Source organism: Marmota marmota, unplaced genomic scaffold (assembly GCF_001458135.2).
Source record: "Marmota marmota marmota unplaced genomic scaffold, marMar, whole genome shotgun sequence".
Lineage (NCBI taxonomy): Eukaryota > Metazoa > Chordata > Mammalia > Rodentia > Sciuridae > Marmota > Marmota marmota.
The window spans coordinates 11,500,993-11,573,081 of record NW_025999900.1 but is presented as its reverse complement, the minus strand read 5'-3'; the positions used below and the strand labels follow the sequence as shown (position 1 = coordinate 11,573,081).

Below are 72,089 nucleotides of genomic sequence, written 5' to 3'. Positions count from 1 at the left end.
CCTCTAATCCCAATAGTTTGAGGGGCTGAGGCAGGAGGATCGTGAGTTCAAAGCCAACCCAGCAAGGGTGAGATGCTAAGCAACTCAGTGAGACCCTGTCACTAAATAAAATACAAAATAGGTCTGGGGATGTGGTTCAGTGGTTGAGTGACTCTAAATTCAATCCCTGGTAAATAAACAAACATCCATTTGTTCAAGCCACTTATGAGCTGGGGTTTTCTTGCCTTCAACCAAACACATTTTCAACTGATATAATTTCTTTAGCCTCCTCTACGCTCCCAATTTCATAAACTTCCAAATCTTCAGTCAAAAAGGCAAGTTGTTTCCACTCAGCCTAAAATCAACACTGCAAAGAGCACATTTTTCAAAAGATGATGGTGCAGGCTCAACGATGCTTTTTAACGGCCTCTAACAAATTGGTGTTGCCTCCATTGGGGGGTTGGGAGGGAGAGAACAAGTACTATGCTGCCACAAGCATTCACCTTCCCCTCCAAACACCAGAGCTGGTGAATTATCAGCTAAGGAGACTGCCTTTTCCAAGTGTGCTCTTTCCCGTAGATTTCAAAGCCCAGAGGAGGTCCCTGGGACAAGGACAGCAAATGGGAGTGGTCCTAGTGGGCTCACCCCCCATTGCCTCCCACTCTCCAGGGCCTTTCTGGGCAGAGACTGGCCTGGCCTATTCACTAGTTTGTACTTCCAGAGAGTAGAGCCTCAGGGGAGTTTATAAGCAAAACTAACCAGCTCACAGGAGTACTAAACACACAACTAAACTCAGCTCAAAGCTGATAGCCCGGCTCCTGCTTTCTTCCCACACTCAGATAACTAATCATCTTTTCCACAGTTCTGGTTGTGTGCCCCAGGCGTATTCCTGGCTTCTCATCAAAAGGAGAGCACCAGTTCCTTTTTTGGGTATCTCTTCTAAAGACAGAATATATGCTCTGTCTGTGTCGGAGAAAGTTTTACTTGATCTGCGATATGAATGAGGTCTGAGCCAGTCTGCTCTGTGCTGAGAGAGAGAACAAGAAAGGAAAACAAGCAGAATTCCTAGGTGGAAACAGAAAAGGGAGGAAACACACATTATTTGTCAGATCTGATACTTTAAAGCACTTTAAGTGTTTTATTTCATTACAGCTTTACAATGTCCTGTGCTAAGGGGATGTTTATTATTAGTCCCATATCATAGGTGAAAGAATTAAGACTCAACGATGATACAGTTAAAAAAAAAGAAAAAGAAAAGCCAGGATGTGAATCCAGACCTGTTCTTCCTGAGGCCTTGCTCTTGTATAGAAGTATGATTTCTATTTCCTTTCCTCTGCCTCCACCCTCTGCTCCCCGACACACCTCACACACACAAACACACACACACAGCCCACATGCACACCATGTACATACACACCTAGTCCTTATTCTCTTTTTATACTCTCAACCTAAAAAAGAAAAAAAAAAAGCCAACTCTTCTCTATGTAAAAACCCATTCAAAACAAAATGGCCTGTAAAAAATGCCTATTTCTGACATTTCCCTGAAGACTCTTTAGGCCTTCAACAATCCCCTTTGAGACAGCCCCTGTGGAACTCTCTCAGAATAGGACATAAGCCTATTACATCCTATTACACGCATTTCTAATGTTCCCTTTGCCTCTTGAAATGACAGTGGTTGTGTCGTCTTTGTTCTTTTTCTACTCAGGTTTCTACAGTCACTGTTCCTTTCTTCTCTTTTGTGTCCTAGTTTTTCCTACCCACCTTTTCTTGATTTTCTTCTCTTTCTAATATATGAGTAGAAAATGGGAGTGGAAAAGAGTGGGTGGATGGGAGCAAGAGGGAAAGAGACTGACATGGAACATTAGAGAAGCAATAACATGATAATGTGATAACTGCCCGAGAAGAGTCTCTGGGGGTTTTAGGCACATGCAGATTATCTGTAAATTGAAAGCAAGCTCACATAAGGCCTTGTCAACTTTGCATTTTCACCTCGACAGCCTAAGCTGGCCACTAGTGTAAACCCTGTGGGAAATGACTGCTAAGTCACCTGGTTACTTTTAATTATCTTCTGATTGGGGTAACTAAACCTCTGAACAGACCTAAATGGGAACTTTTCTTAATTGTTAAAACAGAAAGGTTGAAAACACAATTCCTCTGATTCAGGGAAAGCCAGAGTGTAAAGAGAGACACCTTTTCTGCTCAATCCACTTCTGTGACAGTCACAGAAGGTGGCCAAGGAGATCTTGGGTAAAGTGGCCAGGTTCCCGACCCTCCTAACATAGACCTTCAAAAGGGCTTCAATTTAGGAGAACACAAAAACACCAAACACTTTCTCAAAAGTGAAACAGGGATTTAAAATGCTCTTTTAAAAAAGTTTCTTCATTGTATTTTGCTTTACTGATGTCCCCTGCCCCCAGAAAACACTCACCATCTTTTACCTAAATAAAGTCTTTATTCTAAAAGTGACTACAAATATGGACCTGCAGCTGAACTTCTCTGCCATCTCTCATTGTCCGTGCTACTGATCCTGCCATTAAGCGGGTGAGTGAAGTCCAGGCCGCCTGTAGAGGTGACCCCAACACTAACCCTCTCACAGCTTCTTGTTGTTTTAGGAACCTATAGGCTTTCATGAAAATGAATCCTGTTTAAGCAAAAAGCAAAACCCTTTCTCAAGGATAATTATTTTGTCCGACTCTCATTTTGCACAAGTCTTTCTTAGAATTGACATTTCTCTGAGAGTGGCAAAGTCTCAGCTCAATGTCAAGTGCAGTGAAGCCTTCTATTTTCCTTGAAGCAAAAAGGTTTCAAATATATTTTACCATCATGACAGCAGTGACAAATGGGACTTTAACTCAAATGGATTACAGATGGGCTTTCTGAACCACATAAAGCTCCATGCAAATAAGGAACGAACAACATTTTTTTTTTTTTGAAATGTCAGAAATACTCATAGGGTTGTTTTTTTTTGGCATTTGTTTAAAAAAAAAAAAAAAAAACTACAAGCCCCCTTTCTTTGTTGCCTTTTTCATTTATTATCAGAAGTAGGGAGGATGCAAGATGCTAGGAGGGTCAAGGGAGGAGCCAAAGTTACAGTTGCCATGTTTACAGAATATTCAGCAAGACATCTCCTCAATGTCAGTGTGGACAGTGGATTAACAGAGGTCAGTCAACTCTTCAGCAGAGGGCCAGATAATACATCTTTCAAGCCTTTGGAGCAACCAGGTCCCTGTTGCAAATACTCAGCTCCACCTTTCTTCATATGGACACAGCCATAACACCATGTCACACGGTGCGAGTGTGGCTAAGTTCAAATAAAACTTTTTTATAAAAATGGGAAAGGTGTCAGATGAGTCCCACAGTCCCCTGGGTTATGATATGGGTGGCTTTAAATAGAGCTTGGCAAAGAAAAGTAGGGTCACACACACTGCCCCCAGAAGCCTTCTACTGACCAAGGAACTAAAGCAAGTGGGGAGGCTTCCAGTGATGACTGTCTTTTTGAGTGCTAAATTATATTGTGGAGAGGTGGGGCCTTCAGAAAAGGTACTGGTGGTCAGCCAGGAGCTCCAAGACAGCAGCTAGCTCCAACCAGGATGAAGAGTTCATCAGTATTTTAACAACTGGAAAGCCAGGCTGGTGATTACCAGTTAGCAGCCTATCTACAACCTGAATTCCAGAATTAAGGCACCATCCCAAGGAAGAGAAATATTCAAGTCTTTCCTAGATATGAGGGGTTTTTTTCTGTCTTCTCCCCCAGGCCCAAAAAAAAAAAACGCCAAAAAAAAAAATAGCCGATTCATTTACAAGCAAGGGGAAAAAAGATTAAAAGCTATGAGAAGACAATATAATTAGTAACGTTAAAGGTCAGTTTAAAGTACAAAGAGTAGGCACAGTGAAATGCTTCCCATTGGACCTCTCTCTAATTACTTGCCCACTTGCCTACATTGCTCAATAATTGGATTGGCATTACCAGCAGAGAGAGAAAGATGGGAAGGGAGGAGGTCATTGAAACAGTGCTTTGAGGAAAACTGCAGCAAAGGAAGAAATTATTTTTGGAGCATCCCATTCACCAGCTCAGATGCCAGGATGCTCTTCATCTACCGCCATGCCCCCAACACACACATACACCTACAACCCCCTCACCCTGTTATCCCTCAGCTAGCTACATTAGGAAGTTATTAGCCAAACTATTTCAGACTAAAGTGTTAAGGAATACAATAGCTGTATGTCTTTTACCTCTTAGAGGTGTAAGAATTTTTTAAAAAGGGTCTCTGGGGTGAACCATCACTTTGCCCAAATAAAAGATCCTATATGGGGAGGAGGATAAACAGATGCTTTTAGTCAAGGAGCTCCCTTCTAAAAATAATGATGGCTGCCAGTGCTTTCCTTGAAAAGGTAGACCCTAGCTATAGCATGGGATGACAGAGATTTAATTTTTTTCTTTAATTGAAGTTCTGGTCCTGATATCTAGAACATCAGGAACTTTTGAACAAACTGAAGCCTGCACATACATCCCACCTTCACTTCTCTCGTTTGGAAGAGAACTATGTGGGCAACACAGGACAACGCTATGGAGAGATTTGCTACAGATTTTATACAGGTTAGGGAGAGATACAGAGGGTCAGTGAGAGATCTTTCCTCAGCAGCCTCTGGCCCAGCAGGGGAGCCTTCCCCAGGGAGCCCTGGCCCAGTAATCCAGTCTCTGGAGCAGGGAGAACGCATATGCAGAAGTTAAGCCGCCTTTGAGGAGTTCACTTGAGCCAATGAGCAGCCAGGGAGTTTCCTTGGCAACAATCCTGTACATGGCCTCAGATTTGTTTTAAAAAGCCAAAGTGCTTGACATCGAAGTCACTGAAGTAATATTGAGGTGGGAACCTATAACTTCCTGTTCCCTAGGCCCCCAGACCTTACCTCTATCCTGTTCAGCCCAACCTCACTCTTAAAGCACGCAAGCTGCATCTCTTGAAATTGTTTAGCCCTCAGCTAACTCCATTTAATCAGAAGAAAGAATTCTGGGCCCCTGGCTCCATGCATTTCAGCATCCACAATCTTAAGAGGTACCCACAGAGGATGTGCTCCTAAGGGCCCTATTTCCCAGTAAATGCAACCAAAGCCTCCAAATTTGTGCTAATAAAATCCTCACTAAAAACTCTCTCCCTGACCTGACCTGAAGCACTCTAGAGTAGTTTCAAAGCCCTGTGCAAAGCCTCCCTCAGAACCATTTAGTTTAGCTGAAGGGTTAGAGATGGAGAGAGAGGTGATTTTCCATTTCAAACTGCAGAGCAGCAGTAAGGAAGCTTTGCCAGCAATGGGGATTTGATGACTGGCTTCTCCGGCAAAGCACTAAAACTGGGGAGCAGTCTAAGGTGAAGACTGTGTCCCTTGATAAAGCATGATAATCGCCACCATAGGCAAGAGATCTTTTTCTAATCAAACTCTCCCTTACCTCCCAGGAGAAGTCTCCCCCAGCCAAGAACCCCAGGACCAAATCAGTCACAGAGCTTTGAGAGAGAATTGCAAAAGAAAAATAACCTCGAGAATGGGAGGTTATTCCTCCTTGGAAGATCACATGTGAAACGACTTCAGTTGGAAGGTCCGAGATGGAGACAGATACGTGCACCCAAAGGCATTTCTGGAGGATCCACGATGGCCAGGCTCAGCCAGGACATCCCTGCCTCAGTTTTGCCACAGTGTCTCAGTCATGAGATGATGTACACAAAAGTGTTGGGAAGTGCTGAGTTTTGTTTGATTTTTGTTTTCAGAACTGGGGATTGAACCCAGGATGCCTTACCACAGAGCTATATTCCAAGCCCTTTTTATTTTGTGACAGTGTCTCACCGAGTTGCTGAGGCTGGCCTCAAACTTGTGATCCTCCTGCCTCAGCCTCCCAAGTATCCTGGATTACAAGTGCACACCACCACACCCAGAGAAATAAGTATGAATTTTACAGGGCATGTGGACCTGGAAAGGAATCCAGAAGCCTGTGTTGTAGACAGACTAAGCACTTGCCCAGCCCTGGCCCAGAACTTAGGCATCCCTGGGACTGAGCCACAGCACCCTGTGGGGGAGATATGATTTGCCTTTGATCCCAGTCTATTCTCCCTGTCAGATTCTCTTGGCCTTCTCCATACCCCAGACCCTCAGTATCTTTATGTAGGTTCACTTCTGAGCCCATCTTCTTCTAAGACCCCAAGTCCAAAGATTTTCCTCTTTTCTGTTCAAATTTACACCTAGAGCAGTATTTCTCGCAGACAATGAACTTTTCTGATCAACTAACCTCTATTAACAGTGATATTGAGGGTACTGAAGATAATATACAAATCTCTGAATTGAGGAAGTTAACAGAGTCTTCCAGATTCAATGCCTCAATCAAAACCTGCGGCTCAAATGCTTGGCATTGCAATTACCTACTAGGACTAAGCAGTGAGAAAACTGGCACCAGTGCCCTCAGTAGCCAGAATCGTAGATTCAATGTAAACCTGGATCACAGTTCTTTCTGTCCCCTGAACATCACCGAGTCCCATTTCCTTGTGGCAGCTAAATAATATCAAAACCTTGTGGAATGTAAAAATGAAAGATTCATGAGTTCAACCTAGGTAGAAACAGTTCAGAAGCCATGACCAGCAAAGTGGTAAAGCTACCTGGTCACTCCAATCCAAGTCCTGTCTTCCAAGTGGCGTGTCTATTTGGGAAGCACGGGAACTCCCCCACAGACTCAAATCTAGCTCAGAAGTGGGGAGAAGGCAAACACAGCAAGGTCCACATGGCCACTTCAATCGTCCCAAGCTAAAAAAGAGCAGGAATTTGGCCAGTGGGTTTCAAAGCTAATATTCCACATTCTAAAATTATTCTTTTTGTTTCTTTTAATTTTTGTATGGGGATTGAACCCAGGGGCACTTTACCACTGACCTTTATCCCCAGCCCTTTTCATTTTTTGAGACAGGGTCTCACTAAGTTGCTTAGGGCCTAACTCGATTGCTGCAGCTGGCCTCAATTGTGATCCTCCTGCCTCAGCCTCCCAAGTCACCCAGATTACCAGGTGCACCACCATGCCCAGGCTGAAATTATTTTTTTTAATTTTTTTTTTAGTTGTAGATGGACACAATACATTTTGTTTTTCTTTTTATGTGGTGCCAGGGATCAAACCCAGTGCCTCACACATGCTAGGGAAGCACTGCACCACTGAACCACCACAACCCCAGCCCTGAAATTATTCTTTATAAAACATACACATCTATATTTTTTATTTTTTTTTTTCTTTTGATTCTGGAAAGATGCGTATCCTGTCTCTTAGTATCTAACTTGGTGAGGAAGGGACACATTCTTCTTGTACTCAGGCAGAAACTAGAGTACAAAGTTAAAAAGAATCAGAGGACAGCTTATTGATTCAATAAACTGTCACTGAAACAGCGGGGCATAAGGTATGCTGAGGCATGTCTATCCATTGAAATAAAGCAGCTGGAATGAGGGAGATGGTTGGATGAATGGATAGATGATAAATAGCAATGAAAGTAAAAACAGATCTAGCATCCTCAGCAGACTACATAAGATGTGAAGAAAGGGTGAGGAGAGAAAAAAGAATATGTCCCCCTACCATCAAGAGAAATTCTTTTTGAATATCAAATTTACCTATCAGAAATGACTCCCCAAAGAATCTCTCATACTAAATTAAATCCTAAGAACAACATTGTTAAAGAAACTTGAGAATTAGTTTAATTACTGTAGGATGAGTTCCCTCTTCTCTTTTCACATCGTTAGAATATTTGACAATTTTTCCATGACCATTAACAAAAATCAAAGTCAAATCCCTTTAACTATAGAAGACAGCTCCTAAGGCACATGTGAGAGGTAGCAGAGAATGAGAGAGACGAATAGCCATGACCAGTGGGAAGGAGAAGGGAAGGAGAAATGAATACCTCCTTCATCTGCCCTGAGATAACCCACAACTCAAAGGACACCTGGGCAAGGATCCAGATCCCCTGAATCTATGCAGCACTCTGCAACATACAGCACTAAACTTTTGCAAAAACAGGGATTGTGGGGCTGGGGTAGTGTCTCAGAGCTAGAACACTAGCCTAGCATGAGTGAGGCACTGGGTTCGATCTTCAGCACCACATAAAATAAAGGTATTGTGTCCACCTACAACTAAAAAAATAAATAAATCTTTAAAAAAAAGTGGGGGGCTGGGGTTGTAGCTCAGCGGTAGAGCATTCACCTAGCATGTGGGAGGCCCTGGGTTCAATCCTCAATACCACATAAAAATAAACAAAATAAAGGTATTGTGTCTAACCAAAAAATAAATATAAAAAAAAAAACAGGGATTGCGGCATGCATTGTGTGTAGGTGAAAATGAAGCTTCTCAGACTGTACTGCTAAATGTTCCCTCTCCCACTGCTTCTTGCACCCTTTATTTGCTCCAAATAGCATCAGTAGAATATTCTGGAAACAAGAAAATATTATTTTAAAGATATAGATATATGCACTGAGCTTAAAATGTTCAAAATAGGATTGAATACTATCCACTTCCAAAGCACTTGATGATTTCGTGTGTTCTGGGCCCACTCTACATAATATGGTGCCCCATTAAGTCCTACATTCCTAAGGGTCTCAAGATTGCTCCTTGTAATGTTTCTTTTAGAGTATCTGAATAAATCATTTCTTCTCTATTTCTCAAGCCTAGCAGGTTGAACATCTCACTACTAAATGAGAGAGAGAATCAACTTAGTGCCTACACTTTACCAGCAAAACCCAAAATTTATTTTTAGTAGGAAAGCCCAAGTTTGCCTTACAAGAGCATCGCCTAGTGTCTATTTGTGGAACTGCATATAATTTTTCTTCCATGAAAATAAGGACACATTGAGGCACAGAAGAGCCTTATTCTATGAAAGGTTATTGTACGTATGTGGATATGTTTTTTCAAGTAAAATCATATTCCCATTGATTTACAATAGTATTTTAAACTTATTTTTATACTGAAATGTTCTGAGAAATAAAACTCTCACTTTAAAAGTCAGCAATCCTACACAGCACAGTGGCACACACCTGTGATCCCAGCCACTTAGGTAGGAGGATCACTACCAAAGAGGGTAGTGCAGTGGTAGAGCACTTGCCTGTGTGAGGCCGTGGGGTTCAATCCCCCCGTTCCCACCCCACCAAAAAAAAATCAGCAAATTGCATATTAAATAGGAAAATGATTTCTAACAAAATACTGACAGAATTTTTTAACTGTTACTTAATCACACTATGCTTTAACTGTCCAAAACAGTAGTAATTGCTAAAGAACAATTTTAGTTCCCCAGAGAAATATTTGTGAATTCCTCTCCCCGCCCAAAGAAAAGTATTTCATATAGAATTCATGTGAATAATAATAAAATCAGAACTCTAGTTCATTTACTGATTTGCCAAGTAACTTTGGTCAAATGACAGTCTCTGAGCCCTAGTTTTCTTACTAATATATAAAATCAGCAAATGCGAAACAGAGCTTACAGAATATGGGGGAGGTCTCAATGATGGAATGAGTAAATGATAGTTAGCCCACTATCTGATATATGATAGGAACTCAATAAAGGTTGCATAGTGTTGATCTAATTATTATTAACTTTATGTTCTAAGTGTTAAGATACAGTGCCTAACATCCTGAAACTTATAGTTTACGAGGCATTATATATATATATATATATTTTTAAAAGGGGTCAACCACATTGTAGTAATTGTTTATGGTGTTACTCAACTACCTGGGAGGGATACCAAACCTGACTCCAACAAGCTACTTTCCCATGTAGTGGACTTTAGGTTGATTTGCAATTTACTCCCCCAACCTCCAGCCTGCACAAACTTGAGATGTGGTTTGCAGCTTCACTGGTACTCAGCAGGTGGTTAGAAAACAATGAAAGCCAAGAGGTGTGAATAATTAGACCCCAAGGAAAAACAAATGCTCCTGTTAAAATTGCCTTCCTGAGACCCAATGCTTTCAGTTCCCAGATAGGTGTGTGCCCAAGAACCACAAAGCCAGTGTTTAAACAATTTTTTTCTTAAATAGTATTAGTCATTCAGATTTCACTTCTTAACAATGAAAATGTTCTAGTGATCCTTGGTGGGGCCAGGAGTTAGGAAGGAAAGGAAGATACATGTGGTTAATGGGCACAGGTTCAGCATCTTGACCACAGTAGTTGACACACTAATGTACATATTTGCTAAAATTTCATAGAACTGGAGTGGAATGGTTGCAAAATATTGTAAATATGTGAAAATCACTAAATTGTAAGCTTTAAAATGGTGAAAGTTGTGGGGGGAAAAAAATGCTTAGTTCTAGACATACACATAGACACAAATTAGTACAGCAAAAGCAGAGCTGGAGAAATCAGAATAAGACCAGGTAGATTGAAGCAGTGTCAATAACTGGATTGTGATAGCATGCCATTGTTTTGCAAAATGTTACCTTTGATAGAAGCTAGACAAACTGCACTCTAGGTGTGTGTATGCTCTTTCTCTTTATTATTTCCCGAATGAATTCAATTATTTCAGTACACAGTTCAATTTTTTTTAAACAGCTGTAGATTTTCAAGAAGACTGGGTTTTTGTACAATTTTCTAATAGTGTCTGAAGACAGTGGGGAAAAGAAATGCTTTTAATTAGTCAGAAATAGTTCCTAAATGTGAAGTTTTTCCTCAGGTTCAGATACGTCATGTTATCCCAGGAGGTCAGCATTCTTTATGATCTATGTAACTAGAAGTTTCTGAGAAGCGACCTATCCTGAGAAGGTTGAACTACATTTCTTTTTTCAATTCAGATTTTATGCCTGAGATTCACTTCTTTTGGAGCTCTAGAAATAAAAACAAAGGCTTTATAAAAGTAATTCTATCAATTTTGCTGTGAAGCAGGGTTTTAGTCAGCTTTTTCACTGCTGTGCCCGATAGACCTGACAAGAACAATTACAGGAGGAAAAGTTTGGTGGCTCACAGTTTCAGAAGTCTTAGTCCACAGATGGCCAACTTCATTCTTTGGAGCCCATGGTGAGGCAGAATGTCATGGCAGAAGAGTGTGGCTGAGGAGAGCAGCTGAGAACGTGACATCCAGGAAGCAGAAAGAGAACTTCCTCTTCCCCACAGACAAAATATATACCCCAAAGACACCCCCCCCCAAGGACCCACCTCCTCCAGCCACACCCTATCTACTTACAGTTACCACTCAGGTAATCCCAATCAGTGGGTTAATGCACTGATTAGGTTAAAGCTTTCATAACCTAATCATTTCACCTCTCAATTTTCTTGTATTGTCTCACACATGAGCTTTTGGGAAACACCTAATATCTAAACTGTAACAGGCAGAATAGCCCCTTTCATTCTTAACTGCAAATAGAGGCACTGCATATATGCACAAATTTGCAGATACAGTGTTGAACCATGATAGTTAGGCCCAGATGGTCTTAATCCTAAGAGGTGATTGTGCTTCTTCGTCCCATTTTCTCTATGACCCCTCTCCACTATGTCTCCTCTCCTAAAGCAAGAGTTTTACTATAACCAGACAGTAATTCCACCCATTGTACTTTCTTCCTGGACTTAAGATTCTGTTCTATGACCCAACCGCTCTGATTAGCAGAGTTATGCATTTTTTTTAAATATTTATTTTTTAGTTTTAGGTGGACACAATATCTTTATTTTATTTGTATGTGGTGCTGAGACTCGAACCCAGTGCCTCACACATGCTAGGCGAGCGCGCTACCACTTGAGCCACATCCCCAGCCCCAGTTACGCATTTTTAACAAACACATGACCTTCCAAGTAGCCTCCTTATGTGTCCATCTGCTTATTGAAACAATAGTACATGCTGATGCACAAAACGTATGGGAAATTCTTTTTTACAATTACCTTCAACGTTTGTAGCATGTCCTTTTGTCTATCCTAAGTAGTGGAATCTTTTTTTTTTCCTTTAAAGTAAGAATTCTATAACAGAGAACAGCTAAGTAGGATTCACAGTTAAAGTAGGTAAATAATGTGAACAATAGCACTTATTAAAACCACTTTTTCATACAAAATGACCATAAAGCAATGAGACTGAATTTTTAAATATGTGTAGCCCATAATACTAGTTCTGAAAAGAATTCCCATTATGCCTTAGGCAACAATAGCAGTAGAATAAATGTGCACTATCTCTCCCATGGGGCTCTCTTTAGAAGACAACAATCACTTTGATAGATAGATAATTTCCAGAAAATGCATAACATCAGGAGTATAGGTTATAAAAAGAGGGAATCAGGGCCCCAAATTTATATCCCCAGACCACCAACAAATAGTGTCCTGCCAAACACAGAAGAGAAATATAACTTTTAAAACCATAAGACATACAATAGAATTGTCAAAAATACATTTAAATAAGTCTATAAATTGTGAAATAATTTATAGAGTAATAGAAATTATTGTACAATACAGAAAATTTAAACAAGGGTCATGAGAACCATGAGCGCCATCTTGAGGCAAAACTACCATTTACAATCACTCAAAACAATCTGTTCCATTTACACCTGAGTAGACTATTTGCCTAAAATTTTTAAAATCAGGCTTTTCACTTTGTAGATGTAAGTCATCTTTAAGACATATGTAAAGTACCAGGAATAAAAAGGTGTTCAATAAATATTGTTAAAGTTCTTATCACTCACACTTGACTCTTCTTAAGATTAGTCTTTCTCTGTAAGAAAGCCTGAGTAGTCGGCCTGGCACGGTGGTGCACACTTGAAATTCCAGCAATTCAGGAGGCCGAGGCAGAAGGATCACAAGTTCACAGCCAGCCTAGACAACATGACAAGATCTCCATCTCAAAATGGTTTGGGGCAGAGCTTAGTGATAGAGCATCCCTGTGTTCAATCCCCAGTACTACAAGAAGACTGGGTATGTCTAAAATTATGAAATTATTGGGCTAGGGATAAAGTTCAATGATAGAGCTCTATGCATAGCATATGTGAGGCTCTCAGTTCTGCAAAACAAAAACCAGTGATTAAATCCTAACAGTTGGATCTAACAAGTTTCTTTATAGCTTTCTACAAACGGATTCACGTGAAGCCAATCATGCATCCTCCTTATTCTCAAAAACACTAAAGTGGCAGGGTGCTGGAAGCTTCCATGCCCTTCAAAGACCACGAAGGGAAGGGACCAAGGCAAACCAATGCCAAATACAGTATGGGGTCCTCCACCTTGGCTCTCTTTTCTCCTTTCCAACTACCTCTTTCACCCCCCATGAACTTCAACTAGCCAATAAACTATAAGCTCACCCAAAAGGGGCCTCAGAGAATACTTAAATACTATTGAAATAGTTATGTGCTGAAACAAGGGACATGAAAATAAGAATGGCCCCTAACTGTAAGTTTCTGTTAAAACCACTGCCAGACAACCTGCAGTTTTAACAACTCTATTTTTCTGATAAACTTTCCCCTACCCAGTCAGAATTCTGACTCTGCTCCAACTAGGGCCGGATTGGGAGGTGGGGTGGGGTGGTCACCTGTTCCTTAAGTGCTCCCTGATGCACATCAGCTGAGTAAAGTCTTTCATTACTATCTCTCTTCCAGTCACTCAAATCCTTTTGACACCATGATGTATTTACTCCATCATATCAACAGGGGGAAAAAAAAGATCACCTGAAATACCAGGTGTTTGTGATCCAGCAACATTACTTCTGTTGAGTTACCGTGGTCCACAGGAAAATCAACTCTCAACCTCAAGTCAGATCAGCAGGGTCAGAGTTTCCCACCAACATTCACCTGCTCCTTGGTCTGTCATTTGCTGTGTACTAGAGTTTTCTTGTAATAATAGGTGCCAATGATTTAAAAGCTATTGGGTGAGAACTTTAAACAGAGATAAAACACAGATAGCTCTATTTGTTCAGTTATTTATTGTGCTCATTGCCTTTTGTCAGAGGTAAAGTGCCAGGGTCTCACAGGGTCACAGCCTGAGAGTAGCTGATATTATATACCATCCCCAGTGTCATTTGTTACATTTCCCATGTAGGGACCATGTCCAGAATGCAGTAAGACGATGACCCACCATAATTAACCTAAATGGGATATACCTAAGGAGATGAAGATGCTAGCTAGCTACATCTGTTCTCTCCATAGTGAATCAAGGGGTATTAGCTACACCCTAAGCATAGACTAGGAATAGCCTCCTGGGATAGAGGAGAGACAGAAAAACCAGTTGGGACAGAAGAATATATGTGGAGATTAAGAACTAGCACAAGAGGCTGGGGTAGAGCGCTCACCTAGCATGCATTAGGCACTGGGTTCCATCATCAGCACCACATAAAAATAAAATAAAGGTATTGTGTCCACCTACAACTAAAAATAAATATTTTTTTAAAAAAACTAACACAAGACAAGAAGGAGGATACATTTTACTACCTATGTTTGTTCCTATATAGATAACTCTCAGTGCCACTGTGGTTACTGATTGGAAACAGTAAAATGAAGGGAAAGTTCTGCATACCAAGAGCCAAATTGATTAATTCAAATTTAAATGCTAATTGGATACAGTAAAGTTACCTCCTAGGTCCTTAGCGACTTGAAGTTTGGATCTAACTACAGCTTTAACCCTTGTTCTCAATGTCAAAACTCTGCCTTGCTAGGTGTCAGCAGCCTAATTAAAGAAGCACCAGGGGAGTAAAACCAATAACCTTTATTAAAATATACCATTCTCCCAAAACCTTATCAATAGCAAACAGCATTGCCAAATCCCAGGGATAAAGATGGGGGAAACCATGTTCACTGGGGCTTTCTACAAGACATCACAGGCCTGAAGGAAAACTTCAGAGCCAAGCCACACCTCCCTCAAAGCCCTACACAGAATAGCACTGAAATAATGGTCCCTCACTGAGAAGAGCAAGAACCTTGAGCCCTGTCTGTGGCTCCAGTCTCCTTTTGGTGGCTTCCAAGCAGTGGGTTCCCAAGGATAACCAGAAACTTAAGAAAAGGATGCTTCCCTCCATTGTTGAGAAGAAGGACTTCACAGTCAGGATGAGGTTTCTATATGCACCCCTGCAAACAGTCAGTACTCTACTGTTCCTGAGTCCAGAGCAACAGCCAAGAGTGCAGAATACAGTATGTTGCTCTTTAACAGAGGCACAGTGACACCCATGTCACACACACACACACACACACACACACACACACACACACCTCTGTGCACCTCTGTGGCCAAAACAATTAACTAAGATCTTCTGGTCCTCCATTTATTGTTAACTGTGGTTCTCTTAAAGATCAGAGGCTTCTGGCAGCATGAAGTTCAGTCTCCATAGTCTGCTGACTCACCCATGGCCAAGGAGAGTGCTAGGGTCCTTGGTAACAAGGAGAGGATTCACCCACTGGGACAAAGTCCTATCCAAGACCTGCAGCCAAGTGTAGAGAGGATCCCTGATGTCTGAAGGAGCTTCATAGCTGTCACATGTACTACTATGATGGGCTGAAGGATGATGCTCAAAGATATAAGGCCAGAATCCCTGAAATCTATAATCTTACATGACAAAGACTCGGCTGGTGTGATTAAGAATCCTGAGATGGGAAAATTATCCTCAATTATGGGTGGACTTAAATACAATCATAAGTACCATTGTAAAGAGGCAAAGGGAGATTTGAGGAATAGCTCAGCAATAAATTGCTTGTCTAGCATGCATGAGGCCCTGGGTTCAATTTTCAGCAACCCACAAAGAAGGAGAGGCAGATAGAAGGTTTGATGCTTAGAGGAGAATGTAATATGACCAAAGAAACAGGCTGAAGCAATAAGGCCACAAGCCAGGGAATGCCAGAAGCTGGGAGAAAGAGCTTCCAAAGGGAATACAGCCCTGCTAACACCTTGACTTGGGCCCCCAAATTTTGGACACTAATTTTGGACTTCTGACCTCTGGAACTGAAAGAGAATAAACTGATATTGTTTTAAGCCACCAAGTTTGTAATAGTTCATTACAGTAACTGTATGTAAAAAAAGACCCAAATAAAAAGAGTTGTTGCCTTAAGAGAAAAAACCAGAAGTTGCAGATGGCGGTTTGAGGTAACTCTCCATTGATGTCAAGACCCTGTATGAGAATGGACGATGGTGACTGGAAGGGTCTTTAGTCCCTTGGAACTCCAACCCAAGGGGAGAGAGGTGGAGCCTTTTTATATCTAGCACTCTTGGTGGGAAGGAGGGAGTCAGAGAGGCTAAGAACACAGAGGCATCAATAGACACAGAAGCCTGAATGGAACTTAACTGGGACCAGACAATGGTCCTAATGGAACATGACAGCAAGGAAAGGAATCCTAAAAGACGCTCAAAGAGTCTTAACCACTCTCAAAACAAACTCTTACACACCATTTTGCCCCTCTACTCCAAAATTCTAGTAAGGGAATATACGTAAGAGGAACTCTTTCCTGATTATTTATGTTATATTTGGAAAATCTGTGTATTAATCAGAGTTATCCAGAAAAACAGAACCAATAGAATATAGACATGTAGAAACAGATTTATTATAAGGTACTGATTCATGCAATTGTGGAAGCTGAGGAGTCCTACAACCTAGTGTCTGCAAGCAGGCCCAGGAAAGCTGGTGTTGTAGCTCCAGTTTAAACCCAAAGGCCTGAGAACCTGGGGCATCAACATCCAAGGCAGGAGCCGATAGAGGTCCCTGCACAAAGAGAATGAATTCACCCTTTCTCCACCTTCTTCTTCTGTATGGCACTCAATCAATTGTGTGATGCCATGCACATCAGTGAGGGTGTCTTCTTTACCCAGTCTGACTATTCAAATGCTATCTCTTCCAGAAATACCCTCACAGACACACCCAGAAATATTGTTTTACCAACTATTGATGCATCCATAACACGGTCGAGTTAACCCATAAAATTAACTAACACATTTGTGTTATGAGTTTAATTGTGCCTCCACCCCAAAAAAGATACACGGCAACCCTAATTGTCCAGTACATTGTGACCCATTTTGGAAATAGGGTCTTTGTAGAAGTAAAAAAGGAGAAATCTGAAAACATAAAGAGATATACACAGAGAGAGGATGACGTGCAGACAGGGAGAATGCTGTGTGAAGACTGAGCACTGCAGTGATACATCTGTAAGCCAGGAATGCCCAAGATTAACCGTCAACCACCACCAGCTAGAAAGAGGCAACGGAAGATTCTCCCCTGCAGGTTTCAGTGGGAACAGGGACATCTTTACACCCTGATTTTGGACTTCTTGCTTCCAAATCTAAAAGACAACAATTGTCTGTTGTTACAGCAGCCCTAGGAACTCAATCACCCTGTTTTCCAAATGTATGATAATGCCAGACTTTTCCAGACATACTCATTTTAGCTCCCACGGCATCGTCCAGCAATGCCTACCCAACCAGACACACTCTCGCCCCTCTCTCCATGACTTGGAATGAAATGGCTCCTGTGGATTCATTCTTTCGAAGTATAGCATCAATAACTTTCAAACTTGGGGCTGGGGTTGTGGCTCAGCCATAGAGCACTCACCTAGCACATGTGAGACCCTGGGTTCGATCCTCAGAACCACATATAAATAAATAAAATAAACATATTGTGTCCAACTACAACTAAAAAATAAGTACTTAAACAAAATAAATTCAAACTTAAAAAAAAAGTAAACTTGACTCATCAACAAAATGAAAGACGTTTTTCCCATAAGCTTTTACTTTGACAAAATATTTACACAATTACATTATTGCTGTTTGACAGCCCCCTTTCAAACCTGGCACCAAGAGGAAAGAATCAACTCTATATTCTCTAAAGACAATAAACTGACAACAAATCTTGATTTGACACAGTCTTCCTCCTGGGCTCCTCATAAAAAGATGTCCCACATGTTAGAAGTTTTATATGCAGCTTCTCATAAGTCAGAAGACCAATGTCAAAGACAAAGAAAGGCAAAAAAAAAAAATTTAAACAAGCACAAATTCTTGTTTCAATCCTTGGGATATTTTTATTTTTGTATAATGATTCAAAAACTAATTACATCAAAGACTAATAAATAGGGCTGGGTTTGTAGCTCAGTGGTAGAGCACTCAGCTCACTTATGAGGCACTGGGTTCAAATTCTCAGCACCACACAAAAATAAATAAATAAAGTTCCATTGGCAACTGAAAAATTGTTTCAAAAAACACTAGTAAAAAAATGACAAATAAGGGGCCAGGGTTGTGGCTCAGTGGTAGAGTGCTTGCCTAGCATGTGTGAGGCACTGGGTTCAATCCCCGGCATCACATAAAAATAAACAATAAGATAAAGGTATTTAAAAAAAGACAAATAAAATGAGCAATAAGAGTACTTTATCAGGAAAAAAATGTTAGTCTTCGACATAGGACATACTATTTTGAAAGTTGGGAATAAGAAGTTGTCAGATGTGCAACAGATTGAAATTAAGCCCCTATCTCTCACCATGCACAAAACTCAACTCAAGGTGGATCAAGGACCTAGGAATTAAACCAGAGACCCTGCTCCTAACAGAAGAAAAAGTAGGCCCAAATCTCCATCATGTTGGATTAGGCCCCAACTTTCTTAATAAAACTCCTATAGCACAAGAAGTAAAATCAATAATCAATAAATGGTATGGATTCAAACTAAAAAGCTTTTTCTCAGCAAAAGAAACAATCAGTGAGGTGGACAGAGAGCCTACAGAATGGGAGCAAATTTTTACCACACGCACATCAGATAAGCACTAATCTCCAGGATATAAAAAGAACTCAAAAATCTTAACAGCAAAAAACCCCCCCCAAAAAAAAACAATCAATAAATGGGCCAAGGAACTGAACAGACACTTTGAAGAAGAGGACATACAATCAATCAACAAATATATGAAAAATGTTCAATATCTTTAGCAATTAAAGAAATGCAAATCAAACTACTCTATGATTTCATCTCACTCTAGTTAGAATGTCAAGTATCAAGAATACAAACAACAATAAGTGTCGGTGAGGACGTGGGGAAAAAGGCACATTCATACATTGCTGGTGGAACTACAAATTGGTGCAGCCAATATGGAAAGCAGTATGGAGATTCCCTGGAAAGTTTGGAATGGAACCACCATTTGACCCAGCTATCCCACTCCTTGGTTCATACCCAAAGGACTTAAAAACATCATACTACAGCGACACAGCCATATCAGTGTTTATAGCAGCATAAGTCACAATAGCTAAATTGTGAAATCAACCCTCCAGTAGATGAATGGATAAAGAAACTGTGGTATGTATACACAATGGAATATTACTCAGTACTAAAAGAGAATAAAATCATGGCATTTGCAGGTAAATGGATGAAGTTGGAGAATATTATGCCAATCCCAAAAAAACCAAATACCAAATTTTTTCTCTGATATGAGGATGCCGATCCATAAAGGGGATGGGAGGAGAGCATGGGAGGAATGAAGGAAATTTGGATCAGGAAAAGGGGAGGGAGAGGAAAGTAGGGGACATGGGGGTAGGAAAGATAATGGAATGAGATGGACATCATTACCCTAAGTACATGTATGAAGACACAAATGGTGTGACTATACTTTGTATACAACCAGAGATATGAAAAAAAATGTTTCTATATGTGTACTATGAATTGATATGCATTCTGCTGTCATATATAACAAATTAGAATTAAAACAAAAAAAAGTTGTAAGAGTAATTTGAGTTGGGTTGTTTTGTTTGTGGTGCTGGTGATTGAACCCAGGTCTCATGTGTGCTAAGCATGCACTCTACCACTTAGTTACATCCCCAGAGTTATGTCCATTCAGGAACTAAGATAGGACTCTGTTAAGACCATTTGGCTGCATAAGAACCAAAAACCAAAAATCCAGAAGCAGAAAGACTGTGGCCCAAGCAGCTTTTTCAAGGAAATCTCCAAGGATCCAGGCTTCCTCTCTCTAACTTCCTGCTCCTCCATCCTTAACTTGTGGCTTTTGTCCTCACAGTCACAAGACAGCTGTTTATTCTGAAATCATTGAGTCTTTCTACCAAGAAGGAGGAAAGGCAAAAAGCTAGCAGAAAGAGATGTGTGCTACTGAATCTGCCCCTTATGTCAGGGAAGAAATAGCTTTCCTGGACTTAAGTCATACCGGCTATACATAGGAAACTGGGAGATCCAGTTTTACCCTGTTCTATACTTGTCCTGGCAAGTTCTGGGTTGTTATTAAGAAATATGGAAAAGGGTAATACCAGGCTGCCAGGGAGGAGGTTCTTAGTAATATCTGCCAAAAGGGATAAAATAGGAAAACCAGAAATATTCTTTCTTGCTGGGCACCATAGAACACACCTGTAATCCCAGTGGCACAGGAGGCTAAGGTAAGAGGATTGTGAGTTCAAAGCCAGCCTCAGTGACATAGCAAGACACTGTCTCAAAATGAAAAGTAAAGATAAAAATGATGGCAGAGGGCCTGGGGTATGGCTCAGTGGTTAAGGGCACCTGGGTTCATTCCCTGGTACAAAAAAAAAAAAAAAGAATACAACAACAAAAAAAAATCTTTCTTTCTTAAATTATGAAAACTCTCCTAGTCTTAGGACATAACTGAAGTTGTACATACCATCACTTAATCTTATGATGGGAGGTAAAACCACCCAACCTGCAGGGAAAAAAAAAATGTGTTTAAGTTATTAAAAGAGTTCTAGACTGGAAATAAGAACTTCTTTGTGTGTGTGTGTGTGTGTTTTCTTCTTGTTGTTTTTTTAATTTATTTATTTATTTTTTATTCTAATTTGTTATATATGACAGCAGAATGCATTTCAATTCATATTACACATATAGAATACAATTTTTCATATCTCTGGTTGTGCACAAAGTATAGTCACACCATTTGTGTCTTTATACATGTACTTAAGGTAATGATGTCCATCTCATTCCACTGTCTTTTCTACCCCCATACCCTTTCCTTCCCCTCCCACCCTTTGCTCTATCTAGAGTTCATCTAATCCTCCCATGCTTCCCCCCTAACCCCATTATGAATCAGCATCCTTATATCAGAGAAAACATTTGGCATTTGGTTTTTTGGGATTGGCTAGTTTCACTTAGCATTATATTCTCTAACTCCATCCATTTTCCTGCAAATGCCATGATTTTATTCTCTTTTAATGCTGAATAATATTCCATTATGTATATATACTGCATTTTCTTTATCCATTCATCTACTGAAGGGCATCTCATTTGTTTCCACAGTTTAGCTATTGTGAATTGTGCTGCTATAAACATTCATGTGGTTATGTCCTGTAGTATGCTGTTTTTAAGTCCTTTGGGTATAGACTGAGGATAGCGGGTCAAATGATTCTTCCATTCCCAGTTTTCCAAGGAATCTCCATACTGCTTAGACTGGAAATAAGAACTTCTTAACAAAGAACATTAACAAACTTGATCAGCAATAAATATTCCTTAGATAAGAATCCCATCCTACAGAAAGAAACATTTAGAATTGTACATGAGAATATATATACAAGGATCTTCAATGCGGCACTGTTTGGGAAAGTTAAAAGTTGAAAATAACCATATTTATTTATTTGTGTATCAGACACACACACATATATAGACACACCCATAAGCTGGAAAGTCTAAGCAAGTGTTTAAGAATAAGGTGGGTTTGAATGTCTGACATGAAAAATGTTTCAAAATTTCTTCAGTAGGGGCTGGGATTGTGGCTTAGTAGCAGAGCGCTTGCCTTGCACCTGTGAGGCACTAGGTTCGATCCTCAGCACCACATAAAAATAAATAAACAAAATAAAGATATTGTGTCCATGTATAACTAAGAAAATTTTTTTTAAAAAATTCTTCAGTAATAAACAGAGAATAAAAAAGTAGGCAGGGCTGGAGGTTGGAGATGTTGATCAGAAGGTACAATCTTTTTATTTTTTTCATGTCATTAGTTTATTTACAAACATATCCAGTTTTGCTATGAGTCCAAGAGTTTGATGCAATTTTCAAAGAGATTGTACCTGTTAAAACAGTCTTCATATCTGTTAAATGGAGCAAGTAAAACATAGTTATTTCTTAAGCAGTTGGTATCTGACTATAAAGATAGGTACAGCAAATCCTGATCCAATGTGTAAGGTTATCACAAACAGTAAGCACCATTTGTTTTACACTGAAAATGGCAATTCTTCCTGAGGCCCTCCTAATAGTGACTCTGAAGGAATACAGAGGTCTTGAACCCCCAGATGCTCAGCCCCAACAGAAGGTACAGTCTTGTAGTTACTCAATGAATAAGCTCTGGAGACCTAATGTACAGCATGGTAATTACAGTTAATAATCATGTCTTGAATAAAGCTGAAAAATAAAATTAAAATACTTGTTCACTCCTCAGTCCAAAAAAAAAAAAAAACAGCTTTGTGTTGGTTTATTAACTCTGTCCCAAGTGTCATTCATTATTTTTGATCCACCATCAATTTCAAGCTCACTGAGCAGGTAGTAGTAAATTAAACATCATCATTTTCTTAAAATCACTTTTAATTATTGATATGCTGAAAAAGCAAGGCATGATACAAGACAAACTATGGAGAGGCAATTGAGGAGGGGGAATCTTAATTGTTAATACATGTACTTATTAAAAAAATATTTTATTTTTTAGTTACAGATGGGCTCAATAACCTCTATTTTATTTATTTTTATGTGGTGCTGAAGATCGAAACTGGTAGCTCATAAGTGTGAGGCAAGTGCTCTACCTCTGAGCTACAATCCCAGCCCCCTAGACATACTTTTGTATATAATATAATTTTTGTGAACATTTAATTAAATAAGACAACAACAAAGGAAAACATGAGCTAAAATCAAGAGGATATATCCAATTAGGTGACTTTTCCTAACTAAGCTAAATCCCCAAACCTCAACCCAGACTAGAAATATCTCTCTGGGCACACAGTTAACAACCCCCTTATAGCTAAGAAAAACAAATGACTAAGGCACGATTTGGCAAAAGTTCCCTCTTAGGAAAGCCAGTCAATCAGCCTTCTGAACTTGACCTTCTCAATCCCAGAAAGAGAAGTGGGGGTCAAGCCAAGTCATGCATCCCAGCAAGGTGAGCTTGACCTCTGTTGCCAGCCACCTTAACAGGATGCAGGGACAGGCAAGAGCAGAGAGGAGCAGAGGGCCCAGGTCCTTGAGTCTACAGCAATCATGAACATGGATAGGAACAAATAAAAGCCTGGCCAAAGAAAGGCAAAGAATAGCAGCTCCTGGCTTCCATTCACACAGGACACTCCTGCCACCTCCACGATCACCAACGAATGTGGGGACATTTGATGACTTCTTTTTCCTTACAGTAGAGGAGAAGCAATATGAGCAGTTTAAAGCCAAATTGAAGGAGAAGGGAAACATTGGATAGAATCTATACTTCTCTTCCTACTTTCCTAAAATGTGGCCCTGTTAGGATGGTGAGTGAGTGCTGGGAGTAAGAGACAGCCCCACCCAGGTCCACGCTCACCGGTCTACCCCTATTGCATTCCTGCCTGGGGATAATTCACGTCGTCTAATTTACTTCTCCCCCGTCATTAACTATTCCACATTCTTTTTTCTTTTTTCATTTATTGTTCTTGCACTGGGAGAAGTATTAAGACAAGAAAGAGGGCCTTGAGGAAGGATGCTGGAGAGAATTAAGAGTTGAGAAATTTATTTATTTTTATGTGGTGTTGAGGATTGAACCCAGGGCCTTGCACATGCTAGGCGAGCGCTCTACCACTGAGACACAACCCCAGCCCTGTTTTCTGATTTATTTTCTCATTGCAACAGACCTCACCTTGGGGTAACTTTCCCCTTACCTCAAGAATTTTCATCCCCTCCAATGGAGTGGGGAGGAGAGGATGGCTAGTTAGGTTATCTAGTCAGGCTTCCCAACCGCCTTGCGAGCAGGTATGTACACATTTTGCCCCCAGACGACTCACTCTCAGCCTTCCCAATGTGTTTATGACTTTAACAGTAGAAACCAAGTCAGGGCACTGTCAAGGCTGACACTGACTGGATGCATGTGCTCAGGGAGAAAGGACACAGGGGGTAATCCTGGAAAACTGGGGCCCACACCTGTTCAAAAATCATAAAACAGTGCTCATTGGGACAAGTCACTGGCACACTCAAAAGAGAAGGAGCACAGAAGTCTCTCTCAGCATTAGGACTCAACCATTCAAATCACTGAATCATAGACAGCCAAAGGGATCCTAGAGATCAACATCCAGAGGACCACCGCTCAGGTCTCACTCTTCCCTGGAACCCATCCCACAGATGAGAACATCGAGGCTCCTCACCTTGGCCTTCAGATTTCTGAACTGCTTGACTTCCTCTGAGCAAGTCCACAGTTATATCCATTAATTAGGGGTCAATGATCCCTTACACACCTCAGTAAAGTTTCCAAATCTGGTTCCTTGGAAACATCAGTACAGTGAATAAAACTGCGAGGCACTACATCACTTTGTTTATTGCTTTTTTCACAGCTCATACTGGCATCTGTTCAGCCCAGGGTTATTTAAGACCTAATGTTCATCGCCCTGGAGTGTACAGCAAAATAAATGGGGTCTCAGCTAATTAAATGCTGGCGCAAAGCTGAGGTATCTGAAAAAATCTCAAAATCCATCCACTGGCCTGTCCTAGAGCCAAGAGCTGCTGCTGTTATATGACACAATAAAAGAGATGCTATGTAAATTTTAAATATTTTATTGAACATAAATAATTAGAATATCCAGCCATTTTCTAAGGCAGAAATATCTAACAGCTAGCGTGCAGAAAGCATTGCAGATGTTCACAAACTACAGAAGTGTCAATTTGCTTTTAAGTTCCTTTTAAGCAATTTTTTACTCTAAAGAAGTGAACATTTATAACTGTGAATAAATCGTTTGTGGTTTGGGCAAATGTTTAGGAATATTCAATAAAGCATTCATATAAATATTCAGTTATGGAGATAATTTGATTTAAATAGATGGTACATTCAATAAATAAACATTGTTCAACATGAATAAACATTTTAAACAACCAGCAAGCATCAAAACCCAGCTGATGTTTCATGCAAATCTTTGGAAAACATTTTATTTAGCAGTTCTTATGTACACTACACATTGTTGATGATTCTTTCATGCTCCTTATTATAAGCAGAATTTGCATGAAAACAGCACCTTTTCTTAAGAGAATTCATCTTTATACAGCACCACCGTTTTATTACAATTTTTCCTTTTTTACAGCCTTTTACGGTGCAACATTGTGGTGCCCAAGGATCTAGAACTTCCAGGGCTCAGACACTCCACCATTTACAACCTGTTCCCAGGGCCAGTATAATCTTCTTTAGCCTCAACATCATCATCTGTGAAATGGCAACCATAATACTCTCCCGACAAGAATGAGGGTTAAATAAGATGACATGAATAAAGTTCTCAGAAAACTTTCTACAAACATATCTGTTGTTATCACTTTATATGATTTCGAATAAAATGAACATGCCACCTGAATCATTTAAATTAGACTTGGGCATCCATTGTTTTAGCCTGTAACTACTTTCACACCCTGTCATGGGGATTTATATTGGATTCCTATTCTTGAGAATAATTTGGCTACAGCTATTGAAATTGGAAATACACATTTCCTTTGATCCAGCAACTGTGCTCCTGGGGATTTACCTATCACTAGCTAGTTGACAAGCACGTTCCTAGATCAGTGTCCCAGGATGTTCACTCCTGCATTTTTGTAATAGAAAATAAAAGGACAAGCCAGGCACAGTGGCATATGCCTATAATCCCAGCGGCTTCAGAGGCTGAGACAGAAGAATTATGAGTTCAAAGCCAGCCTCAGCAACTGTGAGGCACTAAGCAACTCAGTGAGACCCTGTCTCTAAATAAAATACAAAATAGGGCTGGGGATGTGGCTCAGTGGTCAAGTGTCCCTGAGTTCAACCCCCAGTACCCCCCAAAAAAAAAAAGAAAAAGAAAGAAAGAAAGAAAGAAGAAGAAAAGGACAACTTAAATGTTCAATAAACGCTTAAGTAAATTACCATACACTTCTATTTATGGAACTTGTCACAATAGGAATTTTACCCTTATTTGTTTGGTTATTGGATTATTATTATAGTTTTTCTTTGTGAGGAAAGAATACTTGTCCCCTTCCTAAAAATGCCCTTGTGGATGGAGGGAGCCTGGATAGTGACACACCACAGGCCCCTCTCAGCCCCTTATGCATACAAGCCAAGGAAGGTATAGGACTTACGTGATCTGTAAATTGAAGAAGAATAACTGACTATACTCAGCTCAGCGAGCTCTTTTTACCTCTTGGGAGAAAGCAGCCCACGGGGTTCAGGAGCTCTTTCCTCCTTGCAATATCTTCACTAGGTTGTTCCCCATCTTCACAGTGGGGAAGTCCACTATGATCAACCTTGCCTGTGGCTGAGTGGGTACAGCTGCCCAGCTCTGGACATGGGCATTAAGTCCATCTGGTTTGAACATGGCTGTGTGTTTGAACATAGCCTTTAGCAACGATAAAGGTAATAATGGTCTCCATCTGCCTATCATTCCTTTTATATTTCAATTTGATCAGAACTTGGACAAGGAAAGGGATGCTTTTGAGGGGCCTCATGAAGGCGACCATATGCCCCACAAACATAAATTCCTTGAAGATAAGAATTATGTCTGTCTTGCTCACCAGTGTATCCCCAGAATGGACCCTAAGCTCCCAAATTGAATAAATGAATCATGCAAATAGTGTCATATAAATCATACATAATGTGTCTGTGTGTGGTGACATAAATGTGATTTCCTTTAGAGAAAGAGAGTAGAACAGAAGGTGGCCTTTTCAATGTGAACCTACAAGAACAGTTTGGATTTCTAACCATATTAATAGTGTTAGTTATTCAATAGTTAGAGACTAGCTATATAAAGTTACCTACCAGGAAGCATAAACAGTTTTGTGTTTTCCTTTATACTTTCTGTATAAACATTTTAAGAGAAATCCTCATTAGAAAGAAAAGGTAGGAAAAAAAAAAAAAAAGAAAGAAAGAAAAGGTAGGCAGGAAGACCTATGGCAAGTCCTTTAAGTCCTTTTGTAGAATGAGTAATCACTCATAAGTCAGGGTTCTTGGTCAAAAGAAAAAAAAATTCTAGCTTCTTTGAACAGAAGAGGAATTCATCTGAAGGCATCAAACAGCTCACAAAGTAGATGGGGAGGCTGGGAGCCATCAAAAACTGGGCAGGGTGCAAGGCAGCCCTGAACACTAGCAGCATGGTGCCCCAGGAAATTAGCATGGTGACCACACCACCCAGACATTGCCATAGACATTGCTACTTAGTCACATAGCCTTAACTCTCTGACACATCTCATAACCTCAAGGTTCAAAGTTCAGGACAGGGGACTGGGGCTGTAGCTCAGCAGTGAGTGTTTGCCTCACAAGTGAGGTGCTGGATTTGGTCCTCGGTGACACATAAAAATAAAGATATTGTGTCCTTCTATAACTGAAAAAAAATATTTAAAAAAAAAAGTTCAGGACAGGAGCAGTCAGTCAACCCAGATGAGGACACCTGCCCAAGCAGAGGTTTTGGCCTTGGGTAGGATAATGGACACCTCACTCTTTACTCCCTGCAACAGAAGGGTAGATAGTTTGGGTACAGTTGATGGCAGGGATGTGGGTTTGGATGGTGGGGTGGTAAAGGAATCTCTGATCACTTGCTTCTCTTTTCTCAATGGATTATGACAAAGAATTATCAGCTGAGGGACAAGTAAGAAACAATATTAGAGATTTGAGAAAAGACAAAGTATGAAATAGTACTTCTGAAGGGTAGTATTTCCATTATCTACTGCTATATAATAAATCACCCCAAAATAGTAATTTGGAAAAGTAACAATAACTTCTTTTGCCCATGAATCTGGGGGTCAAGTGTGCCCCAGCTAGGTAGCTTTCACTCAGGGTCCCTCATAAGACTGCACTCGGATGGTAGATGGGGCTGGGGTCATCCTGCAAGGTTATTCACACACAAGTCTGGTTCCTGGGATGAGAAGATAATCCTTAGAGATATCTTGATTTCTGTTTATTTTTATTTATTTAAATTTGTGTGTGTGGGCTGGGGACGTGGCTCAAGCAGTAGCGCCCTCGCCTAGCATGCGTGCGGCCCGGGTTCGATCCTTAGCACCACATACAAACAAAGATGTTGTGTCCGCCGAAAACTGAAAAATAAATATTAAAATTAAATTTGTATAAGCTATATATATATAATATATATATATATGTAGTCACATAGCCTTAACTCTCTGACACACCTCATAACCTCAAGGTCCATATTTATACAAATATGCATGCATGTGTGTATGTGTGTATACATGCATACAGATAAATAACTTTTGTTTGTATAGCAATGTGTGTGTGTGTGTGTAATCACATAGCAGCTGAAGGTTCCCAGCATACCAAGAGAAACCAGTAGAATCTTCATGGCCTTTTCTAAACTGGCCTCAGAATTCATGTGGTGTCCATTCTATTTGTGTTCTACCCATAGAAGACTAGAAGGTCCCATCCAGATTCAAGGGAAGGGAATGTAGACCCTATCACTTAACTGAGAAATGTTAGAGAATTTACAGAGAGATTGATAAATAAATAAAGCATAAGGCTCCATTGGGGGTTCACTGGAGATAAATGGTCATGCATTAGAGAGACCAGTTGGCAGAGTTCTGTTTTTGTCCATTGATTTGGGGCTGCCTGAGTCCACATCCAGGAGGGATGACAGCCAATTTACCATGGATTCATCCCTTCCTCTGGCCTCTATGAGGAGGTAAGCACTAAGAGGGCAGGACCCTTGTCAGTCTGATTGGTGGCTAAATCTTGGAGATTAGAGCTGGGTCCCCTATAAAGCTGACACTGGACTCAGTGTCAGCTTTTTCACCGTCCACATCTGAGTGCTCCTGTCATCCTCCATGAACAGATAGGTCCAAAACATCAGCCAAAATACTACTTGCTTCCATCCTCTCAGCTGATTAAACAAGATCTCTAGGAATTCTTCTCCAGAAAACACATTCCATAATTCCCCTGCTATAAAACTCTGCCTCTGCAGGGTCAGACAGATACATCTGTGTTGTGGTTGAACCTGGCTCTTTTCCACAGCTTTGGTTCTAGCTGTTCTTTCTGATCAGGATGCCTTCCTGCCTCCCTGTCACCAACTTCTGTGTAAGACTTTGCACAGATCACTTTATTACTTAGAGCTTTAGTTTTCACACCTATAAAATGAAGCTTTTTATGATTTTTTTATATTTATTTTTTAGGTGTAGATGGACACAACACAATGCCTTTATTTTTTTATGTGGTGCTGAGGATCGAACCCGGGTCCCGCCCGTGCTAGGCGAGCACGCTACCGCTGAGCCACAATCCCAGCCCCTTTTTATGATCTTTAAGTTCTCTTTAGGGCATAAAAATCATACCCTGCTATCTTATCCCACTCATTTGATGACTTTCAACAAGGATGCCAAAATGTGTCAGCTCAGATGAAGACACTAGCAACAGTGCCCCCAGGTTTTTACCTCTCGATTGATCCACTTAAGACGCAGCCTCTGGAAACACATTGAATCTAAAAGCAAAGTCCCCTACACCCTATAAATCTTTGTTGGATTTGAGCATGAGACCACAGAAAGAGAAGTATTGATGGTGGAGCTGTAAAGTACCTAAACAAAGACAGATTCAGCCCATTCTTTGCCCTCTCGGGTGTTCACATCCTTTCTTAGCCATCACCCAGCCCAGTCAGATGAAAATATCTCTTTTTATCTTTCCACATACATCAACCCCTTTCTTTCCTGAATCATTTTTGTTGTTTTTCTCTGAACCTTCCCCACTTTGTCTCTGCCTTACCAATGCTTAATGTCAGGGCCATCCACAGGGTAAGAGGTGGGGGGCCGAGGACTGCAGCAATGGAGGAGTCAGGGCAATAGAAATAAATAACATTTAGTAAGGCAGCAACATTCACTGTGTCCCATAGGCTGCGGCACACCCTGGAGTCAGATGCGCAGAGGTGGAAACTGCCTGTGAGTTGAATTGGGGGCCTGAAGTAAGGTCACCTGCTCAAAATGGCTAGCTGGGGTTCAAAGGCCAGCTCCATCACTAACTAAATATGTGTGTGAGACCTTGAGTATGTTATTCCCTAATCATTTCATTCCTCAGTCTCTTCCTCTAAAAAGTAAGAATGAAGCCAGGTGTGGTGGATAATACCCGTAATCCTATCAATTTGGGAGACTGAGGCAGGAGGATTGCAGGTTCAGGGCCAGCCTCGGCAACTTAGCAAGACCTTCAGCAATTTAGTGAGACCCTGTCTCAAAATAAAAGAGTTAAGAAAACTTGTGCTGTAAATGGATAATAATGAGTGTAATACATTCCACTATTGTCATGTATGTAGGTAAATAAACAAATAAATAAAGGACTGGGACTATAATACACAATAAAAACAAAATGTGAAAGAAAAAACATCTTTTTTAAAAAAAATTTAAAGGATGATAGTACATAGGGTCATTGTGAGGATTAAAGGAAATAAAACATATGAAGTGCTTTGAATAATACTTAGCACTCAATAAATAGAATGTATTATCCATCTTCCATGATGCCTGAAATTCTAGCACTATTCCTTGGGATTAAGATGGGAGAGCTGGCCTTGCATATTCCAAGTCCAATTGTACTCCTGCCTTATTCTGCATAAATGAGATTCCTAGCTGGACTCTGGTAACTAACTCTACCTTAATAATCCACCCATTGTCCAATTATTCTACTACCAACTCCATCCCTTTGGTCTCCTTCTTGTGACTAAAGTCCAGCTCCTAAAATGAATGGAGTTCTGCCAGGTCTGAAGTAGCTACTCAAAAATACTTTTTGATTGTCTGACCAGTTGCCTTCTACTAGTCTTCTTGATGCTGCCCTGGAATGGTGCTCCCTGTGCATTCTCATCGGAGCTCTCTCCACCTGGACTCAGTGTCAGCTTTTTCACCGTCCACATCTGAGTGCTCCTGTCATCCTCCATGAACAGATAGGTCCAAAACATCAGCCAAAATACTACTTGCTTCCATCCTCTCAGCTGATTAAACAAGATCTCTAGGAATTCTTCTCCAGAAAACACATTCCATAATTCCCCTGCTATAAAACTCTGCCTCTGCAGGGTCAGACAAGGATCCTGGGTTGGGTACACTTCTTAACATGTACCTAGCTTCCTCCACTTTCTGCCCAGCCCTCTATAGCTCTCTATCAGTGTTCAAAATAGAATTCTCTCACCCTGCCCTAGTACCCAGAGTGCTGGCTGAGTGCAAAACAGTTGGGATTATGACAGAAGGGATCAGGGCTTCCTAGACCAAAGATTTCAGAACTAGAGGGGAGTATAACATAAGGCTGGAAAATTAGGATGGGACCTGATAAAGGAGGGTTGAAGGAGACAGGCGCGTCTGGACTAGAGACTGGCATGATAAAGGCAGTGTCCTTCAGGAGGGGACCCCAGCCCAGGTACACTCGTTTGGGGATGAGAAGAATTCAGAGGTGATAAGACCAATGAAGGGCAGCCCAGACCCCTCTGAAAGTCAACAGAGATCATAATTTCTTCCTGTTTTCAACACAACAGTTTTGTGATGATGATGTCTACCAGTCTTTCTGATTTTCCTCCAAGATTTGTATGTCCAAGCCATTCAGTTGCATTTTTAGTAGAAGACGGCTGAGCTGGCAAAATGATCTGTCCTGAAGGTGACCTGGTTGTTGGTGATCAAGTTACTTTTGTGGAATCTGAATGGAGACCTTTCAGTAATGATAAAGCAACAAAAGATCCATCTCAAGTTGGAGATCCTCAGAATCCTCTTTTGAGTGATAGATTTGTCTACCGTGATTGGCAAAGGTACAAGATGGTCTGGATGAGTTTGGCAATTTTAAGTACCAGAATCCAGGTAAAATGAGTAGTTCTGAGAAAGCAGCAATGAATTCATTCAAGGAAATCACTACTATAGCAGAAACAATCAACCTCCTTTAAAATACATTTGATCAAACAAATTATTTATTCAAGCAAGTTATGAACAAAAGAGCTCCTGAAGAATTAATAACGCCATAGCTTCTGCTTGCCTTTATACTGCAGAAGACAAAAAGGGTTCCTAGAACTTTCAAAGCAAGTACAGATGGCAGCTATAATAAGGCTGTGGAATTTGGTCTTGGTTCTTGGAGGAACCTGACCTCTGCAGCTGCAACAGCTATTTACATGACCTCACAGGTGTCGGCCAAGAAGAGGACCCAAAATGAAATTGGAGATGTTGCTGGTGTTGCTGATGTTACAATCAGACCATCTTACAGCTATCCTCAAACCCCAGACTTCAATTAGACAGCCCAGTGGATTAACTACCACGGCTATAAATTTAGGCAGCTAATGTCAAACCCATGTACATGGAACTTTGCCTATTGACATAGCTTATACAAAATGCTGGGCTGTCTATACTGAGGAAAAAAGACATGGTACCCATTCCAAAGCTAAATATTATTGCTTGGCATTCTATGTGCATATACTAGTGAAACATATATAATGATTTAAATGTCTTACTGATTTGCTTTCTTTTGAAGTGATCTAGAAAACTATTTTGGAAGGTATTTGAAATGATGTGATTCTTTTTTTCTTAATGTTTTGTTTTAGTTGTAATTTTTATGTGGTGCTGGGGATTGAACCCAGCACCCCGCACGTGCTAGGTGAGCGCTCTACCTCTGATATACAATCCCAGCCCCTGATGTGATTCTTGAATAAAACATTTTTCCAAATCAAAGTTTTTGTTATAATTTCATGTTATATCTAATTTATAATACACAATTATAACATACATCATTACAAATAATACACCTGATAGAGGTCCTTTATTTCCATTATTTTCATATATATATTAATATATGTTATATATATATACTTTTTAAAAATTTTTTAATAAAGTCATTGAAATAGCAAAAAAAAGCAAAAGAAAAGGTAGACCTTTTGTCCAGAAAAAAATATTAAGTAATTTGCATAATATTTCAGGACTTTAAACCATCCATAAGACTCTCTGAGCATCCCTGAACTCCAGGTTAAAAATTCCTGGAGTAGAATTTTAAAACCAATCAGCACGTGGTATAAAATGGTCACTAAAATAGTTGTTAGGAACTGAATGTATGTGTCCCCCCAAAATTCATATGCTGAAGTTCTAATGGCCTGAGGACTAGTACATCCCCTAATAGGATGGTATTAAGAAGGAGGGACTTGGGGAGGTGATCCAAGAATGATCTTAGACTTCCCAGACTCTAGCTCTGTGAGAATAAATGTCTATTATTTAAGCCATCCAATCTGTGGCAACCTGAATTGATTAAGACAGGAGGGCATAACCAATAATTAATTCATTCATTCATTCCTGGAAAGAGAAAACAGGAACCTGGACAAATGTGGTAGTGTTGTAATAGACAATAGGGAGTAGATCTCAGGCTATTTAAGAAAGAGGTGGGGGAAATAAAGACTTTTGAGTTTTCGGTCTTGGGAAATGAAGAAAAAGAAAGTTTGAACATTTCTAATCAGGTGATGAGGCAGACGTTGATACATCCAAATGAGAAAACCAGTTTTGGGGTTGGATTATTCTTTGCATTGCAAATGGATAGGGATGTGAAGTTTGACTCGTTCATTTGACAACTAACAAAGTGCCTAGGATATGCCTGACCCTGAGAACATAGAGACAAACAGACATACCCCCGCCCTCACAGAGCTTACACTGCCTTGAGGAAACACAGTCAATGAAGAAAAAGAATTCAGTGATTGCTGGAGGGCAGAGAAGGCTTGTACAACGTCTGGGGACACTGGAGGGCACACCTACCTGGGGGTCACAGAAGAGACACATGAGCCAAAACCTGAAGCTTAGAGCTTTGCCTAATGGCACGAGGATGGGTAAGACAGAGCCCTCAAGTCTGAACAGGAGAAACTACACATAACACTTTGCCTGGATCCAGGGCCCACACCTCCTCTTTATGTTCTTGGCCAAGTGCTGCCTATGGGAGTTGAGAGGGAAAGAATCCAATTAAATATAGGAATGATCTCACTGACAGCTGAAAGAGGGTGGGAAACAGGAAAATATTTAACACACCTTCGGGGGCGGGGGAAAAAACAGTAAAGAAGTTATGTTCATGAGCTGTTTCCCCCTCTAAAAGGAAAATAGTGAAATGTAAAAGTCTGAACTATCAGAAAGACTCTAGTCGGATCTACCTCTGGGGAAATTCTAATATCACCCTGCAGGGAGCTTAAGGAGACTAAGCCTTTGAATGGATTTTAATAGCAATGGAGCCAGGTTTTTTTCTCCAGTCTGTGGTTGTATTGGCCTCTTTGATATCTGAATAAGTCAAGGAAGGGATTTTTTTTTTTTCTTGAAAGCTTTCCATGGCTGGTTTCTTGGGAGCCTTGAACACTGTGCTTTGGCGGGTGTGTCCGCCCAGCAGGGAATCCTGAAGCTTTGAGCAGGCCTGGCAGTCCCAGGGAGGCAAGTCACACAGCTTTAGAAATCTTCTAATGGAAAAAGCAGGAGGATCTCAATTCAGAGAGAAGAAGCAATAGTTGTGGAGAGGAGGTGATCAGTACCAGAGATATTTTTTTAAAAATAGAATAGAAAAGACTAATTGGAAGAGTCTCAGAAAAGTTAAAGGAGGAATTTAGAATGATGCCCAGATTTTTTACCCACAGAACTTGGGCTTTGACAATGCACTTCACTGAAATAAGGAGTGGTAGAAATTCCAGGGAGACAGGTGAGGAGGAGACTGGAGAGGTAGCACTTCAGCTCAAGGATGAGCTGTGCCTCGAGACTCACCATCAAAGCATAAGGATGGAATGGCAGCCTAGTGCCAACGCAGGCTGATGTGTATATGGAACAATGGCTGTCTGTCTCTTCCCTGGAAAGATTGCCTGTAGACAGTGAGGTGGCTGGAATGCAGATGGGAACCTGGGAAAAACAGGAGAGGACTGAAGAAAATATGCACTCCATTAACCTACATCTACACAGTACCCCCAATTGTGACTACCTCCAGCACCTCTCAAAATCTCAGATTTTGGAGATGGAGTACCTTAGATGTAAAGAAGATATGAACTATGCCAGGCACGGTGGCACATGCCTGTAATCCCAGTGGCGCAGGAGGCTGAGGCAGGAGGATCTCAAGTTCAAAGCCAGCCTCAGCAACTTAGTGACGTCCTAAAGCAACTCAGTGAGACCCTGTCTCTAGATAAAATATTAAAAAGGGCTGGGGATGTGGCTCACTGGTTAAGCACCACTGGGTTCAATCCCTGGTACAAATATATAAATAAATAAATAAAGAAGAAGAAGATATGAAATTAAGGTTGTAGGGCAGGTGTTACTACAAGATGAGGAGACAGAGGAAGTAAGGATGTTAGCAAGAGACTTAAGGATGAATACACAGTGACATTTCATCTGGAATGATAAAGAAAAATACCAGGAACAGGCTGATGGATGGTAGAAGAATAAGGGATGAGATAGTGGAGATGACCACAAAGAGAGAAAGCAGACAGGAATTAAGAGGCAGATCTTATGCTTCATAATAGCATAATCAAAATGTTGTGATTGTGATTATCCTGCCTTGGGAAAATGAAGGAATAGGGGGAAAGACCAAGTGTGTTTATGAAATGCAGACACTACTTTAAAGACGTAAAAGTAAACTTCTACTCACCTAGAACTTCTAACTGCAAAAAATATGCCAGTTTTTACCATTGTTACATTTTTAAAAAGCTAGAGGAAGTGAAGACAATGAGACATAAGGTCCTTTCTTCTGATGTGACAATCCTAGGCAAGAGAGATCAATGAAAAGAAAAAAATTGTATTTTTGACAATAATTGCAACCAGAAGACTCTATACCAAGATTGGTTGAGAATGTAATGTCAGATTCATGGGACCCCAATAGACCTTCAGGAGCTGAATCCGATGCAAGCACACAAGAGTCTTTATTGCAAGCTCGAGCCTGGACTCACAACCGTTCCCAACGCAGCGGTCCCAGGGAGTGAGCCCCAGTCCTTTGTCCAGTGAGATTTTACAGGTTTGGGGGGATACTCTATGTGTCACAACATCACACAGCAAATCATTTGATACCGCGAGAAAATCAAACAACAACTCTTAACATTGATTAGCACATTCACTGGCAGGAAAAAGTTGGGTAGGGGTGATTGGTTAGTACAACAGGGGGATTCCTTTGAACTGATTGGTTTAGGCCACGAGGGGTGTACATGCTAAACTACATGGTTTCCCAACATGTTATCAACCACCATAAACTACTGGGGGGTCATCTAGCATCCCAGGTATTTTCCCTGTCTCATGCTGATTGGTAGTTGCTAGGGGGTTGCTATGGGTCCTCACCTAGCCTAACTGAGTCAGGGACACCTGGCACTGCAGATCTCTCCTGTTATTTGCAGACAAATCTGCCACGTGACCAGCGGGAGCTTCATGAAAGAAGGTTTGGTTCATAAGAAATTGCTAGTGAGTTTTAAATTAAAGAATTACCTTTCACACCAGCTCCAAGAAGGCTTCTCCTAGCTCCCGCCTCCAGCCACCTAATGCGGTAGTGAGGTTTACAGGAGAGACTAGTGAGAGAAGGAGAGCATGCGAGGGAGTGAGTTTTATTGGGAACAAAAAATCCAGGGAAAATCCCATCCAATGAAGGTTAAGGGGGGCAGCATCCCAAGGTCAAGGACAACGATTGGGTTTTCAGGTCAGTGGCCAGGCCCCCTCTGCATGGACAAGCCCTCAGACCTGGGAAAGGGTGGGGAATGGCTCTGACACAACTGTGTTTGAGCGCCTCTCACCCAGGCAGGCAGGTAACTCAAATCAAGTGTGAGGATGGCCTCCCACAGACAAACAACTCAGCAAGGTGGGTATGTGCTTAGGAGTGCTCTGTGGGTTTTTCCAAGGACAAGGGTCAAGCCGCCTTCTTTGGACAGGCTTTGCTCTGAGGTAGAGGCTGGTTTCTCAAAAACGGAGTCACATCAGTTTCTCACTACCAGGTATACTAGTGCACACAAATAATCCCAGAGACTGGGAAGGCTGAGGCAGAAGTATTGCAAGCTCAAGACAAGCCTCATCAACTTAGCAAGACTCTGTCTCAAAATGAAAAATAAAAAGGGCTGGGTAAAAGTGCCCCTAAGTTCAATCCCCAGTACCAAAGGGCGGGGGGGAAGTGGCTGAAGAAATGTAGATTTATGGGCTGGGGATGTGGCTCAAGCGGTAGCACGCTCGCCTGGCATGCGTGCGGCCCAGGTTCGATCCTCAGCACCACATACAAACAAAGATGTTGTGTCCTCCGAAAACTAAAAAATAAATATTAAAATTCTCTCTCTCTCTCTCTCGTTATAAAAAAAAAAAAGAAATGTAGATTTAGCTTCTTTTGGAAGGCAGGTTGAAACAGGAGTGTGTAATTTTGTCCATCTGTAATTTTGTCAGTGACAGCCACAGCCCTGGTCCAAGAGCAATGATCTTCACCGTTCAGCCATGAGAACAGAGGACTTCAAGATGTCGCTCTCCCCTTGTGTCCTACCTGTGCCTCTGGCTGACTGAACCCTATATGAAGCCAGATAGAAAGGCTATTGGTGCAGTGAATCTGGATCAGACTCCCAGGACAGAGATTAGGAGGAAGGCTGAAGAGTGGATGTGGCAGAAGAAACAACAAATATCCTACAGAGTTAAGGAGGATTAAGGGAAATCCCTGGCAGTGTCTTGGTGCATTTGGACTTCTGTAACAAAATGCCTTAGACTGTGTAGCTTATAAACAACAGAAATGTATTTCCTACTGGAGACTGGGAAGTCCAAGATCATGGCATCAGAGATTTGATATCAGATGAGAAACTTCTTCCTGGTTTATGGATGGCTTCTCACTGTGTCCTAATGTGGTGAGAGAAAAGGTGATGGGGAGATCTCCTTCACCACTCACTGGAACCTGCTAGCTTGGCCACATGGTTGCAGCAAGGTGATCTCTGGGACCTCTTTTAAAAGGGCACTGATGGCTTTCAAGAGGGTGAAGCCCTTATAACCTAATCATGTCCCAACAATCCTACTTTGTAAGGCTATCTCATTGGCGATTAGGTTTAAACCTATGAATTTCAAGGGTGACACACTTAGACCATAGCAAGTAATACCCCAGCAAGCCTTCAGCTCAGAGGTGCTGATTCAAAGAAACAGAATTGAGGCTTACCACGCAGGCTAGAACAAGAACAGAAGTCACAAAACAAATTGTAAGCCCACAAGACAAATTCAACAGGTAGACATGTTTTGTTTGGCCCATACAACACAGGTGTAAATATATGTTTTCATATCAGATATTGGAATATTCCCAAATATTTTCAAATCAGAAAACACCACATAAAATATGTGTTTCTGGCTTCTTTTAAAACCTGAAAAATGTAGCAACACCAGATCCATTTCCATAGGACAACACTCATCTGGAGCTGAGAACCTGCACCCCTTTGAACAGGGCTCACCCCCTCCAGGCCCTTCCACCTCCCACACATGTCTAACACTGAGGTGAAGGGCATGTTTTCACTTTTGAATTGTCCATCACCATTAGGTTTGCAGGAGTGGTTTCTCATAAGAGAAATGTATTTGTCTATATTTATGACTTTACTAAGTGGGAAAACAAAAAGTGGTCAAAGTGGTAGAACTTTTCCTGAAAAAAAATGAAAGAGAGCATTTTTTCCCTCACGAAAAAAGAAAAAAAAATCCTGTGTTTTTATAGTCACACAAAGCATTTCTATGTCAAAAGAACATAAATTAAGAGACCATTTTTCTTTTACCCAGCTCACTTCACTCAATTATGTTACCTGCCTGGATGTCTATAGCATTTCAGCTTGAGATTCTGGACCACACAGGTGGAAAGCAGAAAAATCGTCTAAATTTTCTGTGACTTACCCGCAGTATTTATTATACTTACTGCTGTTGCCTGCCACTGATTTAAATCTTCATATTTCTCTGAGCAAAAGAGATCCCCACTATCTGCTTTGTCCTCTCAGTTCTCTAAATAATTTAGGGCATCAAAATCTCAAAAGTTTTGCAACATTGCAGGTGGGAGCATCCATTAGAACAGCAGAAAAATGGTACTAAACACAAGGATATGTGAGGCAAAGATGAAGGCTAAAGAAATGGGAGTAGATTAATTCATCTAATTAAAAGAGTGTGGGGGAAAAAAACAGGGTGAGAACAGAGCTGTAATAATAATCAGAACAAATAATTAAAATTGAGGGGAGGCAATTTAAGCAGGAGGAATTTAATACAGGGAAATGGTTAGCCATGCAATGGAAGAACTAAAAAACCAAATGAACAATGATTTGAGATTAGCAATACCAGAGGTTCTGCCTCTGCTAGGAATAATGAGACACAAAAAGGTGAGGCAATGCCAAAGCCATACCAAGACTACCAGTGGGTACTTGGACAAGTGCAGAGTCTAGGACCCCAAAGGCAGAGGTGGGGACCTTCAGGAAGAGAGCATAGTCTATAGGACCTAGGATTATAGATGGAGCCACCACGAAAAACCACCTGGCATTTCCACCCACTCTTCCCATGGGCTAAGCCTACTCAAAAATCCTGGTTTGAGGGCTTGGGTTTGGCTCCATGGTAGAGCAGTTGCCTTGTGTACACGGGGCCTGGTTCCATCCTTTGCACTGCAAAAGGAAAACAAAAACAAAACAGAAATCCAGGTTCGATACAGACAGAGCATGGGAAGAATAGAGAATGAATCTGAAAGCAACCAGCAAATGACTAGGTGGAGATGAGGGTTTAGGAGGATTTAGTAGAAATTGGGGAATAAGAAACAAAAGTATCAAATGTAGACCACATGTTTTAGTAGTCTGAGCTATTTTTTTGTTTGTGTTCATAGTATATTCCCAAAGTTTTCAAGAAACTAATTCCAAAAAGCCCACTCTGAAAAAATAAATAAATATAACCCCATTTCAAGTTATTTTCCCCAAAAAAAACAATAACTTTTCCCACATTTCTCCTTCTTTTCCTGCTGAAGTTTATAACCTCTTCATTAACTTGTAATTCCTTTTCTTCCAGAACCTTTTCTTTTTAATGGATCTAAAAATTAAACCCATTGCCTCACACATGTTAGGCAAGTGTCCTACCATCAAACTATACCCCCAGCTATTTCATTTTTTTTTTTTTTTTGAGACAGGATCTTCCTAAACTGTCCTACCTGTCCTCAAACTTGTGATCCTCCTGCCTCAGCCTCCTACATAGCTTCTTCCAGAATGTTAATAAAGGTAATAAATAATTGCCTGATTTTTCATAATAACAACCTGAATTCTTTCCATGTATAAGCTCTCCCTATAGAATTCTTAACTGTTCTGTAAGTAGGAATTCAGTGGCAGGATGTTGTTATCACAACTTTGCAATTAAAAAAAAAAAAAACAGTAAATCTATTCACTTGAGAGAAATGCAGCCAGTAACTTAAAGTATATCTAAGTAAAAGCTAGGACCACTCCCCTATTAACAAGATAAGTTTTCCCATTTTGACATATGATATTTTTTTAAGAATTCAGATAAGTGAGACTAGTATTACCCTGACACCAAAACCAGACAAAGAGTCCTCAAATAAAGAAAACTTCAGACCAATATCCCTGATGAAAATTGACACAAAAATCCTCAATAAAATACTGGCAAATCACATACAAAAATATATTAAAAAGACAGAGCACCATGATCAAGTGGGGTTCAACCCAGGAATGCAAGGTTGGTTCAACATACAGAAATTAATAATCATAATTCACCACATCAATAGGTTTAAAGACAATAATCATATGATTATCTCAATAGACACAGAAAAAGCATTTGAAAAAATTCAGCATTCAAGCGGGGAATGGTATAATGGTATAATCACAGCAGCCCAGGAAGCTGAGGCAGGAGGATCATGAGTTCAAAGCCAGCCTCAACAATTTAGCAAGGCCCTAAGCAACTCAGCAAGTCCATGTCTCTAAATAAATATTAAAAAGGCTGGGGATGTGGCTCAGTGGCTAAGTGTCTTTGGGTTCAATTCTCAGTTAAAAAAAAAAATCAGCATCCATTCATGCTCAAAACATCAAAACACTAAAAAAAACTAGGGATAGTAGGAATATACCTCAACATTTTAAAAGCTATGTATGCTAAGGCCCACATCATTCCAAATGGAGAAAAACTGAAAGCATTCCCTCTAAAAATGGAACAAGACAAGGAGGCCCTCTTTCACCACTCCTATTCAACACAGTCCTTGCAACCCTAGCCAAAACAATCAGACAAAATAAAGAAATTAAAGGGATATGAATAGGAAAAGAAGAGCTCAAACTATCCCTACTTGCTGATGACCTGGTTCTATATTTACAAGACCCAAAAAAAAAGTCTACTAGAAAGCTTCTAGAACTCATAAACAAATTCAGCAAAGTAGGAGGGTTTAAGATCAATATCAACAAATCAATTGCATTTCTATACACCAAGGATACATCAGCTGAAAAAGAAATCAGGGAAACTATCTCCTTTAAAATAGCTTAAAAAAATAAAATATTTGAAAATCAACCTAAAAAAAAGAGGTTAAAGTCCTCTATAATGAAAACTACAGAACACTAAGGAAATAAATTGAAGAAGACCTCAGCAAATGAAAAGCTCTCCCATGTTCCTGGATAGGCAGAATCAATATTATCAAAATGGCCATACTACCAAAAGTGCTATACATATTTAATGCAATTTCTATAAAAATCTCAATGACATTCTTCACAGAAATAGAAAAAAAACTATCATGAAATTCTTGTGGAAAAATAAGAGTCCAAGAATAGCCAAAGCAATTTTTAGCATGAAAAGTGATGCAGGAGGCATCATAATACCAGACTTTAAATTATACTACAGATTTACAGTAACAAAAACAGCATGATATTGGCACCAAAACAGTCCTGAAGACCAATGGAACAGAATATAAGACACTTCAAGACTCACCCACGTAACTACAGTTATCTCATCCTAGACAAAACACCATAAATGTACATTGGAGAAAAGATAGCCTCTTCAACAAATGGTGCTGGGAAAACTGGAAATCCATATGTAGCAGAATTGAAATTGAGCCCCTATATCTCACCATGCATGAAACTCATTTCTAAGTGGATCAAAGACCTAGGCATTAGACCAGAGACCCTGTACTTACTAGAAGAAAAAGTAGGCCTAACTCTCCAACATGTCAGCTTGGGAACAGAATTCCTCAACAGACTCCTAAAGCGCAAGAAGTAAAATCAAGAATCAATAAATGAGATGGTATCAAACTGAAAAGCTTCTTCACAGCAAAGGAAACACTCATGAATGTGTACAGAGATCCTACAGATTGGGAGAAAATCTTCATCACCAGTACCTCAGATAAAGCATTAATTTCTAGGATATATAAAGACACAAAAATCTTAACACCAGAAAAATCAATAAATGGGCAAAGGAACTGAACCAACACTTCACAGAAGAAGAAATATGAATAGTCAAAAACTATATGAAAAAAATGTTCAACATCTTCAGCAATTAGAGATATGCAAATTAAAACTACACTGAGATTCCATCCCACTCCAGTCAGAATGGCAGTTATGAAGAATACAAGTAACAATAAATGTTGGCGAGGATGTGGGGAGAAAGGTACTATCGTACATTGTTAGTGGGGCTGCAAATTGGTGCAACCATTTTGGAAAGCAGTATGGAGATTTCTTAGAGATCTTGGAATGGAACCACCATTTGACCCAGCTATCCCACTCCTTAGTCTATACCCAAAGGACTTAAAAACACTACATGCTACAGTGATACATCCACATCAATGTTTACAGCAGCTCAACTCACAGTAGCCAAGCTATGGAAGCAACCCAGATGTCCTTTAACAGATGAATGGATTAAAAAATGTGATATATATACCTAGCAGAATATTACTCAGTCATGAAGAAGAATGAAGTTGTGGCATTTGCCAGTAAATGGGTGGAATTGGAGAATATCATGCTGAGTGAAATAAGCCAATCCCAAAAAACCAAAGGCTGAATGTTCTCTTTGATTTGTGGATACTAACCCAAAACAAGGGAGGTTGTGAAAGGGAGTAACAGAAATCCATTGGATTAAACAAAGGGAAACAAAGGGGATATAGGGGAATAAGAAAAACAGTAGAATTAAGTGGTGATAACTTTTCTAGCCTTGTATTTGTATACACAATCAGGGTAATTCCACATGTACAACTCTGAAAGTGGGAACCTAAATAGAATAAATTATACTCCATGTTTGTATACTTTGCCAAAATGCATTCTACTGTCATGTATAACTAAAAATAAAATAAAGAATTCAGGTAAGTACCCTATACATTTCCTAAATCAGGTGATTGCTTCCCTAGCCCCCAACCCCTGCTATATATCATATGGTCAGTGAAAAAAAACTTCTGCTTAATTTAACAGAGAAAGACATTTTAGGAAAAAGAAGAGCAAGACCCGGCTTGGGGGGGGGGGGCCGGGGACGAGTACTGTATCTGACCTTCAATTTCCTCATCTGAAAAATAAGAATGATCGCTGGTACCCCAACTACCTCGTAGAGCTTTCTCTGTGCCTCAGTTTTTTCATCTGTAAAATGGAACAAGTAGTAAGGCCCTCACTATGGTTTGCAAATAATGTAGCTAGGGTACAAAAGCCCTAGTCCCTTTCTCAACAAGAAACAGTGCAATTCACACTCCAGAGCTCCCGTGCATCAGGCTAAGACTACAGCTGAAATTCCATCCTGTGTAGAACTTTTTTTTCTATATTCTGTTTTCCTCCTCCCCTTATTAGATTTTCCTAAAAGTGGTATTTTTTAGAAGTTTCATGTACACAAAACACTAATGTATACTCTGCTTCTAGGCAACCAATCTAAGTCTGAATTACCCTTGTGGGGTTATTAATAATGCAGGTGGAGAGCTTAGAACAGCTTCTGACACATGTTAGTGGCTCAGTTAGTCTGAGCAGAAAATGGACCAGAAAGAACGGAATATGATCACTGCAATCGATGTTATAAAGCCCCTCGCTTGTGAAAAGGCGCTTGGGAGCTGCCACTCCATCCTCACAAGTAAAAAGGTGAACAAATTGAAAAATCAACAACTCTTCTTAGATCTGTCAAAGAGGCAAAGCAACAGGGCAAACAGTTGCCTCCAAAATTGGAGACAGACAGGCAGAGAAGAGAATCACAATTTGCCACAGCCAAACCCTCTGGAGGAGCTAGTTCTGGGGTCGGAAAACTGCTGAATCGCTGAAGGCTCAGTGTGGACCAGGCTGAGTCAAGACCTCTGACGCCCAGTCATAGGGTAGCCCCTTAGGTAGCCCTAAGTTTTTCCTCCAGATTCTCATGGGAAAGATTAGAGAAAAATCTCCTCCAGTCTCCAGGCAGGGGAGGAGAAAGAAACCATTCTGAAACCTACCAGAGCATTCTGTTCTTGTTAACAAGCCTGCCTTGGAGAAACTTCTTGCCAGAGCCTAACCTACTAGGGTGTTCCAGAGCCTGGCCAAACCAGGGAAAGGAAATGCCCAATCCCAGCACCCCCAGCCACCCTGTCCCACCTACAGGGTATGGGAGGCACTAGTGAAGTTCACAGCCCCAGGACTCAGGCTCAACCAAGAGACAGACCTGGCCATAGGACTGTAGAGTGATCCCAACTCTCCTACACCTTACCACCACATCCCAAGGCCTGTTTATTAGAGTTCCTCTTAACCTGTTAAATAAAAATGATTTGTCAAAAGGGTCGATGTCAAAAAAAAAAAAAGCACTTGGCAAACTGTAAAGTGCATTGCAAACAGACAGAGGAATTCCTTTCAGCAGCCACATTTTTCAAAGAAGGCTGCTCTCAGCTACTGTCAACCCCTCTGTCATTTTAGATCTTTAATAGCAGGAATTGTTTCTCTCCAGCCTCTGTCCTCCTTTGGGGGTAGCAATCACAATGTCCCTGTGGTAGTGGAGAGGGATTGGGCTTTGCCAGCTGCAACCCTCAGATAGGAGGCTGGCAGGTCTCCCTTGCCTTGATTAGCTGCTGACACCACAGCAGGCTTTCCTGGCTGCAGAGGCCTGCAGCTTACAGAGACCCCACATGTCAGTAGAAGCAGAGAAACTTTGGTTTCATCTTTTGGTGCCCAACATGGGGCCCTTTGGAAGGGTGAGTGAAACAGACCAATGGAACTCTTCATTGTTTTTCTGGAGTTCTATACTCCTTCCAGAAAAATCTACCTCTGTACAAAAAAGAAATACCAGGCACCTGTAGGCCAGTTAAAAGCAGTTAGACACAGTCTTGCTGAAGGAAGCTTGATCAATCTCCTCGCTGACAGAGAGATGCAGGTCCAGTTCTGCTTGCGCTTCTCTCATTAGAACAGTTTGACCCAACTTGTTGAAGTGTCTACTTTCTTTCACTTTCAGACTGACCGAGTTCGATGGTGGAAGGTGCCTCACCTGATGTATCTTGGATCCTGAGATGAAGTCTCAGTCTGATCCAAGGTCTTTGGGAAAGAGATAACCCATTTACCCCCAAAACATGAGCCAAGCATTTCTTTATCTACTCCTATGCTAAAAACACCTTTCTCACTTGTGTACCACAGAATCTATGCAGCCCCAGAAATAACTGGCTTAAAATATTAACTAGGCTTGTCTGAAATCTTGGTTTTCATAGGTAACGTGAAGTTTTTTTTTTTTAATACCTTTATTTTATTTATTTATGTGGTGTTGAGGAATGAACTCAGTGCCCCACGCATGCGAGGCAGGTGCTCTTCCACTGAGCCACAACCCCAGCCCTAACTTGAAGTTTTTAAGCTAAACTTTTCTTCACAAATGTTTGTTAAAAGAGATATTCAATGCTTACCTATCAAGATAATCCCTGTGTCTGTTAGGTTTTATTACTTAAGAAAACTAAGTCTTAAAAAATTAAGGTTTGGGGGCTGGGATGGTGGCTCAGTGGTAGAGCGCTTGCCTAGCATGTGTGAGGCACTGGGTTCCATCTTAAGCACCACATAAAATAAAATAAAGATATTGTATCCACCTATAATTAAAAACTAAATATTAAAAAATAAAAATAAAGGTCCATTGACAACTAAAAATATTTTTAAAAAATTAAGGTTTGTACCTGTTTTAAGGTCTTTTAAACAATTGCTCTGTAACTGGTTAAATATACAACTATTATTTTAGGTAGACACCATAAATATTTGTGGCTAGAGATGTGTATATGCCTGAGAACTAAATGGTTTAGCTTTGTCTAAGTATTATACATAAGTTTGTAAAATGAGAGCTTACATAGGTCTAATATAGGCAACAGAAACAATAGGTGCTGTCTTTTATACATTGTTCATTTTAAAACCTGGCTTACATCTAGTTGCCTGAGTCTCAGCAATCTCGGGCTGAGGCAAGCCAGGGTACACTGACCTGTCACACTGCAGCAGCCTGGCTGAGCCCAGTGCAGATGCCTGCTCCACATACAGCAGTAACTCTGAATCCCCAATCATCTATGATCCTTAACCTCAACTTCTTGGGAAGCTTTAATTGCAGACAAGCGGCAAGGAATTAGAAGTAGGGTAGACCTGAATGGAAGTTCAGACTTATGGATTAACCAATAGCATTAGTATTTTTCCAAACCCTAATTAGCCTAAATAGCATGACCCAAGTGCTATATAAACCCCTAGACTAGCACACTCAAGCAGCGACCCCTATCAGGTCCCTCTCACCCTGTGAGAGGTTCTGTCTTTTCTTCCTACTCTTTGCACTCATTTTCATCATCTGTGGATTTCATTCTTTGAATCCATGAGACAAGAACCTGGAAAGAAGTTGGCAGAAAGCTTCTGGGGTCTGCTGCAACACTGGAGGGCACAGCCTGTCATTAAGAGCAGCAGCAAACCACTCAATGGTAGCATAGAAGAATTGGGCTTTGCTAGCTGCAACCCTCAGAGATGCTGCTGGCAGGCATCCCTGCCTTCATTAGCTGCAAACACTACGACAGGCTTTCTAGGCTGCAGAGGCCTGCAGCTTACACACACCCCACACACAGTAGAAGCAGAGAAACTCCAGTTTCACTTCTAACCACGTCCTCCTCCCTTCCTCTCCTATTGTGCACTTTATTATTTCTGCCTTCTCTAAGCCTGCTCTCAGACTACCTTTCCACTCCCTCCCTGCTTTCCTTTACCTGGGAAACATTTCCCAGTGGTTAAAAATCCTTCTACCCTCTCCTTGAGGAAACCACAGTGGAGTTACTCTGGTTTTATTTTCCAGAGAAAGAGATACTTGGCAAGTGAGCACTCATTCTTCATTGTGCCACAAGCCTAAATGTCAGCCCTCAATTATCAGGGTCAGTGCAGTCCGGACTGCCTGAAAGCCAGGGAAACTTAAATGATGACCAACACCTTCTCACTCTCCTAAGGCCCCCAAGTTGCCCAGTGTTCTAAGTGCCAAGAGATCTTACCTGCTGCCAGCCTGGCCTACATACCTTGTCCACAGGAAATAGTTGGTAATTGAGAACATGGGTTTCAAAACTGATTGGGATACCCTAGGAAAGTGACCTAGCCTTTCTGAGCTTCAGTTGTGCCATGAATATAATGTCAACTACTTCCCAAGGTCATGGATAAGCATTAGAAAGGTTAACATAAGTAAAGTGTGTTAAAATGTACAAGGAACAGAAAAGGACTCCAAAATTGTCAACTAGTAAGCCATCAGTACTGTTCACAGGGTTTCCGTCCCTCTCTCAAGCTATCCTAGCCTCCTGCCCCCACATCCCCTTCTTCTCCTAGAATTGCTTGGACCCCTTCCTCACCTCCTTCTGCTGATAGGCCCCATCAGGGCCTGTCTCCTCCCCAAAGTCATTCATGCTACCGCAGCCTACAGGAAGGTCTTCCTGCCTCATTGTAACCCTCAAAGCCTTTGCCTCTGCCACTCGTTTAGAAGATGGTACATTCTTCCTCCTCTGTTCATTACCTTTCTTTTTTTGGGGGGTGGGGGTGGTACTGGGGATGGAACTCAGGGACACTCAAACACTGAGCCACACCCCCAGTCCTATTTTTTATTTACTTTTTTTTTTTTTTTTTTTTGGAGAGACAGGGTCTCACTGAGTTGCTTAGTGCCTCGCTTTTGCAAAGGCTGGCTTTGAACCCATGATCCTCCTATCTCAGCCTCCCAAGCTGCTGGGATTACAGGTGTGCACTACTCCACTGGGCCTCTGTTCATTACCTTTCTATATGTAGTGTGATTCAGTCCAAGCTAGCTTCCTTTCCTGGGGTGTTTTTTTTTTTTTATATTACTATTTGTATAAGTATTTTACCAAACAAACCTGCCTCCAGGTGCAGTAAAGTTTGAGTATTGAATTTTAAAACAATGTTAGTATGTATGAACAACAGTGAAAAGAGAAATATGCCATTTTGGGGGTCCAACAGAAAGCCAGGCTTTCCTTGTAGCTCTCTTTGTATTTTCCAGATGTTCCCCTTAATGTGGAGGATATAATTCCAACACTGCTTTGTCAATAAAACTATCAGAAATGGAAATAACAGGGGCTGGGGATGTGGCTCAAGCGGTAGCGCGCTCGCCTGGCGTGCGTGCGGCCTGGGTTCAATTCTCAGCACCACGTACAAACAATGATGTTGTGTCTGCCAATAACTAAAAAATAAATATTAAAAAATTCTCTCTCTCTCTCTCTCTCTCTGTGTGTGTGTGTGTGTGTCTTTAAAAAAAAATAAAGAAATGGAAATAACATAAGAGATATAGGCTTTGTGAGGAGATGATTCTAGATGAATATCATTAAATTCTAATTAAGGTAAGATCAACTGGTTGGAAATTGCCAAATGAGCACCTGAGAGTCTTGATCTTTAAAATACGGAAAGGTAGAGTAAGGTTAGTGCTATAGTTTGAAGGTTTGTCCCCCACAATTCGTGTGTTAGAAACTTAATCCAAAAAGTCATTTTTTAATGGTATTTGGAAGTGGGACTTTTAGGAGGTCATTGGGTCATGAGAACTTAATTGTGTATTAATGGTTAGATGGATTAATGGGTTCTCTCACAAGTAGGTCTGTTATAAAAGCCATATTTTCTCTGTCTCTGGAATGTGGCCTCTCTCCATGTGATGCCCTAAGCCATCTTGGTCCTCTACAGACTTCTTACCAGTAAGAAGTTCCTCACTGGATACAGGTCCTCAACCTTGAACTTCCCAGCCTACAGAATTGAGAGCTGAATAAACCTGGATTTTTGCCAGGTATGGTGCTACACACCTGTAATCCCAGCTATTTGGAAGGCTGAAACAGGAGGATCACCAATTCAAGGCCAGAGACCTATCTCAAAATAAAAAATAAAAGGGCTGATAGAGCATCCCTGAATTCCATCTCTAGTGCCATAAATGATGATGATGATGATGATGATGACAATAACAATTTTAAAATCTTTATTTTTTATAAATTACCAGCCTAGATTATTCCATTATAGCACAGAAAATAAACTAAGATGGTCAAGTTGAAAAAGAGGGCCAACATTAAGCATCAAAGAGGGAGAGCCAGGAGAGAGAATCCACCATATAATCTGTGCATGAACAGGATTCCTAGCATACAGAAATGGACTTCCAACATACCTCACAAACGTGGGTGCCCACCAAAGAAGAGACATCCCTCAGCCTTGCTTCTTGGCCCCCTCCAAAGACACTAAATCAAGGCTATTCTCAAGGCCAAGGTCAATATTAAAAGGAGGCCTGGGATGATTTTGAGGGTGCCTACCCAAAGAAATCTTCCCTCACCAGTTAGCTGATTTCTGAAAAGGCTTTTCCTCTGCAAATAGAGATTGAAGGCTTAACATGGAATGGAATTCATAGATTGAACAGCTGACAAACCGTGCTAAGTAATCCTGCTTGAGTTTTATTTGGATGGGAAGAAATCAAAAAGACCAGTGAGGAATGAGACAATGTGAATCAACCAGCTTTCAATTTCAAAGCCAAAGAGAATTTGCATTCCAGGATAGCTTCTTCCAGCTATCCTGGTGTGTTTATAGGCAGCTCTGCCTCTATGAATCCCTGGGATTCTACAAAGATTATATACCCACATGATCCAGACCTGGAGCTGTGCCACAGAGTACAGTAGTTAATAGTAAAGATCTTTTTTTCTTTTTCAATATTTATTTTTTAGGTATAGATGGACACAACACAATGCCTTTATTTTTATGTGGTGCTAAGGATCTAACCCGGGTCCAAGCCATGCTAAGCGAGCGCTCTTCCCCTGAGCCACAATCCTAGCCCGTAAAAATCATTTTAAGAGACTTCCTCCATGCTTCTCAATTAATAATGAAGGGGATTGTTACACTGAATAGTGCACCACCAAACACCCCTTATCCCCTTCCACTTGCCCTCAAATCTATATATTAAATCCCCAGCAGCCAGCCTGACTGTATTTAGAGACAAGACCTTTAAAGAAGTAAATAAGGTTCAATATGGCCACAAGGGTAGATGGGTGATCCAATAGGACTGGTGTCTATAAGAAGAAAAAGGTACCCAGAGGAACAGCCACATGAGGACACAGAGAGAATTCGGCCAGCTACAAGTCAGGAAGAGAGGCCTCATCAGAAACCAACCCAGCTGGCACATTGATCTTGGACTTGTAGCTTCTAGAACAGTGAGAAGATAAATTCCTGTTGGTTAGGCCACCTTTTATGGTATTCTATAATAACAGCCTGAACACTCTAATGCAGGATCCTAATTTATGACTGTGATACTCTCACACACAGGGACACCTCCTACTGGAGAGGGGGATAGAGGACCTGAGCTGTCCCTTGCAGAATTCTTTTGATGAGCTCCAGCATGGAGCCATACATATTCTCACATTAGTGATTTTTTTTTACCTCAACACAGTTATAAAAGAAAGAAATTCCTTCCTAGGGTGTTAATACGTACATGTCAGTAAATACTTATTAGGAACACATCATGCAGAGCACTAGGACATGGGATACAAAGAAGACATCTAGCTTCAAGGACCTCACTGCAGGCTCACTATGCCCTGGGACTGCAGGCAGGCACATGCTTCTTTCTTCCTAGTCATCCTCTGTGCACCCTCTCAAGGGAATGCAGACTGTGTTCCTAAACTCTAGATATGCCTCCAGATCCCCAGCTCTCTGTGTGGCTTCACAGTGGACAATTTTTCCTATCCTGCCTAGCTTTTAAGATATTTGACCTAGGAGTATGTTAGCTTTCTATGACTATAACAAAAAAAACTGAGATAATCAAGCTAAAATAGAGAAAAGGTTTACTTTTGCTCATAATTTTGTAGGTTTCAGTGCCTGGGCAGGTGAACCTATTGCTTTTGGACCTATGGTAAGGCAGCCTATCATGATGGGGAGTAAGAGGTAGAGAAAGCTGCTCACCTCATGGCAGCCAGGGAGCAAAGAGAAAAAGAGATCAGTATCCCAAAGTCCTCTTCGAGGAAATATCCTTACTGACCTAAGACCTCCCACAGAGTCTTAACTCTTAAAAATGTCACTACATCTTAATAATTCTATTGACTGGGGACTAAGCCGTCAACACCTGGGCCTTTGGGGGACACTAACCAAACCATAATAAGGAGTGTTTAGAATTACTGGCATTTCAAAAAGATCCTAAACTGGCCTCATTTGAAGTTGCTTTTATTTGGGGGAAGTAGCATGTAACTGGGAAAAGCCCTAAACATGGAGTTGGGTCTGACTCTATTTCCAGCTCTCCATTTCAAATGGATGACCCTTCTGGCCCAGTCTCCGTCATAAATAGACAATAACGTCTACCCATCAGAATGTGTGGAGAATTTGTGTGTATATTTAAGTGCAAAACTGCAAACATAAAAGATGGTAGTGATAGTAACTAACAGGTACAGATGGCTATGCACAGAAACTGATTCATAGAGATACAGATTCATAGAGATAAAGTGTTTTTCTTAATCTCACACACTCAACACAATACTTCTGACACCAGATGTGTGAGGATTTCACACACCACGCAGATAGCAACTGAGCATCCTAGAATTTAATTCAATTCTGACTCTATCTACTAAGAGATGGTGTCAGGACCCATAGGGTAAGGGCAGGACTCAACCCCACACCCCACAAGACTCCCCTCACTTGAGATGCTAGTGGCAAGCCCCAGGTTGTGCTCTGTACTTCTGACAGGCTGAAAATCGGTTTCCACAACCCCCTTTTCAAGTTCAATAAATGTGCTAGAGTAGCTCACAGAACTCAGGGAAACACTTTACTATACACTTTACTAAACACTTTACTCAGCACAATACTTCTGACACCAGATGTGTGATGAACAGCCAGATGTAGGAGATTCATGGGGTAACATATAGGGTAAGAAAAGGGGAGATTTCATGTCCTCTCTTAGCACAACCACCATCTGGGCACCTCCATGTGTTCAGCTGTCTGGAAGCTCTTGGAACCCAGTCCTTTGAGGTTCTAAATAGAGGCTTCCTTATGTAAGTATGGTTGAATAACTCATTGGCCATTGATCATCGATGGACTTCAGTTTCCCTCCTCTCCTGGAGGATGAGAAATGGGGTGGAATGTCCCAACTCTCTCATTGCAGTAACTGGCTTTCCATCCTGAGACTATTCAGGAGCTCCCAGTCACCAGTCATCTCATTAGCTTATAAAACACATCACTCAAGAGATTCCAAGAGTCTTAAGAATTGGGGGCATAAACTATTTATATTTCTTATAATATCACAGTATCACAGTGGTCCATTCTCACAGTAACAATAGCAACCCTATGACATGGTACTATTCTAACGCTCATTTTTATCCATAAGAAAAGCAAGACTCAAAGAAGTTATAAAAGTTGGCCAAGATCACAGGACTGAGATTTTGAAGCTTGATAGTCTGACTCCAAATTTTTAGATACCTATTACCCTATTCCATATTCTCACAGTTGTGGAACTTTTTAATCAAATATCTTAGTTGCTTTCAAGTCATCTGCATTTGTCACTTATCATGTAATGTAAAGGAGTTGATGCGCACTTAACAGATGAAAGCATGAGGAAGAGAAAGAAATATTATGAATAGATACTCTGGTACCAGGCTGGTCAGTACAGGGCTTAAAAGAGACTCTTTACCAAGGCTGCTACCAAGTCCACATTTCTAGTACACCTCACCACTCTAAGAAGCCTAATGCATGAAGTTGGTCATAATTAGCAAAACTCTAACATAAGGAAAATGTTCCTGATTTTTTTTAATCTTAAAAATTGTTTCTCTTAAATCATTACATTAAATTACCTCATTTTTACCACTCAGGTAAGCAGCGATTTCTTTTTCTTTCTTTTTTTTTTTAAGTTGCTGATGGACCTTTATTTTATTTCTTTATATGTGGTGCTGAGAATCAAACCCAGTGCCTCACACATGCTAGGCAAGTGCTTTGTCACTGAGCTACAACCCAGCCCCAAGGGATTTCATTTTTTACAAATATTTTACCATTTATTTTAAATTCAGAAATCAAATCCATTTTTTATTTTTTACAAATAAGGAATTTCATTTTTTAAAACTGAAGAAAAGCTTAGCTTCTCTACAACTGCATATGATGCCTTTTAAGTATGTGATTACTCTGCCATCTAGCTTCGTAAGCCTATATAGCTGTTTGGAGAGTCTCCTGGGGCATATTAGGATGAAGCACTGCTTTGATTTAAAATGGATTTTTTTGGACATTTAACAAATGTTCATTAATGCTAAACACACACACACACACACACACACTTGAACAACAGGAAGCACAGTGGCTCCTCCACAACAGGAAGCAGTCCTTATTTGAAAGGTCAATCTATAATGTTGTAAGAGACCCCTCTGCACCAGTTGAGGTGTCTTCTTATTAAATAAAGGTCAACTATATAGCATTCTTTCTTTTCAAGAATCTGGAATGCAGATTTTTTTTTCTTTTTTTTAATTTTTTAATATTTATTTTTTAGTTTTCGGCGGACACAGCATCTTTGTTTGTATGTGGTGCTGAGGATCGAACCCTGGCCGCACGCATGGCAGGCAAGCGCGCTACAGCTTGAGCCACATCCCCAGCTCCTGGAATGCAGATTTTGAGTGAGGTTAATATGAAAGGCCAACAGAAAAAAATACTGTGCAATCACCCCTCTGTCATGTGATGCAATCTTAAGAATTGAGTTGAAAAGAGAAAACTTTTTCTAATAGTCTGTGTATGTCCCAAGCAGTAATTGGCAGAGCCTCCACCCAAAGATACTGTTAAAGCCTAGGTAAGGCAGACTTCATTGAGGACCACTGAGATAAGCATAAAGGGCCACTACAATGGGATTTTGCATGTAGGAGAGAGATGGGGCTCAACCTCAAACACAGCAAGTGCAAATGGGAATTTATAGCCAAGGAGCAGGGTGGGGGTCGGGGTAGAAAATCACTAAGAGAAAATATTAAGGGCAAGAGGGAGTCTGGGTAACTTCTTGCTGAAGACAGGCCAGGGTGATCAGGGGGACAGTGGAGGATTAGACATTGAAGGTGATCAGATAATGAGAATGGGCTCTTGCTAAATTGACTTAACAGAGTGCTTGCTAAAAGCACTTTTATAAGGAAGTACACAGATAGGCCTAGGAGAAGGTTCAGGAGACTGACTAAATTTTAGTCAAGTAAAGAATCTTTGCCAATAGAAATTTTTGGTCTCCTCCCTGAAGTCTCATTATCTATCAAGAAAGAAATACCGGAAGAATGTAATCACACTTGGATAACTGTTATAACATGTATCCCTTGGATTCATTCATATCTGAGGAGAATCATTTCACAAGATAATTTCTGTCTATAGGTCCATTCATTCTCCTATAAATGAAATTATGATCACTCAAAATGGTCACATGCAGCCAGGTACAGTGGTCATAATCCCAGCAACTTCGGAGAATGGAGCAAAAGGATCACAAGTTCAAGGCCAGCCTGAGCACCTTAGTAAGATCCTGACTCAAAATCAAAAATAAAAAGGGCTGGGAATGTAGCTCAGTGATAGAATACCTCTGAGTTCAATCCCCAGTACCAGGGGGGGAAAAAAAAAAAGTCACATTCTCCATTTCCCTCTCCCCTATGAAAAAGGGCATATAAATGTTATACCAAAATTTTTGAGACTAAGTATTGGCGTCAGATCAATATTAGCATCAGATCAATACTGACGTCAGATTCGCCATTTTATCTAGAGGCTCCAAAGTTTTGATTCTGAAGCAATGCTGCTTAACTTCCTGTAAGAACACGTGCCTGCTAAACAATCAACCCCATCCCAGCTTAAACTCCTAAGCAGCTTAGAATCAGTCCCACCCCAGTTTATGACACAACTCCTAAACAGCTTATGAAATTCCTCTTGTGGGCTGTAAAGCTGCTCTGAGTGCCCACACACTGCTATTGTCCTCTGAGGGACAGCCTTGTTGGTTTGCCTGGTGTTAACAATAATAAATCTCTTGTGTGAGATTCTGGTGTGTGGCATGGTCTTTGGATTTTGCATGGACTCTGAGAGTGTCCTTTCACTAAGGAAGCACTGAAATAAAGGAGTTTATTGAGCCATTGCAGATGCTAGCAAAAAAAATGTAAAAGGGACCAGGTCCTAAGACATGATTCCAGAAGTACTAGCAGCAGGGCTAGGTAACAGTTAGAAAGTGACTTCCAGACCTAGAGCTGAGAGTATTCTTATAAAGTTTAGGGAAGGAAATTATAAATTGTTTACCCTGAACCTACACTTGCTATAGTCCCCCAATGAGCAGCTCCGTCCTCTGAAAGGGCGGGGAAACAGCCCAATGAACATCACTGAAGAGGAGCCAATCAGCTGGCAGCTAGAAGTTTGCTGGGGCCGCTGTGAGCCAATCATCAACTGGCAGCTGGAAGTTTGCTGGGGCCGCTGTGAGCCAATCATCAGCTGGCAGCTGGAAGTTTGCTGGCAGCTGGAAGTTTGCTGGGGCCCCTTGGCTGTGGCTCTCAACAAAATTGTTTACCCTGAACCTACACTTGCTATAGATAAGCAAGGAAAGCTTTGGAATAGAAGGGTAGTCCATATGGAGAAGTGACTGTTGCTTTGGGGATTGGTTGGGGTTAACAATCAAAAAGTTTATGAATAAGAGGGTAGGTGGGCCTGGTGGTGGGCCATAAGAGTTTGATTGAAGTCAAGGTTTCAACATACATTCAGGAATGTGAGAGTTTTTTTGAAGCTGAACATGGTGGCACACATCCATAGCCCCAGCTACTTGGGAGCCTGAGACAGGAGGATCACTTCAGCTCAGGAGTTCAAGGCCAGCCTGGGCAACATAGCAAAATCTCATATCGAAACAAGGAGTCTTTTTGTTGGTTCCATCTGCAACTGTTAACTGATGAAATTCCCTTCTCTCTTCTTCCCTTCACCCTCTGGCCATTATAATTAAATTTAAGACATCTCAGAATGTTTCTTTTATCATAAGCATCTGGATTTCATTGGGTTATTGAGCAATAACACTTATGTGATTCTCCCCTGTGCACATTGATAAATTTGTGTGTCTTGTCTCCTATTTAATCTGTTGTCAGTTAATTCCAGTGAACCTTGAGATTGGGAAGTTTTCTGTTTACCCCTACACTGTACTAAACTAAACCATGATAATAACAGCTTTTCTGAGTCCTGTGAAACCTTGTAAGTGAATCACTGAGCCTGAGGGTGATGGTCTTAGGAACCCCCAACATAAAAACACAATAACTTTTTCTTTTATTCTAAACACTCTAAATAAATACACTGTGAGCACTGATCTTTCAACAATATAACTTCAGGCAAAGACATACTCACCAACAAATATAGCAAAGCAAGACTTTCATATGGAACAAGCATGTATTGTGATCAAAGTTTGGATGAACCCAAAACATCTTGGTTTGAGTATATATACCCCAAATGAGTAGAGAGAAACATCTTGAGACACTTGAGTCAGGGTGTGAGTGCTATTTCCACTAATTTAGCATTTATTATGCCCTAAAGATATTTTTCTGAACTGCGACTTTATTTTATTTACTTAATTAGTTAAGTAGATAGGTACCAAGGATTGAACCCAGGGATGCTTAACCACTGAGCCACATCACCAGTCCTTTTATATTTTATTTAGAGACAGGGTCTTGCTGAATTGCTTAGGGTCTCACTAAATTGCTGAGGCTGGCTTTGAACTCATGATCCTCCTGCCTCAACCTCTTGAGCCACTGAGAGGTATGCACCACCATGCCCAGCACAAGTTTATTTGTAAGAGAACTCCAAGTGCAAAACAGTAATAAGCCTTGAAAAAGCTGAAAAAAAATGATGCAGAAAAAAATACCTTCCAAAGAAAACCCCTCAGACCTCTCTTCTACCAAAGGACACTCCAATAAACTTGTATTCATTGTGTTACATAGTGCATACAACGTTTGCTTTGTTCCATGCTTTTATTGATGCATTATAGTTGTACATAGTTGTGGGATTTGTTGTTTCATATTCACACATGCATAAATTATAAGAATATAATTTTACAATGTTTTCATATGCTTTGTTATCTAATAAAGAATTTGAGGGACTGGGGTTATAGCTCAGTGATAGAGCGCTTGCCTAGCTCGTGTAAGGCACTGGGTTCAATCCTCAGCACCACATTAAAAAAATAATAAATTAAATAAATATTGTGTCCATCTACAACTAAAAAATATTAGGAAAAAAAGAATTTGACTGGTCTTTGTTATTGGTTCCTAGGAGAAAGACAAAATTCTTGGATTTTTCTGAATTATAGAAGTGTCTTTGTTATTCAGGAGCCCCTTGGATCGTATCTCAGTTTATGTGAACATGATGATTCAGGATGGGTGTCATTAACCAGAAATACCAACCATATAATTAGAAGGTTGGACCTTTGAGGCAAACTGACCTCCAGAGTGGGGGAGTTGGTACGCAGGTGAGTTTCAGTTCCATCACTTGATCAATGATTCAATCATACCTGCATAGTGAGGCCCCAATAAAAACTCTATAGACACTGAAGAAGGTTGGAGCTTCTGGGTGGACAAACATATCAATGTGTTGGAAGAATGATACACTCTGAACCCATGAGGAGAGGATATGGAAGCTTTATGTGTGGGACCCTGTCAGACCTCACCTTGTATGTCTCTTCTTTTGGCTGTCCTGATTTATATCTTTTTAAAAATATTTATTTATTTATTTATTTATTTTGGTACCAGGAATTGAACCTAGGGGCACTTAACCACTGAGACACATCTCCAGCCCTTTTTATATTTTATTAGAGACGGTCTCACTTGAGTTGCTTAGGGTCTTGCTAAGTTGCTGAAGCTGTGTTTGAACTCACAATCCTCCTGCCTCAGCCTCCCAAACTACTGGGATTATAGGCACGCACCACTGTGCCCAGCTAATTTGTATTCTTTATAATAAAACTATAACTATAAATAGAGTGTTTTCCCAGGAAAAACTGAGTTGTTCTGACAAATTGTGAAACCTGAGAGGATTTGTGGAAACCATTAGGGTTTTGTAGCTAGTTATTGAACACTGCAGGTAGACTGGAGGTTCCCAAACTACTCAAGGATGGTAGCCTCCCTGTAGACCTTGCCCTTTAACTTAACCTGTGGGGTCTGTGCTAACTCTAGAAGTGCAAGATATGAATTTCAGTACACCAGTTGGTTTCAGAATACTTTGAAATTATTGCACATTATTTTTAGAAGCTTTTTTTCCCACTGTTTAATTGATATAGTTTCCGGTTTCTGAAAATTACTTCAGTACTTTGTGATGAGTTGGAACACATCATTTTTTCTAATAGAATTAATGAAATTTTTTTCATTTAACATCTTTTAACTTATTGGTAGTGTTTTTAGGAATAAATTAAAATCATTAACAAGGACCAAGTATATTTAGAAAACTGATAATGAAGGTCCAATTGAGAAGCAGTCACTTTTACCACATTTTGCTCCCTTGGTAATAAAGAAGCTGTAAGACTCAGGAATAAGATGATGAGGGCTCCTGACCACATAGAAAACTTTAAAGGAAACTGTGTTTAAAGAGATTACCAAAAGAAAACACAAAAAATACCCTCCCCCAAAAATAGGGTAAGTAGCATCAACAACCCAGTATGAAAGAGAAATCCTTAGCCTTGAAGTCAATCAAATTATGGCTCCACAACTTATCAGTTGTGTTTGTGTGTCTGACTAAGTCACTCTTAATCCCTACAATTCTCAGTTTTATGATCCGTAAAACATGTACAACAATCATTGATCTGATTGTCTGGCAAAGCTGTTGTGAAGATCAATGGAGACGATGTATATCAAACTATTCTATAAAAATCTAACTAAATATAAAATCCTGGAGTTATAAAATTTCAGATCTGAAGACATCTTTCAAATGCAGTATCCAAAAGATAACAATTCAGATATACAATAGCAGTGGTTTTTCCAAGGGCTGTGAATGCCTCTGCATGCCTCTGCCCTGACAACAGAAGGCAAGAAGACAGAGGAATGTGAAAGCTGAAAAACAGCAATGTCTAAAAAAGAAGGATGCTTCACTTTCAGTCCATGATATAAAAGATGTTTTTTCCCGGAGTCCTGACTGAACACTAACGGAACCGCCCTAGGCAAGGACCATTCAGAATTTCAGAAACTAAGATATTTGACAGAACTGGCCTAAGACAAAGTCCTATTAGGGTAAAATCCAAAATGGTTTCTGTATCCTTCGTGCCCTGGGTGAAACACTCCATGCATATCTCAAGCCTGTCAGCCTGTTGGAGTGTACCAGCTCTACCTTTTGGCTGCAGTTCTAAAAATGAATCTGTTTTTCCAAAACTTATCCTTTTGTGGTTGACTGAATACATCACCAACACTAGATATCCACACTTAATCTTCATGAATGTTAATAAGAGTTAATTACCATCAAAGGAAGAACAGATGCACAAGTGTCACCATGCACTGGGATTTGTGGGTATGTGAAACGTGAACACAAGATGAACCAGACTCAGTCTATGAAATTCAGCTAACTAGATTGCCAAGAAATGGATTCCATTTCTTTTATTCTATTCTTTTGTCTGTGCTGCCATGAATGTTTATCAGTCTGTCAACTACTCCTTTAATTTGCCATCTTGTTATTATTTAGGAAACAAAATACAAAGCTTCTTTACCATTAATATAATGAGATATTATTTTTTATGGTCAACTTTAAGGATTTTAGTAACCCACATATCTTTGGTTCCCTGGGGAAAAGCTTATTGACTTTTCTAGTGCTTGCTGTTAAAGCTTCATGTCTGGCAGTGGAGTCTTAGCTAGTCTACACAGGGGAGCTGTTTACACGATCAGCATACTTACTATTGGGTAACACAGTGTGCATCACGTTACTTGTACTTCCATTCTTACAATGTTATTAAACTAAGTCTTCCTCTTCTTTTCTCTCACTGCTGCAACAGCTAAAATCATGTATATACTTTTGGTGCTCTCCTTCTGAACCCAGGTTATATAAAGTAAGAAGTTACAAAGTTAGTTCCTGACTACTGGCCTGCATTAAGACATGTTCAGAGATCATTGGGATCCTGCATTCCTGGCGACAGAACCATTATAATTTACAAGCAGAAAGATGGTTCAATTTGGGGCTGGGGTGTGGCTCAGTGGTATAGCACTTGCCTGGCATATACAAGGCACTGGATTGGGTTCAATCATCAGCACCACATCAAAATAAAGGTAGGAGCTGGGGCTGTGGCTCAGCGGTAGAGCGCTTGCCTCATATGTGTGAGGCATTGGGTTCGATCCTCAGCACCACATACAAATAAATAAACAAAATAAAGATATTGTATCCATTTACAACAAAATATTTTTAAAAATAAATGTATTGTGTCCATCTACAACTAAAAAGTATATATAAAACAAAAAGAAGGTACAATTTTTCTTGGAACACCATTCTCATTCGACCCCCATTTTCCCAGATTCTTCTATACTCTCCCCCCTTTCTTCCAGACCTCAGCAACTCCATATAGTCTCTTTCAATGGAAATTTACTCCTTTTCCTGTTTATTAATGTTATGTATTTCAGACTTATCTAAATTAGTAAATGTTTTTCAATAAGCCTTAGTTGGAGCATACCAGGTCTAAGTTGACCAAGAACATCAAAAACATTCAGTCAGGAGACTGAAGCAGGAGGATCTTGAGTTCAAAGCCAGCCTCAGCAATGGCAAGGTGCTAGGCAACTTTGGAGACCCTGTCTCTACATAAAATACAAAATAGAGCTGGGGATATGGCTCAGTGATTGAGTGTCCCTAAGTTCAATCCCCAGGACCAAAAAAAAAAAAAAAACTGGGTCAGGAGAAGTTACCCATACAGAAATAGGAGGTTCTGCGGAAAGAATAGGAATCCTGGAAGGTACATAACCAGATGGTGTATGTACAAAGGTGAAGTAAATGTTCATCATTTTAGCCAAGAGCACAGCTTCCTGAAATGTGTCCTTTAGACTCCTGGGATAGGGTCCACTTAAGATCCACTCATTCTGCTTCCAGAGCCAGAGACTTTGAGTCCATGTCCTAAGATCAGTAGTTTTCAAACTATATAGGCAAGCAGGGATGCCTTTGTAAGCAGTTAGGGGGCTGTCCAGGGGCTAAGGAGCCTAACAGAAACAATAGTGTAGGTGAGAATTGTGGTTCTCAGGCCTTCAACACATCTGTCAGGGAATCCAACACTGGTTTAAGGCAGTCAGAAGGTACAGTCTGGAATCAAAGGACTGGTCACTACTGACATACATAATAGGCTGAATTTAACAAAAGGATTTTCAATAAACAAAACCAGTTATAGCTTTTTATTAATTAATTTATTTATTTATATCCAAAATGTGTTTCTTGGGATGTTTTCCCACTCATCTTGATTTAGGCTGCTTTTAGTGCTGTTTCCTCCTGAAGCCTTGCTTTTCCTCCCGTAGGCTGGCAGAGGACAGTGGAGCAGCCAACACACAAAACTTACTGTTTGTGCATGGCTAAAAACTGTGGTGATTTTATAGCATCCTGGGCATTTCACATCCATGAAATAGGAGTTGGGGGCTCTGCATCAGGCACTTCTTTTTGTGTTTCCGCTTCTCCTCTTCCAGAGAGGGATGAAAGAGATCCTTTGCAAGAGGCATGTTCTCGTGGGGAGGTTGTCACCGCCGGAAAGGCTCTAGCTTTTTAAATATATTTTCTAACCAAATAACTTTTAAGTTCAAGACAGTGAATGATAATTTACGCATCTAGATTAAGTTTGTCGCTTCCGATTTACTTTTAAAACTCTAAAACACAGGACACCTGGAACTAGCACAAACAATAATCTTTTGGCCTCAAAATAGCTTTGATTCCTACACACACACACACACACACACACACACACACACACACACAGAGTTTACCAGCAAATTAAATCTTTTATATTCTAGATTAACCCTAGGTTAACTCTAAGAAAAAAATTCAGTCTTCCTTTTTTTTTTTTTTCAATTTTTGTATATTGAAGAAAATCAAACATTGCTATAACCTTCTTAATCATACTAGAACAACTTTGTTCTGCCTACTCCAAAGTCATATCCCTAAGGCACCAATTAATATTAAAAATAGTTTTCAGCAAGAAATATGTTTTAGCAGCAGTTACACAAAGCTGACTGCTTTAAAACTGTTGGGATATCAGCCATCTTGTCAGCTGTTGTCTGAAGGCCAATGTCACTGGTCTTTCTGTAATGGTGAAAGAGGATTCACAAAAAGTGAAGCAATGATATCCAAACAAATTCAAGAATTACCAAATCTGGTCGGTCATTCATTCATTCAATTCTTTACTGCTTAGTTGTCCTGTAAAAGATGCTGTATCAGGTACTATCAGGAGCTAGATGGAATGAAATTAAGAGAACACTAATCTCTTCTGTCTTAGAGACAGGTGAAATAATCTCGAATGGTTATCCTGAAACTTGAAGATTCTAGGAAAACATAAGAGTCCTCAGCTCAAATATGTAACCTTTTTTCTTGCAGAGAAGTCAAATTTGTTTTGTACAGGATCACATAGAATTAATATTATTGGGTAGCAATTGAAATCAGCAGAAGGAAATCATGGTGACAGTAAGAACTATCAGAGCAATCTAAAACACAGTAAACTGGTCTGAGAGGAAATAAAAGCCTGACTAGCAATATTTGTTCCAGGTACTCTTCTATTGCAGTCACTAGATACCTCAGGAATCTGACAGTGCTTCAAAGCTCATCACCTATAATTTTATCACCCAAAGGCAATCGCTACTAACATACTCGTGTATTTTCACTTTTTCCTGTGCACTTTTATCATAGTGAAATTGTACCACATATACAATTTTCTTTTTATCGAAAATTATTTCTCTATGCTATTTTGCCACTACCAATATTTACTAATGCTTTCCCTTAGTTTCAAGATACTACCTCCTAATGTGGGTGGTTGTTTTTTTTTGGGGGGGGGGGCAACTCAGGATTTAATCCAGGGACACCTTACCTCTGAGTTATATCCCCAGCATTTTTTTTTTTTTTTTTTGAAGATAGTCCTCTCACTAAAGATTGGCCTTGAACTTGTGATCCTCCTGCTTTGGACTTCTGAATTGCTGGGATTATAGGCATGTCCCACAGCACCCAGCTTCCCTATGAACTTGACAATGCAATCCTGGTAAAATTACTTATTTTTTCTGCCACAGTCACCTCATTTGTAATAGGAACTATATCTCACAATTGTTTTATTAAAAGAGCTGCTACAGCATAAATGCTTGGACCCCCGCCCTTCCCAATTCATGTTGAAATCCTACATCATAAGGATGGATTTAGATGAGGCCTTTGGGATGTGATTAGCACCACCCCTATAAAATTAATGGCTTTATAAGCCCCCCAAAACTTATTTGCATTCACCTATCATGTGAGGATATAGCAAGAAAGCACCATTTTCAGAAATATCCTTCTCCACAGAATCATCAGCTTGATCTTGGATTTCCCAGCCTCTAGAACTTTAATGCACATCTACTGCTGAAGCCACCTAGTGTTCTGTTACATAAGCCCAAACAGACTTGAGTCAAGTCCCAAACCTAAGAGTATATAGTCTATGCTCCCGCTGATAGTTATTTGGCCTCTCTTAATAGCATCTATTGTATTTTGCCACCAACATTTATTAAACTTTTGTAATAAATATGAAAATAAAGCTCCAATCCTCAAATAACTAACGTTTGGTTACAAAAGGTAGACAGTCCTTATAATACTGTGGGTGTTAAAAGCATGAGCATTATTGTCAGACCAAAGTTCTAGTCCAGTTTTATCTTTGGAAAACCTTGGGGAAATTACTAAATCTCTAAGCTCTAGTTTCCTCAGATGACAAGGATGATATCTACTGAAAAATACTCTAGGAAATACATATAAAGCATAGTGTAAGATCTGGCACGACATGTATTTTATTTTTTGGTACTGGAGATTGAACTCAGGGGTACTGGCCCACTGAGCTACATCCTTAGGCCTATTTTATATTTAATTTAGAGAAAAGCTCTCAGAGTTGATTAGTGCCTCACTGTTGCCGAGGCTGGCTTTGAACTCTGGATCCCCCTGCCTCAGCTCCCCACATGACAAATATTAAAAGAGAATCTTTATCAGGTATTATTCAACCCCTAGTAGAGAAGCCAGACCACCAAACCATACCAGCCTTCCCTCCCACTACAAACACATACACAAAAGGGCTAGAGTGGAAACTTTAGTTTCCCTCCCACTTGTTCCCTAAGGCACTGCATAACCCTGACATTTACTCAACTTTTAAGGCCTTTACACTGGATCAGAGAACAGAGACTCACGACAAAACACATCTCACATCCTAAATCACCACTAAATGTTGTCTGTCAAAGAACTTAGTCTCCCAAGTTCTCCTACATTTGCTCAGCTGACAGCTTCTCATCTACTCTCACAATCTATAACACCCAGCTCATTGCATTATTAGAAAACTTCCCTACACCCTCAATTGTGCCTTCTAACATTTTTTCATAACTGCTCCAAGTTGATTCCTTGTTTGGCTGCCGCAGTCTGGCTGGGCACACAATCACGAGCCACCACACAGCTTGTAGATTCAAACAGCAACTCTTTATTCCCGAACTCACACCAGCCGTCTACAATCACGTTCTGGGGAAATCCACGTTCTCTGCCCAAATCCACATCCACTGGGCTTCTGTCTCCCAAAAAATACTGTCTGAATCCCGTGAGAACTCAAGGGGAACTCAGGCAGCAGGATATGCCCTATTCCCAGCAGGAATAACCTTAAACCTGGAACCTAAACTGGGAACGCCCTAAACTCGGATCCGCCTTGGTCCTTGAGCAAGGTCACCTTAGATGCAATGTCACTGCAAAATATCCTATTTCCACTAGTCCTTCCACTAAGCAACATGGGGTACGCTGGCAAGGAAATTGTCATACCTACTTGGCTAATGGCTCCCAGCATTTGGCTTCCTCAGAGCCTTGCTAAATTCTCTTCATCCCACTTGTGAAGCCTCCAAGTGATCAACGCAGACTTCTTTCATGTATATCTGCTCTCTAGACTTTGAGGCTTAGGCCCTAAAATATAAGATACCATTGATACCCAAGGATAAAGTTTTACCTCCAACTCACTTTACTGTTCTTACAAGGCCCCATCTGGAAACTCTCTTCACAACAGGATCTATGCATTGAATTTATGACTAACAAGCTATTAGCCTAGCCCCATGCAGGCAAGCATATATAGGCTCCTGTTTAGATTAAGTAGATAAGACTTTCCATTTCTAATCAGATCCCAGGTACCCACACTTTCTTTTGCCAAGTCCAAAGACAACTTTCAGTAAGAGCCTACTTTCATTCCCAGAATCCTCACCTACACAATCTCTACCCTTCATCTTTGAGTCCTCAGTAAATGCCTTCAACACCATTACAACGGGCACCTTCACCCATTAAAATTCTCCAAGATTACTCCTTTCTTCAACCATGTATCTGCACACATTAACAAATTACTCACTGCTCCTTTCAACATACAAATATATAATTTAACAAGCTTTCATCTATGAAATTACCTTAAAAATAGGACTAAAACCTGTGGCAAATGCAGGTTTTGTGACCTTCTTTCCCAAAATCACTTTTCAGTTTTTCATTTCCAGCTCCCTGCAGTAAGTCAATTATTTGAGACTATTTGTCTCAATGAAACATGTTTTTCAAAGAATAAAAACAAACTTTTTATCAAGTTCAGTATGCTTTCACACAACTCATAAAAAATAATACACCTTAAAAAATTTTGGAAGAGATTTCTACAACCAATTAACAATACTAATCACATTAAAACACATTTTTGGAAGTTTTTTAGAACTTTTATTTTATGTACAAAGAGTGAGCATGTTCTCCTTCACTGGATGGCTGTCTTGGGTAATCCATTCAAGGAAGATCACTTAGTCCAACTGAAAAGAAAGCACACAGGAAATTATTTTTAAATGCTTTAAATCTTAACCTGATACAAAAAAATGGCTCCTCACAGAATACTTAACTGGAAATACAGCCTACCTGAATGAATTACCAAGATTTACCTTGTTTAATCTAAGCAATCACTTTACCAAATATTTACTACAAGCTACTCCATACACTTTGCCTCAGACTGTGGTTTTTAGTACTAGTATTCTCATTCCTTCCCTCAAAGAAATACTTCCCAATACAAAACACTACCAAAAAAAAAAATGATCCGGACGATTATTACTGTAAATATACAGCTCATTTTGGCTGTTGATAAACCTGGTCACAGAGCAAGTAGGTGAGCTAGTTCATTCTCTCATTACGTTTTGGTTTTTTTTTTTGCAGTATGGAACCCAGTGCCTTGAGCATGCTGGGTAAGTTTCAACACAGGGCTACATCCCCAACCCCCGCTTCATTTTCACTGGTGACATACGTGGTCCTACTGAGTTATCTGAACTTCTACACTGTAACACTAGGCATAGAGTGATAACCTATTTGGTCAACACTGTAAGTCTTGAGTTTAGAAACAACTTTCTATCTCTGCTGCACCACAGATCTCACACCAACAACTTATATCCGCTAAACACACCAACACAGAATCTATGTTTAACTTGATCAAGGCCATACAACTATTAAATGAGACCTTCAGTAGTTGCTTGCTCACTCTTACAAAGTCTGTCTGGCCTCCAACCTTACGGGTCAGTCAGTCCAGCGTAAAAAGATATAAAGCATTCGGGGTGATTAACACACATTCGATTAAAACACGTCTGGGTACTTTATATGGCCGATAAGCACCAAACTCCACCAGGAACCCTCCTACCTAAAGCAGGAAGAGCCTAGGGCTCATCTCACTAAGGAACTACCACCACATTCTCAGCTCAGAAACATGGAGTCGGCGTCCGGGGACGCGTACCTTAATGAAGCCTATATCCTTCGCGTACTGACGGAAACACTGCCGGCACATGTTGAGGCCGTATTTCCGGATCAGACCGTGCCGGTTTGAACAAACGCGGCTATAAAAGAAAAAAGAGCATTTTTTGTAGGTCAAAAAAAGTTACGATTCCGCACTCTGAGGGCCACCACCCGCCCCGCCACCAGCGCGGCCGCATCGCCAGCACATAATGGCGTCGGCAGAAGCTCGGAGTCGGTCTAGCCCAAGCGCTGCTCGCGGATTCCTCTACCTGGGGTTTATCAGCAGCCTGCTGATCCAAAGCAACCCGTCCCTCAAACCACAACCTATTTCTTACCAAGAGCGAGAACCCTGGCCAAATTTTCGCGGATGGCTCCAATACAGCTGTTGATGACCCATCTTGCTTTCAAGGGTGCAACGAGGCAAAAGGAGCGAGCTCGGGCACGCATGCGCTCTTCAGGGTTGTTTTTTTTTTTTTTTTTGGCAGGACACAGCTTACCCAGAATGCATTGTTGAAAGTGACGCGTGCGCAGTGTGGCAATGTTGTTTGGCCGAAAGTTTCTCTTTAAACATTCTAGGCGGGCGCGGTTGATGACGTCACCACCGCTCAAACTCTATAATCTCCTTTTGCGCCGCGTCTGATCGCCGGGCGCGGTGGCGCGCGCCTGTAGTCCCAGCTACTCGGGAGGCTGAGGCAGGAGGATCGCTTGAGCCCAGGAGTTCTGGGCTGTAGTGCGCTATGCCGATCGGGTGTCCGCACTAAGTTCGGCATCAATATGGTGACCTCCCGGGAGCGGGGGGCCACCAGGTTGCCTAAGGAGGGGTGAACCGGCCCAGGTCGGAAACGGAGCAGGTCAAAACTCCCGTGCTGATCAGTAGTGGGATCGCGCCTGTGAATAGCCACTACACTCCAGCCTGGGCAGCATAGCGAGACCCCGTCTCTTTTAAATTTTCATGAAGTAGAATTTTCAGTCCTTAAGAAACTTTTTACGTTATAGTATCGTTATTGACTTTATTGATTGAAACTTTTCCATTTCTTCATTACCATTTTACATTTAAAATAAGAATTTTACCTCGATTCAGCACTGACACCTACTGGCGTGAATTTTTAAAACAACTTAAACTCGACTAAGTAGGATTCAAAGATAGGAGCTTCTTTAAGTTCTAATAAACTGAATACATTTTCAGTTGTTTGGTGGTAGTTATTGAATTTTGGGTTGATGTTTGGTTTGGGTTTTTTTTTTTTGGGGGGGGGGGCCGTTGACACCTTTCTCCAAGAAATACACCCACACCATTCCAGAAAATATTATTCAAGTTTATGGCCCATAATGTATCTGATCTCTAAATGCACTTGACTGAATTTTTGTGTATATGGACATAAGTTAAAGTATGCAAAGAAATGTTCACCCAAGGAGGTTTGAATTCACCTTCATTCCTTCATTTTACTTATATTTCTCCATAATTTTTATGTCTTTCTGATGCTTTGTCTATTTGTTTGTGAGAAGCATTAGATATACCATGTAAATGAAAAGAAATACAATATATACATGTAATTACAAGTAATACACACACACACATACACACACACACCTGGGGTCTCATACATGCTAGGTAACACTCTACCACTGAGGCACACCCCCAGTCATTCAGTGGAATATTTAAAACACATGGTTTCTTAGTTTGCAGGTAGAAATAGGGGCCCAGGGTTAAAAATATATCTAATGTATGTATGTTTTACTTAAAATAAATAGTTGATTAAAATATTAACATTTGCTGAAATGGATATAGATACAGAAATACTATTAAACATAAGACTTTTTCTTTCTTTTCCTTTTTTTTTTTTTTGGTACTGGAATTTAAATCAGGTGTGCTTTTACTTTACCACTGAGCCACATCCCCAGCCCTTTTTATTTTGAGACAGGGTCTTGCTAATTGCGTAGGGCCTATTTAAGTTACTGAGGCTGCACTCAGACTTAGGATTCTCCTGCTTCAGCCTCCTGAGTCACTAGGATTACAAGTCTGTGCCACTGTACTAGCCTGAAATTAGACTTACAAAGAATGTATGTAAAATCATGTCTTATAAAGTAGCTATCTAGATATAAATATATAGAAAAAACTATGTCTATAAGTAAAAATTCTGGAAGTGATGCCAAAGAACACAGGCATATATATACAGCTTGCCCCATAGAAATTATAATAAATCAAACTCCTACCTATAGAGTGCCTGTTTTCCTGTAGTCTCCCAGTAGTGTGAACTAACAAACTTCTCATATTTGTCTTTCTCATAGCCTAGAAATGGGAAGCACTATTTCAATTTGATTTTTGATAAGGCAGAAAATGTTTTCCTATGTTTATAAGCCAGCCATATATCTTTATCTGGGAACTTCTTTGAGTCCAAAGCCCACTCTCTTAATAGCTTGCTAATTCTGTAGTTTATATGCAAGAAAAGAAAAAAACTTTGACCTTCATATTTGTTTCAAAGCTATTTTGTTCACCACTATCCTAGATTCTTATTTCTTTATGTATAAATAAAGATATATATATTTGTGTGTACATATACATATATGTGTGTACATACACACACACATGCACATAATTTATTAGGGTTCTCCAGAGGGACAAAACCAGTAGGATATATAGACATTATATAGATGGGTTTATGAGAGGGAATTTATTAGGAGAATTGGTTCACATAATTATGGAGGCTAAGAAACTTGTGACTTATGCCATCCGCAAGTTGGAGACCCTGGGATTCTGGTAACATATAAGTCAAGTCCAAAGACCTCAGAACCAGGGAAGCTAATGGTGCAACTCTCAGTCTGAGGAAGAAGGCCTGAGAACCCAAGGAGTCACTGATGTAAGTCCTGAAGTCCAAATGCTGGAAATCCTGGAGTTCAGATGTCCATGGGAAGAAGAAAAAAGTGTTCCAGCCCCAGGAGGAAAAAAAGAAAATCTTTTCCTCTCCTTTTTTGTTCTGTTCAGGCTCCCAGCTAATTAGATGATGCCTACCATTATTAAGAACAGATCTTCCCCACTCAGCCCAACAACTCACATGCCAATCTCTTTCAGAAATACCTTCACAGAAATGTCCAGAAATAATGCTTTAACAGTGCTCTAGTTAGTCCTTAATCCAGTCAAACTGACACCTAAAACTAAACATCACAAGTTCACCCTTTGTTGACCTGACACTCACATGCATCTCCTAAAACCATACTTAGTCTCAAATAAGGAAAATACCAAGATAGTAGCCCTACCTAACATAATTATCCTTCATACAACTTAAAATGCATTAATCCCCTTTCCAGAAGAGGAAGTAAAGTCCTTGAGTTATGTTAATCTTCTCTGAGGATCCCATAACTTAAATACTATGATATAAATTAACAATACTTAAATACTGGTATAAAGTCAGTATAACTTATGATACATGGTAAAGTGATGAGAGGAATAAAAACAAAGATATTTGCTTAATATATGTATATATACAGACAAAGGAGTTCTTAATAATTATAGTACTTTGTTCTGTAATGAGTCACATGATCGTAACTAGTATTTTTGTCTATCACCCATTCTGTGGTCCCTTTGCCTTCATCAGTGGGTCATGGTTCTTTAACTTGGAGGATGATCCAAAACTTTATTTCTGAAGGGTCTGGGTTATCCTGCCTAGATCAGGTTGTTATAATTTCCCATCACTGGACAGGGTCTGAGGAGTTCCCTCCAAAGGAGAAAGAGACCTCAACTTAGCCCAGGCAGGTTTTTGATGGTTACTTTGGAAAAGAATTTCAGCATGCATCAGAAGGTGAGGCACAAGAAAATATTTATTTCAGGACAGAAAGGAGTGAACCTCAAAGAAAGAGCATGGGCAACACTTGCCTCTCAGAAGAAAAGACAAGTGATAAACTTAGGGTTGAGCTTTCTGATAATATATGTGATTGTGTGTGTGTGTGTGTGTGTGTGTGTGTGTGGTGCTAGGGCTTTGAGCATGTGAGGCAAGCACTCTACCAACTGAGCTATATCCTCAGCCCCTAGTAGGTATTTCTTGATTATAGAAGGATCTATATGCAATAATATATGTTTTATTTTAGAAGGAATATCTCAATCTACCCCATAGGTCTAGATTGGACGTCTAGAAATTTCAGTGATATAAAAGACTACTGAATTTTAGTTGCATTTCTTTCCTACTCTTTGAGACAAAAATGTCTTGCCCAGTAAGTCCAGAGTATTGACTCCTTCACACTCACTAGGTCTAATCAATATAATGTCACCAATGCAATGGACCAGTGTGATATCTTACTGAAGAGAAAAGTGATCAAGATCCCTGTGAACTAAATTCTGACAAGACTGGAGAGTTAACATACTCTGAGAGAGGACAGTAAAGATGTATTGCTGGACTTTCTAGATGAAAACAAGTGCTTCTAATGGGCTTTATGGGCAGATATGGAGAAAAAAGAATTCACCAGATCAATAGTTGCATACCAAGTTTTTTTGTTGTAATTTACTTACAAGCATAATAAGTATCATTTGTTCAAGCAATGAAATCACATCTGCTTTTGGAGTCACCACCTGCCTTTGAAAGCAGCTGCCTTTGGAGTTACCACCTGATTAAACCACTTTCAGTCTCCATGATTCATTTATTTTCTGCACAGGCCAAATAAAGGTGTAATAAAGATGTAGTAGGAATCACCACCTCTGTATTTTTCAAGTCCTTGATTGCACTAGTTTCTGCAGTCCCTCCAGGGATGCAATGTGTTTTTAATTTACTATTTTCCCAGGTAGAAGCATCTCTAATGTCTCCTGTTTGGCTTTTCTCACCTGTAGGAATCCAGTTTGACAAGAGGACAGTGATCTTAATCATAATTTTGCCCAAGTAACCCAGACATCCTCCCCAAATC

At 40.4% G+C, this 72,089-nt stretch overlaps 1 protein-coding gene and 2 pseudogenes across 1 annotated transcript; 1 reads left to right on the top strand and 2 right to left on the bottom strand.

The window, feature by feature from the left end:
- Positions 1–21,906: 21,906 nt before the first annotated feature.
- On the bottom strand, positions 21,907–24,261 carry LOC107143543 (annotated as a pseudogene).
- A 7,248-nt stretch (positions 24,262–31,509) lies between these two features.
- Positions 31,510–32,240, top strand: LOC107143533 (annotated as a pseudogene).
- A 33,898-nt stretch (positions 32,241–66,138) lies between these two features.
- Rps29 (ribosomal protein S29) lies at positions 66,139–67,678 on the bottom strand. The gene is made up of 3 exons (XM_015491111.2): positions 67,538–67,678; positions 67,204–67,303; positions 66,139–66,241 (listed from the first exon to the last, which is right to left on the bottom strand). Exons 1-3 carry the CDS (start codon positions 67,597–67,599, stop codon positions 66,233–66,235), a joined length of 171 nt encoding a protein of 56 aa, XP_015346597.1. The 5' UTR covers positions 67,600–67,678; the 3' UTR covers positions 66,139–66,232.
- Between the last annotated feature and the right edge of the window lie 4,411 nt (positions 67,679–72,089).

Coding starts and splice junctions, on each gene's coding strand:
- Rps29 (XM_015491111.2), bottom strand. CDS start 67,599: ATGGGTCATCAACAGCTGTATTGGAGCCATCCGCGAAAATTTGGCCAG. Junction 67,304..67,537: donor GGCCAGGGTTCTCGCTCTTG/GTAAGAAATAGG, acceptor TTTCTTTTATAG/CCGCGTTTGTTCAAACCGGC.